Source organism: Quercus robur, chromosome 6 (genome assembly GCF_932294415.1).
Source record: "Quercus robur chromosome 6, dhQueRobu3.1, whole genome shotgun sequence".
Taxonomy (NCBI): Eukaryota; Viridiplantae; Streptophyta; class Magnoliopsida; order Fagales; family Fagaceae; genus Quercus; species Quercus robur.
This window is the reverse complement of record NC_065539.1, coordinates 52256316-52327709: the sequence shown is the minus strand read 5'-3', so window position 1 is coordinate 52327709 and position 71394 is coordinate 52256316. Positions and strand designations below refer to the sequence as shown.

General features: G+C 35.4%; 5 protein-coding genes across 11 annotated transcripts; 1 reads left to right on the top strand and 4 right to left on the bottom strand.

Annotated features, from left to right (window-relative positions):
* Positions 1-22793: 22793 nt before the first annotated feature.
* LOC126689412 (40S ribosomal protein S18-like) lies at positions 22794-25234 on the bottom strand. Its single transcript, XM_050384596.1, has 4 exons — positions 25068-25234; positions 24793-24953; positions 23821-24009; positions 22794-23132 (listed from the first exon to the last, which is right to left on the bottom strand). The coding sequence occupies exons 1-4, from the start codon at positions 25068-25070 to the stop codon at positions 23027-23029; spliced, it is 459 nt and encodes a 152-aa protein (XP_050240553.1). The 5' UTR covers positions 25071-25234; the 3' UTR covers positions 22794-23026.
* A 1420-nt stretch (positions 25235-26654) lies between these two features.
* LOC126689411 (photosystem II D1 precursor processing protein PSB27-H2, chloroplastic) lies at positions 26655-29257 on the top strand. 5 transcript variants are annotated; one of them, XM_050384592.1, is made up of 5 exons: positions 26712-26805; positions 27452-27493; positions 27594-27760; positions 28315-28727; positions 28829-29257. In XM_050384592.1, exons 3-5 carry the CDS (start codon positions 27679-27681, stop codon positions 28964-28966), a joined length of 633 nt encoding a protein of 210 aa, XP_050240549.1. In that variant the 5' UTR covers positions 26712-26805; positions 27452-27493; positions 27594-27678; the 3' UTR covers positions 28967-29257. The 5 variants fall into 5 exon arrangements, with proteins under 5 accessions (XP_050240548.1, XP_050240550.1, XP_050240549.1 ...); XM_050384591.1 differs by lacking the exon at positions 27452-27493 and having other exon boundaries at positions 26655-26805; XM_050384593.1 differs by lacking the exon at positions 27452-27493 and having other exon boundaries at positions 26675-26805; positions 27583-27760.
* Positions 29258-29748: 491 nt separating this feature from the next.
* LOC126689410 (imidazoleglycerol-phosphate dehydratase 1, chloroplastic) lies at positions 29749-34676 on the bottom strand. Its single transcript, XM_050384590.1, has 8 exons — positions 34383-34676; positions 34139-34263; positions 33384-33488; positions 32910-33002; positions 32568-32642; positions 32328-32390; positions 31666-31775; positions 29749-30162 (listed from the first exon to the last, which is right to left on the bottom strand). The coding sequence occupies exons 1-8, from the start codon at positions 34606-34608 to the stop codon at positions 30135-30137; spliced, it is 825 nt and encodes a 274-aa protein (XP_050240547.1). The 5' UTR covers positions 34609-34676; the 3' UTR covers positions 29749-30134.
* A 3458-nt stretch (positions 34677-38134) lies between these two features.
* Positions 38135-50083, bottom strand: LOC126689409 (uncharacterized). 3 transcript variants are annotated; one of them, XM_050384587.1, is made up of 9 exons: positions 47412-50083; positions 46251-46383; positions 46047-46135; positions 45056-45294; positions 42919-43005; positions 40915-41014; positions 40553-40766; positions 39307-40461; positions 38135-39155 (listed from the first exon to the last, which is right to left on the bottom strand). In XM_050384587.1, the coding sequence occupies exons 1-9, from the start codon at positions 49680-49682 to the stop codon at positions 39127-39129; spliced, it is 4317 nt and encodes a 1438-aa protein (XP_050240544.1). In that variant the 5' UTR covers positions 49683-50083; the 3' UTR covers positions 38135-39126. The 3 variants fall into 3 exon arrangements, with proteins under 3 accessions (XP_050240544.1, XP_050240546.1, XP_050240543.1); XM_050384589.1 differs by having other exon boundaries at positions 38135-38886; XM_050384586.1 differs by having other exon boundaries at positions 38135-40461.
* A 6058-nt stretch (positions 50084-56141) lies between these two features.
* On the bottom strand, positions 56142-59912 carry LOC126689408 (40S ribosomal protein S24-1-like). Its single transcript, XM_050384585.1, has 6 exons — positions 59741-59912; positions 59530-59608; positions 59227-59268; positions 58382-58552; positions 56497-56583; positions 56142-56390 (listed from the first exon to the last, which is right to left on the bottom strand). Exons 2-6 carry the CDS (start codon positions 59602-59604, stop codon positions 56352-56354), a joined length of 414 nt encoding a protein of 137 aa, XP_050240542.1. The 5' UTR covers positions 59605-59608; positions 59741-59912; the 3' UTR covers positions 56142-56351.
* Between the last annotated feature and the right edge of the window lie 11482 nt (positions 59913-71394).

Genomic DNA, 71394 nt, shown 5'->3' with positions numbered 1-71394 from the left:
GGCAGGAGCACGACGTGGGTAAACCAAAAGAATGTCTTACAATCTGGAGCGTGTTCCAAGCAAACGAAAAAGCTCTAACATTGATGAAGGATAAGACTTGGCAAGCCGTGACATAGGCCCGACATCATCAAAATCCTCCTCTCCGTTCGAGAAGCCGGATAGCAGGATTTTGAGGGGCTATTGTGGGGTCAGAGAATTTATGACCCCGGCCCACTTTGCATTAAGGCCCAAGGCCCACGCCGAGGATAGGCGTTGCCGAGGACATGCAACAGAAGTCCAAATGGCCTAAAAGTACAGCCGAGGACGATTCTGTTCTCGGCATCTCAAGGCGTTCCTAGAAAAAAGGGCAAGTATGGTATAGGAACGGTTTAAGGAAAAGCTAAACACCTCCGCATTAATGGGGAAAGGACCCTTGAGCAGTGTGGCGACAAGGGACAAGGGAAAGACTGCCATTACTATAATTAAGTACTCTGCGCCTGACAGAGCAATGCTTTTCAGCTTTACAACCACCCCCAACCACTTTAAGTATGGGCTGATAGGATAAGTATCAGCCCTAGAAAGTTGGACCTACACATGGACGTTGAAGGGAGGGTAAAGGCTAGTATAAAAGGAGAAGGAAGCAATCCAGAAAAGGGAGGGGGGGGGGGGGAAAGGCCAAGAACCAGAGCCTCTCAGGCTGTGCCGAAGAAAAAGACTTCTTGAGCAAGCACGGTTCACCTCTGTGCGATTACCATGAACACCATGACTAACCACCGTCCGGTGACCAAAACCTAGCCTTTTAGCCCACTCTCTACAAATTTTATTGTTTGGGCCTTTAACATTCGAACCCAATACACCAATTTGGGGTCGTTACAAATCGAGGCCTTACATATTCCATTTGTTTTAACAATTTATAAATTTGTGAATGGGTAAAATATTGTAATCGAGGTTTTATTATATGTAGGAAAAAATAAATTAATTAATTAATCAAGTACCTCACAAATAAGATTAAACTTGCGTGACGAAGAAAATGAACAAATGCTTGAACATATAATCTTGTTTGGTGATGCACTCAAACATGTCATGTTCAAAATAAAATTAAATGAACAAGCCTAAACTTTATATAACTCGACTTGGCTCTTCTCATTTATAGCCTTATCTCTACTCTCTTCAGGATTTGAGCCAAGACTTATAGTTGGAGCGACAACTTTGCTGCTAGGCCACTAAGGTGTTTTTTTTTTTTTTTTTTTTTTTTTTTTTGAGACTTTGATGTGTGTTGTGGGTCAGAACAATTATTTTGTTTGAAATTTTTTAAAAGGTTGGGTTGTTTATTTTAGGTAAAATTGGTTGATTAGACTTAATTTTTTTAAAACTTTGCTGTTGATAATTTTTATTATTGGGCTAACTTTTTTGGGCTTGTATTAAAAAAAATAAAATAATTTATAGATTTTTTTATGGTCTTTAAAAGAAGAAAATGCTAGAGTTACAATTTTTTTTTACAAACTACTGATGTAATGAATGGTTATTGGTAAGTAAAAAAAAGTGGTGGGCCTAAATGCGAATTAATAAAAATTTGCTACCTTAAATAGTTTGTAAAAATATTGTAGAAAAATTTGTGGCTATAACATCACTCTTAAAAAGAATTAATGATATTATTAAGGGGGCAAAGCGTAATTTTATATAACAAAATTGCTAAAATTAATACCTAATATATATTCTAATATTTTTAAAAATAAATTTGGGGTGCAACTTCAAAGGCTACGTAGGTCCCTAACTCTCTTATTTCTTAATTAGGAGACTTGAGTTTCAACCATATGTATACCAACAACTAATTAGTGTCTTTATTTAATAGTATACAACAATTATCATATTATAAAGTTGATGTTGTATGTTTCAAATCATATTTTATATATATAGACAACCATGGAACTGGATGAGTTGAGATGGTTTTGATTAGATGCAAATTGGATCAATTTGGATATTGGATTTATTTAACATAGCCCGCTTGTAGTTCACCTTAACAAGGCATACCTATCACATTAGCTCTTGTAATTCAAGTATTTTAGTACAACAGTGAGTTTGGGCCTTTTGGACTCTAGTATCTCTAACAGAGCAAATGCCTAATAAATCCATACGCAAACAAACAACAATAAAGATTTATTTGATTTAGATCTTAAGCCTACAATCTCAATCTCTCTTGTACTTGCAAGGAGATGAGGTTTTATTTGATTTAGGTCTTATTGACCATATTGTTATTGGTATTGTACGAAGTACCAGAACTTGTCGTTTTTAAGGAATTAGTAAACTAGATCAATGAATCCTTAATTGTTTTTAAGGATTAAATTAACTAGACTAACCAATTGGATGTTTATAAAAAAAAAAACCAATCAACTGGATTAGTAGCTTCTTGGATACTAAATAAAGTGGAAGTGACTTAGGAAGATGATTAGAATGCTAGAATACGATGGAGATTCATGCTAGAATAGGATGTTTGTGGTCATAATTTAGGCAAAAGTAACCAATTTACTCCAATGACTAATTATGGAATGTCCATTTTTCTTCATGGAGGAGAAATCATAAGTTGGTAAAAAGTTGTACCTATCAAAAAAGAATTGGTAAAAACTAAAAAAATTTATTTTCTTCATTGATTATTGTGTTAACTGCAGGCTTCTCTTTATTTCTATCTCTTGTTGGAGGATGAAGTTTCACTTGGGTCACAGTCCATTGTGAAATTCCCTCTTTCTATATCACACCTATTCTATCTAAACTTACACATCCTCCTTTCTAAAAATTTTAGGCGTAAATGCACTTTTCGTCTCTACATTTTGACCCGATTCTCATTTTGGTCTATTCTTTTTATTTTCACCACATTTAGTCCCTATTTAGAAAAACACCATCCATTTTAGTCCTTTCCATCAATGCCCTAATGGCAAAATCCTACGTGGCAAACGGCACTATTAAAATAATGATAAAAATTTTATTTTGACATTAAAAAATGCCACATTAGCATATAAATTTTTTTTAAAAAAATTATTTATTAATTTTAACTAAATAAAAAAATTAAAATAGAATTAAAAATCAAAATTCACATGAATTAAGATCTAAAAATATCTTGAACAAGAACATCAACCCAGATTTAAGAATTCAAAATTAAGAACCAAAAATTACAAATAACTCAGAAAATAAGAACACAAAATTAAACATCAGATCCACAAAACCCACTATCTCATGATCCCCAATCTCCACAAACCCTAACCTTTCAAATTGAAGACCCAAAACCCATTCAATGATCAAACCCTAGCAATCCAAAACAACAATCCTAAACCAATCTCACTCTTCTCTCCCAAGACCACCACCACCACCGACTCTCACTTCCAAATCTTTTCTCGTCGAGCCCCAAAGTGAAACAAGAAGAACACCCACAAGCGCCAAATCACTCTTGTAAAGTCCCAGAAGAAATTCAAAATCCTAATTGAAATCCTCAACCCGATTCCCTTTTTGACCTCTAAAACTCTAGACTTTTTGAGCCACTAGAAGCTTCTAAGGTGCCTTGGTTTGTGGTATTTCGTTCATATTGAGATAGGTCTCTTCGTACCGACATTCTTGCTCAGCTCATTGCCAATTACAGTTCCCAGGGTCGCTGTAGTTATGTTGAGTCTGTTCGTGTTAATCTCAACATAACTCAATCCTTTTTCTAGGAAGAGAAATTAGAGAGAGAGAGATCCCGTTGGACTTTTCCTCTCTTGCTTTGTTCCATGAGTCAAGGCGTAATTGTTCCCATTTCATTTTTTCTTTTTCTTTTTCTCTGTCTCTTCGCGTTTATTTATTTTCTTTCTTCTTCCTCACTGTGAACCCCTCATATACAACATAAGAATTCTCTCTTTCAATTTAGCTTTCAAATTATTTTTTTAGATATTAATTTTTTTTTTTTTAATTTCTGGATTATGTGGAGTAGAAGAATCTGGTGGGTGATTTCAAATTTGTCTTTTAGAGCTTACCGAATATGGGGTTTGTTGCTTGGATTGAACCAAGAAAAAGGGTATGTTCTCCTGCTTCTGAATCTCAGCTCTATTGGGGTTTGATATTTTGTTGCTTTTGCTAGGGGTTCATGTGTTGTTCTATATGCTTAGATCCCTGTTAATAGTTCGAGACAGATTGTTTTGAGCTTGGAATATTACTCTTGTTCTTATTTAATTCCATGTTCATGTTTATTCTGATGTAGATCTTATGTTTAATTTTGTGTTCTTATTTTTTGAGTTATTTGTGATTTTGGGTTTTAATTTTGAGATCTTAAGTCTGGGTTGGTGTTCTTTGTGTTCTTGTTCAAGATACTTTTAAACTTAATTCATGTGAATTTTGATTTTTAATTCTGTTTTATTTTTTCATTTAGTTAAAACTAGTAAATTATTTTTTTAAATTTATATGCCGATGTGGCATTTTTTAATGTCAAAATAAAATTTTTTATAATTATTTTAATAGTGTTGTTTGCTACATAGGATTTTTCCGTTAGGACACTGACGAAAAGGACTAAATGGATGGCGTTTTTCTAAATAGGGACTAAATGTGGTAAAAATAAAAAGTAGAGACGAAAATGAGAATCGGGTCAAAATGTAGGAACGAAAAGTTGATTTATGCCAAATTTTTATTTTGCAGAGTGAATGATGTAAAATTTTTTGTTTTATAGAGTGTATGATGTAAGGTAGAGGTAATTAAACCCAAAACCAACACACAAGGGAACACCACGCACTATAAAACAAGAGATTGAAGCGATAGATCCTAGGTTAAAACGATTTTATTACATGATAAAAAAAAAAAATGAAAACCTAATATGATTGTATTCATATATACCAATTTTCCAAGCGGTCACATTGATAGTTTTAGCTGTCATTATTGAATTCCGAGTGATTGATTGATCAATGCATTGGTGTTATGTTAGGAGTTTTTGTTTGGTTAAACTACGGGTCTTTATCTTTTAAACCATATTTTAAATTGGTCCTTAACCTTTTAATTGTGTTGATTTGGTCCCTAACCTCTTAGTGTCATGTCAATTTAGTCTATATTGTTATCTCTTGATGGAAATTGCTAACATGGCAAACAGCTGGAAAAAAAAAGTTTATTACCATATTAATGAAAGCTAATTTGATATGGCACTAAAAGGTTAGAGACCAAATTGACACAATTGAAATGTTAGGGACCAAATTGAAATATAGTATAAAGTATAGGCACCAAATATGTAGTTTATGCTATAGGAAAGCGCCTTTGGATAGCACTCCCACCTTAATATTGATTGTGAAAATATTATGACTATAGAAAGATCTACAAGAAATAAATAATAGGAACGAAGCAAACCCAAAATCTGAAAATAAACAAACACACACAAACAAAAGAACACCAAGGATTTACATGGTTCGGATTTTGGCCTACGTCCACGGGCAATGATGAAGAAATTCCACTAATCAAATATGGAGATATACAAGTTGGTGTATCAGCATTCTCACACACACCCAATCCCCAATACACCCAATAGCTCTCTCACAAATACAAGGAATAGAAAAAACCTTGCATCTTATTCTAAACTAGAGAATTCTCACAATAATATGCAACAGCCAAACTCTCTATTTCACTCTACAATTCTCTCTATTTCATGCTTTTTTCCATCTCTACAATTGCCGCAACACCTCTCCTTATATAAGATATTTAAGTCGGCAAAGATGAGTCCTTCAAGCAATAGAATTGTATTACATGCAACTTCTTTATTTCCACGTGCAAAGTACTACTCCAAGCAAAGACAAATTACTTTAAGTAGAACTCTATATCTCAAGTATATCTACTTTGCTACTATTCTAAACCAGTCAATATACATTGAGCACGTGAGGTCCAAAACATCAATTCCAAGTTGGACTTGGATATCTAAGGCTGGTGAGGATGAAACTTCAACTAAAACCCATTTTTCATAAGCCCAAAGGGTGAAGCCCATCCTTAAAATGTAAAAGGTGAAAATCACTCAATCCCTCACTCTACACTGGCTCATTATCTCTCTCTGCACTTATAAGAACTCTGTGATTCCGACTTGGCACTCATAAGAACTCTGTGATTCAGACATTGATAAGCTCTCAAACAATGGCTATAAAGAAAATTTTTAGAAAGGAGACAGCAAAAGGCCTATGAGTTACTTGAGAGAGCTGAAGTGAGGAGCAAGGCAATTGTTGATTCTTTCATGAAACAGAGAGAGAAGTTGAAGAAGCTTCAATTGGAGTTCATTTTGGTTGGATTTGGGTTGTTGGCGCTTGGATGGTATGAGGTAAACCAATCCAGTGTAAGCTTTGGTCATGTAGAATTCGTGGTGGTGGATATCCAGCGTTAGGTGCATGATATTCACTTTAATGTTGGTGGATTGAAGTCAACTATTTCGACTTCTTTTGATCAACTTCAAGCTACTTCCAATGTGTTTTGCTGGAAGATGGTCGAGCTTGAAGCTTCTGTAGCAATGGCTGATATGCATCAAGAAGCTGAGTATTGGCAGATCTTGTCTTTGGTTGTTAAGTCTGATGTTAGGTATAGTCGTCCTGACACCATTTCGAAGAAGAAGTTTGGGTTTTTTAATTGACTTTGGACTATACTAGGGCCTGAAGAAGAAATTTGGGTTTCATGATTGAATTTGGTCTATACAAGGGCTTGTAAAAAAAAATTTGATAGAACTTATACTTTAGGTTGAGTAAGTTTTCTATTAACTTCTTGTGTCTTCTAATATATTTAGGATATCTAAGGCCGGTGGGAATTCAATCTTTTACACATAACCTTCTATGAAAACTACTCCTAAAACAATTAGGAAATAGTGTTGCACTTGAAATAGGAAATCAAGGCTTGCATGCCACTCCAAACCAATCATGGTTTAAGTTGAATTCAAGCCATCGACTTCATAGTTTAACCTAATAAAAACCGAAGTATAGACACCAAATACGTAGTTTAACCAAAGTATAGCCACTAAATACATAGTTTAACCAAAGTATAGGCACCAAATACTTGGATACTAAAAAGAGTACAAGTGACTTAAAAAGATGATTAGAATGCTAGAATACGAGGAGATTCATAACTAGCATGCTTGATCATGGCTTATTTTTGTTAATCTTAGAAAGAGCTAACTGGTTGTCTAATTACATTAATTTATAAATGGTATTATTCCTTCCCCTCCTCTAATTAATATACTCATAATAAGAGTAACATAAAATTGATAAAACTTCATAGACTTACTCCATCTTAAGGGGGAGTATTGAGGAAGATCACGTCTAACTGAGAAAGCTACAAGTTGTTTAGTACTAAATGTAATATGTAGAACTTTGCTAAATGTAGTTTAATATTTGTTGTTACCTTAGTTGTCACATGCTGAGCATGTGTTGCTTAAGTTTGTTAGAGTGCATAAGAGAATAAAGGGAAAAGAAGCTAAGCTATCACAGAGAAAATGAGAGAGAGAGGTATAGAAATTTCTGAGTTGATTGAATAAATGAATCTGTACACAAAACAGAGTTATATACAGTAATCCCCAACCTCTGGACCTAAACGTCCATAACAGAGTATAACTAATTAACTAACTATCCTAATTATGAGGAAATTAGTTACAGCACGTGCAAGGATTAGTAACAACACGTGTGACTTATCTGCTACTGAAAACAATGCCTAAACTACTTGTAGCTTTGGCTATTCATTTAACATTCTCCAGCTGTTGTGTCGTTCTGTTCTTCATTCCTTTCTTCTTATTTTCTGACTTCTGATTCTTCTGATTCATGTCTGCCTGATATTCCCCCTCAAGATGAGACTCGCTGCTGTGTATGTTCAACACATTCATCTTGGAAATTAGGAATCTCAACTGCTGACTACTAATAGCTTTAGTAAACAAGTCAGCTAGCTGTGTATGTGTAGGAGTGAAAAACAAACGTATCACCTTGTCTTGTACTTTATCTCTAACCAAATGGCAATCTACCTCTATGTGTTTTGTCCTCTCATGAAAGACAGGGTTCTCTCCAATGTAAATTGCAGCCTGGTTGTCACAGAAAAGCATGCCAGGTTGTGGATGTTCAACTTCTAAATCCTTCAATAATGACAGTAGCCAAGTCATTTCACACACTGTTAAAGCCATCGCCCTGTACTCAGCTTCAGCTGAGGATCTAGAAACTATAGATTGTTTCTTAGATTTCCATGAGACCAATGAATCTCCTAAGAACACACAAAAACCTGTGGTAGATCTTCTAGTGTCTACACAAGAAGCCCAATCCGCATCTGTGTAAGCTTTTAAGTGCAAATCTGATTTTGATGATAAGAGAATGCCTTGACCAGGGCATCCTTTAATGTACTGCAATACTTTGTAGGCTGCATCAAGATGTGGTTTTCTAGGCTTAGCCATGAATTGACTAAGTTTGTGGACAGTATACATGATGTCTGGTCTTGTTATAGTTAGATAGAGCAGCCTCCCAACTAGTCTTCTATAGACACCAGGATCAGGCAACAAATCCCCTTGAAACTTACTCAATTTCAAGTTTTGTTCCATTGGCACTTTGCTGGGTTTACAACCAGTCATGCCAGCATCTTTAAGAACCTCTATAGCATACTTTCTTTGGCATAATGAAATCCCCCTTTTTGATCTAGCCACCTCAAGACCAAGAAAGTATTTCAAAGTTCCAAGATCTTTCAACTTGAAGTCATGATTCAAAGAACTTTTGAGATCTTCTACTGCCTGAATATTGTTACTTGCAATTAGGATATCATCAACATACACCAGCAATGCTATAAAAATCTGATCATACTTCTTAGTGAACAAGGAGTAATCGGATTTAGACTGCTTGAATCCATACTTCAAAATGGTGGAAGAGAATTTGGAGTACCACTGCCTTGATGCCTGTTTGAGACCATACAAAGATTTGTTAAGCTTGCAAACTAAGTTCACCCCCTTGTTGTGAAAGCCTTGAGGCAATTGCATATAAACCTCTTCATGGAGATCATCATTTAGAAAGGCATTGTTCACATCAAGTTGAACCAAATGCCAGCCTCTCACAGCAGAAATAGCAAGCAAAGTCTTGACAGTGGTGAGCTTAGCAACAGGAGAGAAGGTGTCAGTGAAGTCCAGACCAGATTGTTGGGTGAAGCCCTTGGCAACAAGCCTAGCTTTGTATCTGTCCAAGGAGCCATCAGCATTGTACTTAACCCTATAAACCCATTTACACCAAATAGCCCTTTTCTGAGCAGGTAATGGAGTAATATCCCAGGTCTGATTTGCTTCCAAAGCAGCAATTTCAAATGCCATAGCAGCCTGCCAATTAGGATCCTTGACTGCTTCTTGGTAAGATGTAGGCTCAAGGATGACAGAAATGAGAGAACAAAAATGGGCATAATTGGAGGAGAGTTTGGAGGAGTTAAGGTAAGTGGATAAGGGGTAGTGTGTACTTGACTTGTTGGCAGAAGAAGTGAGAGGATCACTGACAATTGTGCTGCACCTAAAATCATCCAAGTAAGCAGGTGTTTTATGTACCCGAGAAGACTTCCTCAAAGGAGCAGATGGAACAATGGTGGAATGAGGAATAGGTGAAATAGAAGGAGGTGGATTATGGGTTGATAAGTCAGCAGAAATGACAGTAGGTAAATCTGCAGAAGACTGAATAGAGTGAGAAGGATTAAGGGCTGATGAATCTGCAGAAGTATGAGTAGGTAAATTGGCAGAAACTTCAATAGGGGAAGATGAATTATCCAAGGGAAGAATGTGATTAGATGGAGTATCAGAATGAGGAACTTGTGGCAGGGAAGAAACAGGGTTGGAGAGAGGAAAATCAAACAAAGAGGCAGATGGTTGAGCCACTGATGGGAAAAGGTGAGGTAAAGGTATGTTAGTGTGAGGAGAGAAAGAATGAGAAGATGAGATAAAAGGAAACACTGTTTCAAGAAAGTGAACATCCCTAGATATAAAAATCCTTTTGGTAGTTAAATCAAGCAACTTGTAACCTTTAACACCAAATGGATAACCAAGGAAAACACAAGAGGAGGATCTCGGGTCAAATTTTGATCTGTTGTGAGATAGAGTAGATGCAAAACATAGGGAACCAAAGACTCTCAAATGAGCATAGGAAGGAGGTTTACCATAAAGCTTTGCAAAAGGAGTTTGTTGTTTCAGAATTTTGGAAGGCAGCCTATTGATGATATGGACAGCAGTTAAGACACACTCACCCCAATAAGAGATAGGAACATTAGATTGAAACTTTAATGCCCTTGCAATGCCCAAAATGTGTTGGTGTTTCCTCTCCACAACTGAATTTTGTTGTGGAGTGGCAACACATGAATGTTGGTGGATAATGCCATGATTGGCATAAAAATCTTTTAAGAAAAATTCATGAGCATTGTCAGTTCTAATGCTCTTAATACTTACATGAAATTGTGTTTTAATCATGTTATAGAATGAAATCAATAGAGGTCTAGTATCAGTCTTTGATTTCATAAGATATACCCAAGTGGACCTAGTTGCATCATCTACAATGGTAAGAAAATATCTATAACCATCATGAGTAAATTTTGCAAAAGGACCCCAGACATCACAGTGAATTAAATCAAAGGCATTGTCTGAAATATGATTAAAAGAAGGGAAAGGTAATCTTTTCTGTTTAGCAATTGGACAAAGAATACAATTTTTATTGCTGTGAAAGGCATGTACATCAGGAATATAGCTGTGTAAAGCATGCAGCTTATTATCAGATACATGTCCTAATCTCATATGCCACAGGTATGGCTTAGTAACACTAGGAATGGACATAGACTTTGACACAGAATTAACAAAGGAATGAAAAACAGACTCAAGAATTGAGGAAGCTTCTGAAGCAGACTTGCAAGATGAAGTTGTATGCAGCAGATACAAATTGTCATGTAATTCACCCATTCCAATCGTTTTCCAACAAGTAAGGTCCTGGATAAAGCATAAATTTGAGAGAAAGACAAGGCAACAGGATAAGGTTTTGGTTAATTGACTCACAGAAATCAAATTAAAATTGAATGAAGGAACACATAGGACATTTTCAAGCTTCAAGGTTGAAGTAACTTGAATTGTTCTTATATGTGTGACAGTGACCTTTTCACCATTAGGTAGTTGAACAAAGGTTGAAATTGAGCTAGTGATATGTGTAAATAAGGATAGGGAATGGACTATGTGGTCTGTGGCTCCAGTGTCAAGAATCCATACATCATTACCATAAGCATTTTTGTTGACAGGGTTAATAGCAAAAACTGAATGATGCAAATCTAAGGAAACATGATCAGACCAAGTATTACAGACATTACCTGAAAGAGCAGAATTTGCTGAGTGTAAAGCATCATTGGCACCACCAGATGTAGATGCCTGAGAGCTGAGCATTGAAAGCAGCTGTTGATACTGTTCTGAAGTGAATGGGAAAGAATTAATCTGCTGAGTACCAGAATTGGTTTGATCATCTTCAACCAAGATTTGATTTGCCATAGCTACTCTTCCTTTTTGCTTGTAGCCAGGAGGAAATCCTACCAGTTTGTAGCATTTCTCCATGATGTGACCGAGCCTCCCACAGTGACTACACACAGGCCTCCCTTTTGCATTACTTCCTTTGAAGTTCTTACTGTTGTTCCCTTGGAACGAATTTCCTTGGTTGAATCCTTGATTCTTGACTGCAAGAGCAGTTGATTCAACAGAAGGAATAGCAGGAAAACCCAAACACCTTTTCCTTTCTTCTTGAATCACTAAGGAAAAAGCCTTATCAATGGAAGGACTAGGCTCCATCATAAGGATTTGAGTTCTGACCTGAGAGTAAGAATCATTCAAGCCATTCAGAAATTGCATGAGAGAATCTTGATGTTGAAAAGATGCAATTTTATCATTTACTCCACAGGTGCATTTTCCACATGAGCAACACGGTAAAGGCCTGAAATTCAACAATTGATCCCATGCAGCTTGAAGATCAGTGAAAAATCCTGTTACAATAGCAGCACCTTGCAACATAGTTGTGATTTGCTTCTGAAGCTGAGAGATCCTTGGTCCATTTGCTTGAGAGAATCGTTTCTTGAGAGTATTCCATACCTCAAATGCAGTGTCTCTGTAAATCACACTAGCAGTAAGGTGAGGAGAAACGGAATTCAAGATCCAGGATGAGATCATTGAATTGCACTTGGACCAAGCTTGCTTCTCTAATGGCGTGACTGCCATGGAAGCATTGACAGTGCCATCAACAAATCCAAGTTTGCTCTTGGCATCCAAAGCCATTCTCATTGCTCTGGACCACATAGGGTAGTTATCCTCAGTTAGTGGCTGAGTAACCAAAATCGCACCTGGTGTTTCACCATGGTGCAAGAAGAATGGGCTTCGTGGATCTTCCATTGGAGTCAGCTCTCGCTGAGAGGAGGAAGATGAACTGGTCTGTGTAGCTTGAGTATTCGGCGCCATTGATGAGGGCTCAAGCTCTGATACCATATAAGAGAATAAAGGGAAAAGAAGCTAAGCTATCACAGAGAAAATGAGAGAGAGAGGTATAGAAATTTCTGAATTGATTGAATAAATGAATCTGTACACAAAACAGAGTTATATACAGTAATCCCCAACCTTTGGACCTAAACGTCCATAACAGAGTATAACTAATTAACTAACTATCCTAATTATGAGGAAATTAGTTACAGCACGTGCAAGGATTAGTAACAACACGTGTGACTTATCTGCTACTGAAAACAATGCCTAAACTACTTGTAGCTTTGGCTATTCATTTAACATTTTCCAACTGCTGTGTCGTTCTGTTCTTCATTCCTTTCTTCTTATTTTCTGACTTCTGATTCTTCTGATTCATGTCTGCCTGATAGAGTGGTGGTTATATCAGTTAAGCTAGCTTACTGAGCATGTTAGTTTTACTGTGTATATAAACTTAAGATTTTGTTATGCAATACAAGAGGTTAATCATTCTCTCATTTTTCTGTTTTTCTTCATCCTTTGTTTTCTCTCTCAACTATACACCATATTTTAAATTGGTCTATAACATTTCAATTGTGTCAATTTGGTCTCTAACCTTTTAATACCGTGTCAATCTAGTCTATATTGTTATCTCTTGATGGAAACTGCTGACGTGGCAAACAACCGGGAAAAAAAAAAGTTTATTACCACGTCTATGGAAGCTAATTCGATATGACACTAAAATGTTAGAGACCAAACTGACACAATTGAAATGTTAGGGACCAAATTGAAATATAGTATAAAATATAGGCACCAAATATGTAGTTTAATCAAATAAAAACCAAAGTATAGGCAACAAATACGTAGTTTAACCAAAGTATAGGCACCAAAAACATAATTTAACCAAAGTATAGACACCAAATACTTGGATACTAAATAGAGTAGAAGTGACATAGGAAGATGATTAGAATGCTAGAATACAATGGAGATTCATGACTAACATGCTTGATCATGGCTTATTCTTGTTAATCTTAGAAAGAGCTAACTGGTTGTCTAATTACATTAATTTATAAATGGTATTATTCCTTCCCCTCCTCTAATTAATATACTCATAATAAGAGTAATATAAAATTGATAAAACTCCATAGACTAAAAATATAAGCATACAATCAGGTATCAATCATCCAAAATAGCTGCAAGATTCGATACAATACTTTTTGCCAGCAACCCTAGTCTCTGCTTATCCCAGCTCTTCCCTTTTAGTTTAATGAAAATTAAAACTTATCAAAAAACCAAAAAGAAAGTCTTAACACACCCTAATATAATACAAACCAAGAAGTTCTCAAAAACACACACCAAAAAAAGAAAAGAAAAAAAGAAGAACAACACCCTCATTCTAAAGTAAGGGGGCAAGTGTCCTCTATCCAATAGAATGTGGTAGTCCAATATAATGATACCACATTGGAAGGGGGTGTCCATCGTCCCATATACCACTGTAATGTGCAAATGGAAAGTTGATTTTCTGTCATTATCAGCTTCTCCATCACTTCTCTCGATGAAGCGTCTAAAGAAAATCTAGCATCAAAGGCAAGAAAGACTCCTGTTGAACCTAATAAATAGTTCCCATTTTGATGGGTAAAAATTTTCGCCAATGCCTTGTGAAAAAAGGCTCTCAAAAGCTTGATCTTTTGCCTCTTCAAGAGACAAGCATCCAATCTCTCCATCTCTAAACTAACCTTAATCTTAAGGTATCTCCTCCAAACCAGCATCCTCTTCGCCCTAACCCCCTCCATGAAAGCTGAGAGAGATTCGTGAGAGAGTTTCTTGAGAAAGTTCTGGGTCAGTAAGAGCGGAAGGTTAATGATGAGAGGAATGAGCATGAGCGTGAGTGAGTTTGGTAAAGGCATAGCCCTGCCAAGCCCGATATTAGGGCCAGAGCTAGGCCTAGGCCCTCAACAAGTTTTATAAATTATTTATTAAAAAAAAAAAAAAAAAAAAAACTAAAAATGCTTAATTTTCAAATAAAGAAAAACAATTATTACATTCGAGAGATAAATTGTTAGGGTGATGAGGACCTTAACAAGTAAAACAAGAATTTAAAAATTATTAGATTCAAGATATTATTCATGTCAAAGGGAAAAAAAATATTAGGTACAAAAATTAATTCAACCTTCATAGATTTTGTTTTTTAATAAATTTTAAAAAAACTAACTTAAGTTTAGATCTAAGGAGAATAAAAGGAAAATTATTGATTAATTTTAAAAATTAACAACCAAATCATGAAATAAAGTTTTCAAAAAGTTAAGATCTAAGGAAAAAAAAATGTTCATATCTAAGTAGAATAAAAGGCAAATTATTGAAAATTAACTAACAAATCATAATAAGAGTAACAAAAAAAGAGAGTTCATGGTCATTACTACTCACTTTATCGATCACACTTGAATGTTGCAAAGTCAGATTTTAAGGTAATTCTTTGATCTATGAATGTTAAATTTATTAAACCATATAAATCATACCATATGTCATTGATCATAGTGTTTATTGAGTTATGTTATAACTATTCCTATTATTTTTCTAGGTTTGTTTATGTTCCTTCTCCACACATGAAAGATGTTCTTGCTGATGTCCTTGTTGATTGTCTTTTAGAGTAGAATATTGATAGGAAGTTGTCCACAATATATGTTGATAGTTGTAGTACTAATGATGTCATGATAAGACTTCTCTTGAACAAGTTTGATACTAGTTCTCTTATTTTGAGTGGGTATGTGTTGTATATAAGGTGTGTTGAACATATTTTGAATTTGATTGTTCAAGATGAGTTGTCTCTTATTGGTGATGGTATTGAAAGGATTCGTGATAGTGTGATTTATTGGATTGCATCACCAAAAAGGAAGCAAAAATTTGATGAAAATGCATGTCAATTAATTGTTCAATGCACCAAAGAGTTAGTCTTAGATTGTAAGGCACATTAGAATTCAACTTACTTAATGCTTTCTACTGCATTAATTTATAAAGATGTTTTCTCTCATTTGGCTAAACATGAAGCATCTTATACCTGTTTGCCACATGATTATGATTGGGAGGTAGCCAAAGATATTTGTGGGAGGTTGGAATTGTTTTATAGTGTGACTGAGTTATTCTCTATTCATAAGTACCCCACAACTAATATGTATTTTACTTTGGTGTGTGAATTGAAAATAGCATTGAATGAATGGTGTTTGTCTTCAAATGAGATGATAAGTAGGATGGCAAAAAACATGCTTGCTAAATTTAATTCTTATTAGGCTAATGTTAATGTTGTTATGGTTGTTGCTACCATCTTCGATCCAAGATATAAGATGAAGTTATTGGAGTTTTATTATCCTAACATTTATGGTAATAATTCTGATTTGGAGATTGAAAAAATTAAGAATCTTTGTTATGAATTGCTTAATGAATATAGAGATGTAGATGAGTTCCCTGTAGATAATGAAGGAAGTTCTCAAATGCCTGCAAGTACTTCAAATGATGTGGCACAAATTAAACGTAGGTTGAGTAGGGCATTTTCATTTTTTGATTTGTTTGTTAACAATAGTTCAAGTACTTCAAAGAAACATTGGAGTGCTAGAATGGAATTTGATCATTTCATTGATGAAGGAGTGTTGAAAAGGAATGAGGACTTTGATATTTTGCATGGTGGAAAAGTAATAGTCTCAAGTATCCTACTTTACAAAGGATTGCAAGGGATATTTTATAGTCATTCCTGTCACAATTGTCGCTTCAGAATCTGCCTTTAGCACCAGTGGGAGACTGTTAAGTCCACACCGTAGTCGGTTTCATCCCAAGATTATAGAGGCAATGCTGTGTGCTCAGAATTGTTATGGAGTGAAATCAAAGGTTAACAATTGTATAATTTGTATTTATAAAATGAAATCAAAATTGTATTTTTATATTTGCTAGTTATAATTTGATGAAGTTTATTCCATTTTTTAATTCGTTGTTGTCGTAGGTTCTTCAACTATACCAGGAGATTGTACACTGCAATAAATTCTTGATGATGAGGAGCCTGATGAAGAGGATGGGAGTTGTATCACAGCTGTGGAGGATTAGACTTGTTGTATTAATTTAGTAGCTTTTTAATTTCTTGGACTTGTTGGATTAACTTTTTGGATTGTAATTATCCTAAACTTATGGGATTTATTTTGTAGCTTTTTAATTTCTTGGACTTGTTGGATTAACTTCTTGGACTTGTTGGACTTATTTCTTGGACTTGTTGGATTTATTTTATTTTTATGTTTAGCAGGTGATTTTAGCTATGATTTATTGATTTATAGATTTATAGATTTATAATTAACAGGTGTTTTATTGATTTATGATTAATAGGTTGTAATGGTCCTATGATTTGGCATTTGAGCCACTTTATGTGAGCTTGAATCTGGGCAAAAATGATTTTTTTTTCTTGTTTGGGCTGCGGTATAGGCTTCAATTTAATCTTTTTTTATTGGGCCACAATTGGGCCCAAATCCAACGGGGTGAGTTTGAGCGGGCATAAAAAAAACTTGTTTATTAAATGGGTTAGGTTCGGGTGTTGGGTATGGACCTGTGGGGCGAGTTCGAGCATAAAGAAACCCGCCCCAAACCCGACCCGTTACCATTCCTAGCATCATATATGGAATTAGCATATACTTTTGTTTCTTAGGTCATTGATCTTCATGTTTCTGACTTTTATTATCAAAACTTTGCTTCCACATGGTGCTAATTTCTGTTACCTTGGTAAATGTGAAAAATCAATAAAAGGTCCTTTACTATTACATGCTAATGGCAACATTTTTGGAACAGGCTACGTAGAATTGAACACATAATTCACATTAGAGGAGAGTCATCTAAGTGTAAGACTCACTTGGAAGAATACTTTCTTCAAGAAGCTTTGATTTGATGGACTCCCTGACAACATTCAACGTTTGATAAGAAGAGTTGTCGATGGGAATGAACCTGAACATGGAAGCCAGACTAGACACTGGAGCATTTTCAGTGCATTTATTTTTGAATTTTCTAACTCGGGTCGGGTTCGAACGGATAGGAAGGAAATTATTTTTGTTCTCTATTTTTCGGCCTGTCCTTGCCCGTTTCGTCTTGAAATGAAGCCTGGATGATGTTTTTTAATTTTTAAAATTTTTTTGCATTTCTTTTTGAATTTTCTAACTCGGGTCGGGTTCGAACGGATAGGAAGGAAATTTTTTTTCTTCTCTATTTTTTGGCCTGTCTTCACCCGTTTCGTGTTAAATATTAGCAACGCGATGTGATATACCATGTTGTGTATGCTAGAGTAGATGCGGAAGAGGAAGCATAGAGGAGTAACAACGAGAACACAAGGGTTACGTGGTTCAACTTTACGGCCTACATCCACGGAGGAATCCCTTAAGGGCTACATCTTTATTATATGAGAGTGTAGTACAATAACCTGTGTTACAATGAGTCATAACATGAGTATATATAGGCGACTAAACCCTAGACTACTAGTACAAGCAGGACTGGGCTTGGGCCTATTACATTGGGCTAATATGTCTAATATATATCTCTAACACCCTCCCTCAAACTTAAGGCGGAAGCTCGATGAAGGCTTGAGGTTGGATAAGCATGAGAAGATCACTTGGAGATGCCATAAATAATGCCTTTAAAGAAACCATAATGAAGAATGTGCCAATTGACCAATTTCGAAGCTTCAAATCAAGAAACGGAGGCCAAAATCGGAATCTACGCGAAAAACTAAGCAAGATAGGCCCTTTTGGAAATTTTGACTTTTGGTCAAAGGTCAACGCAAAAAAGTCAAAGTCAACTAGTCCAGAGTCAAAGTCAACAGTCAAAGTGCTCACGGGTCAGATCCGGGTGGTCCGAGTCGGGTCGGTCAACGGTCAACGGTCAGCTAGGTGACGTGGTGCTGACGAGACGACACTGCTGACGTGGCTGATGACGTGTCGCTGACGTGGACTAGGGCTGATGTGGAGCTGCTGACATGGCTGATGACGTGGAGTGATGATGTCATCCGGTGACGTCAGATGACAACAGCGGAAGTCTTCGGCGCGTGTCAGGCGCGTGGGTGTTCCACCGGCGCGTGGAGGAGAAGCCAGAAACTATGGAGGCGCGTGAAGGCGCGTGTGAGCTCGGTTGAGGCCCAGAATTTTAGGCTCTCTAGATCGGTCGACGAGGAGGCCGATTGGGCGGCGCGTGTGCCCAGAATACGATCTAGAAGTCAGGATTCTATGGCGGAGCGTGGGAGATTTTCCAGAGGCTACGGAGGCGCGTGGCAAGGCTTCGGGTGACCGGATTTCTGGGTTTTGGTCGCGGGAGATCTTGAAGCACGTCTGTGGTGTTGGTTTCATCAGGCGAAGCTTGAAGTTGCATAGATCTGAGATTGATGTCACGGGTTTGCTTGAGTTTGTGGATCTTGGACACAGCACTGCGCCACGGTGGCTGCGAGATGCCGTGGAGTCTAGATCCAGCAGGGAAGCATATGTGACTTCTGATGGTGATGTGCACATGAGAATCTTCTTTGTTGTGTAGAGATGTTTGTTTGATGCCAAGAACGAAGTTTGGCTCTAATACCATGTTAAATATTAGCAACGCGATGTGATATACCATGTTGTGTATGCTAGAGTAGATGCGGAAGAGGAAGTATAGAGGAGTAACAACGAGAACACAAGGGTTACGTGGTTCAGCCTTACGACCTACATCCATGGAGGAATCCCTTAAGGGCTACATCTTTATTATATGAGAGTGTAGTACAATAACCTGTGTTACAATGAGTCATAACATGAGTATATATAGGCGACTAAACCCTAGACTACTAGTACAAGCAGGACTAGGCTTAGGCCTATTACATTGGGCTAATATGTCTAATATATATCTCTAACAAAGTCTATGACAATTGGGGAGATGGCTAAGGAATTTAGGTATGTCTTCTTTTGTTGTAGTTTATGTATTTATTTTTAAAAATTCTCATAGTAGACCACTCATATGCTTCTCTATCCCTGATAAAAGTTGCAACACTATAACCTCCCTGCTGTGGGAAAATATTCTTGCAGAAATTGATACTTTGTTTTCAAAACTCAATTACAATATTTGTTAAATCTAACATCATGATTTGAACCTAAGACAAAGCAAATGGAATATTTTTCTCTTAATAATTAAAATTTCTGTTATATAAAAAATAAAAAGTGATATTCTGTTAAAAAATGAGTAAATTTAACTCAAAGCATGTATTTAAGAATCAAACAAATTACTTATCAAAAAAAGAAATCGATACCTTGTTTTGCTTTTATTTTTTGGCTAGGCTTGGTAGTAATGTTTGGTTTAAACAGATCTTGTGTTCTAATGGGCATCATATGAGTATGATTCCACCTTTCCAATTTGAGTAGATTTGATTTAAAAAAAAAATGATTTAGTATTATAACCCATGAGATTTTGTTTGATTCTTAAAGACACAATTAATGTAGCAATTTGCCAACACGAGGGATTGAGCTTATTTTGTGTAAATGGTGCTTATATATTCTCACCCATTCTCCTGTTTTTTAATTTTTTCATGTAACATATTTATTTGGATCTCAGGGATTTTAGAGATCTGTGGAATGACTTGGCTGAACCTCTGGGAGGGAATGTGAAGACAAAGTAGCAATATTCACTACTTGGACTACTTTGGTCGATAATATCAAACTTAAATGTTCTAAATCATATGGTAAATGTTTGCGAATGTACATTGAATGATAACATAATTCTAAGTAAAGACCAACGAGTATTATTTTAACTAGTCGCTAACCCGTGCGATACACGGGATAATTAAACAAAATTTATACACATTCACTTTTATTGGTACAATCATTTGAAAATAATTCTAATTAATACCCAAATGTAAGAGACACATTGACTTACTATTTAAAGTAGCATTCTGAAGAATTTACACATATTGTGCAACTGAACCTTAATTTCTCATCAACAATAAAAACATGGAAAGAAAATAAAAATTACAACAATTAATTCCATTATCTTTCATGCTATACTTTGTAATTGTACGGAATTAAGTCAACTCAATTTAAGTAGTTGTAATAAAATTGGCTTCTACTATTCTCTATTCTATAGAGATATGAACATATTGGATTTTTCAAACAATTACTGGTATTGCAATAAAATGATTTATTATTGAAAATAAGAAACAAAGAAAATTTGTCTATAACTTAAGAAATACAATATACTAAAATTAAAGAGATAAAATTTTTGGATGACAAAATATTATAGATAATTTTAGAAACAGATTATACACTTAAAAGGGTTAGTAATTTCCCCACTATTAGTATACAGACACTTATCTCTCTAAGGCCTTCAATTAACGAAAACACAAACTTCTCTTAGAATACCGGAGTATTATGACCATCTATACACACACACACAAAAAACAAAATCAGCATAACTTACTATAACTCTATAGAAGCCTCAAAAATATAAAGAGAAATTAAAGGGGTTGAATTTGATATTTACGTTTGGAGAGAAAGAGTTTGCAGAAACTGTGACTTTATATTTCTTAACTTAAGAGAGGGGTAAGGTTGCTAGGGTTTTGAGGTGTTATAATTTTTTTTTTTTTTAAATATTGTGTTGACGTGGAAAATTGTGGTGCCGGCAGAGGCTTCAGTTTTATATATATATATAGATTAACCCATTTTCACTCCTAAATCTCTATTATTTCTCTTTCTTTTTTTTATTATCTATTTGGTGACTTTAAATGACTTCATTAACTGGAACCTATTGAGTTAGTTGGAATCTATTGAGTTAGTTGGTTAATTAACAGGAAACCAGTTATTGATTATCAGCTAAGGCTGTGTTTGTTTTGAGTGTAAATGATTTCCGGAAAATATTTTACACCCAGCAGAGTGTTTGAGTGCACATGTAAAATAAAGTTTTTTGGAAAATCTTAAACTTTGATCGTAAAATAAGCCCTTTGACCCGGAAAATCATTTACGCTTCTGTTTTACCTTCAAATGATTTCCGAACTCACAGACACCTAAAGAGAGAAAGAGAAAAAGCAAGAGGAGAGAGAGTAGAGAGAGTGAGCTAGAAGAGAGAGCACAGGTGGCCGCCCAGCCGAGCTCTGGCCAGCCCAGATCGTGCCACCCCCACTGCCCAAATCATGTGCCGGCCAAGCTTTTTTTTTTTTTTTTTTTTCCTCAACTCTTCTTCTCCCTCGCTGATCGCTAACCATGCACCGACAAGTACAGGTTAAGCTTCGATCTTGACAACCGACCACAAGCCGTGGTCTACCAAGCTCTCCAACGCACTGGCCGATTTGGCCGCCACCAACCACCAGCCCACTCCACTCCACCCCCAAACCCACCCGATCTGGCCGTCGCTGCCTCCATCCACTCCGATCCTCTCTTTCCTGATCTATCTCTCTTTCCCTCAGTCTCTCACTCTTTCTTCCTCCTCTCACTGAATTTGTGAATTAAAGATGTTTTTATTTTGATTTTTGGTTGTGTTTAGTGTTTATTTTGAATTTTTCTGTTATAAAATTTGTTTGGGAGTTGAGAAAATGTGAAAAATTTGTAAAAAAATAACATTTTGAGAATGTTATTAAACACCAGAAATCGTTTTCTGGACTATTATCCATTGTAGAACCAAACACCCGGATTTCATTTTCCTTACAGGAATTCACTTTCCCCTGCTTTCATTTTACACTCGGAATTTGATTTACATTGAACCAAACGCTGCCTAAGTTGACTTAATTTGGGTTAATTTAAACAATGCTAAATCAAAACTTGAGGATAATAATAGCACAGCTCGGAGGATAATTTAAGCAGCCCAAACTAATCTCCTAGAAACCTTCCCGAAATTGAGTATATGCTGAAATTTCATATTGTCATCAGACTCGGGGCACTAATCACTACATGATTCATCAGCTAACCAGTTCACATAAAAGTTTTTGAGGATAGATTGTTGCATTTCCAATATTTTTATAAGTTAGTACTAGATTAGTTCTAAACATATGGGAAAAAGAGAGAAAAGTATTACTAAGAACAGAAAAGTCTACTAAAAATGAGTAGTCAATTTTTTTCTTGGGGGATATCAGCGACCACCTTCACACTGTTCTTTATTCCTCCCTCCACAATACAAAATAGCTGCCATTTTTTCACCAAGGCTGAATAAATCCTAGCATGTAGCAATGGCAATTCTCCTTATACAATCATCAATGTTGCACAAATGTGAAAAATCCCAGGCATCAGTAAACATATGCTACGCCTCATCTGCTGCTGTACATACTGCATGCATATTCAAACCACTGGCCACAGTACCTAAAGGCTAAAGTACCAGCATTGGGGCTTGTACGCTAGTCAACAAACCATTAATCGGGAAGAATGAATAGGTAAAATGCAAAATGCATTGTCAACTTTAACTATTATATGAAATTATGAATAATTAATACCATCACACATACCAAAATCTCTCAAACAAGTTCAATCAGTCTAAAGAACACATAAAGACAGCTAAATGATACTGCACGAGTCTGCCAAAAAGAAAAGTACAATACTAAACCCAAGATATTCTAAAAGGCCAAACAAAATTCGCAAACATCCCAAAAAGGGAGAAACAAACTCAACGCTTCTTTGAGACACCAACAGTCTTTCCACGGCGACCAGTTGTCTTAGTGTGCTGTCCACGCACTCGGAGACCCCAGTAGTGTCGCAGACCACGGTGGTTCCTAGGAACAAAAGTTATTGTTTACCAGTCAGAAAGAAATATTTGTGAAGAGATGAAAATACATGGCCATACAATGTACAAGGCATGCCAAAACACAAATCAGATGGTAAATTTCATCAGTTACGGCAGCAGTTTCTAGTGTAAAAATTAATTTGCAGTTGCTATGGGAACTAATTATTAAAACTAATGCCATACACAATGTCAAACAAGTTTACATGCTTATAAATGCTTCATTATATCAAAAGCTTCTAGGAGGCTAAACACTCATAAGTAACCTCATAAAAAGAAGAAGAAGAGTGAAAACAAGGAGAAGGGTAGCTGAACAGGCAGAGTCGTCATTAACTAATTTGAGTACTGGTATTCAATAACAACTGACTTAAAGCTCATCCATCCAATTTACAACCTGGCCAACGAGATTTGACTTGTGCAGAAAACATTATATATATATATATATATACACATATATATCTGTTGGAACATTACAAATGCTGTGGGTCTTGAACCAACGACCTCACCATCCACAGAGAATTTATAAGGGGATGAGGTACCAGATGATCTAGAACTCATTGGCTAATTCAACATAAAAATTGAGACAAACTTTCAATCTTAAGGAAGACAAAGCTCACAACAACATGATGGGTAACAGATTATGTAAAGTTGGAAAAGAAAGAAAAGAAATAAGAGCATACCTGATCTTCTTCAAACGCTCAAGATCATCCCTGAGTTTCATGTCCAAAGCATTGGAGACAACCTGAGAATATTTACCATCCTTGTAATCCTTCTTCCTGTTCAGAAACCAATCAGGTATCTTGAACTGGCGAGGGTTTGCCACAATCACCATCAGGTTATCCAGCTCAGCGGCTGTCAACTCACCAGCTCTGTCGCAAACCATAAAACCAAATTTAACAAGCAAACGATGGTGCCAAACACAAAATACAACACTTCACAACCAACAAGCACATAAACTACATAACAGATAAGTTCCAAAATACCCTTTTTAAATGGCTACATTTCTTAAACCCACAATCTCACCGCCACCCATTCTCTAATGGGGGAGCAAGTGTAATTCAACCCGAAGCTCATTGGCTAAAAAAGGCCGTACCCAGTGCATAGGCATCCTAACCCATTGGTTCTATACATGATTTCCTGTGACACGTCTCTTTCATTGGAAGGGAATTGCCATCACAACAAGGTCCAGCCTATTCATTGAATCGAGCAAGTTCCAAAATACAATTGTATCACTTACAGAATAACGAATAAGGGGGGACTAGGATTTGGAGTATGGTGTATGATAATAAAAAATTCATTCAAGCGAGTGCCCGTTTTGCATTGCTGTCGGAAATAGGCTTTATGGGAAGTGAATAATGTTATGCAATTTCTCATCTCTTCTATTTAATTGACAAATCCTTAGCTCACTCTAAGATCTAATAAAAACCCAAAATCCCTCTTCCCAATAGTTCAAATTCTACAATGACTTTTCCATGCTAAATTTCACAGAAACACACACCTTTAATACATAACCCAACAACCAAATACCCTAAATTTATAATATATAAAAAAAAACCCAAATTCCTAATCATTCAAAACTGAAATAGTATTCATACACATCAACAAGAAGGAAATAAATATTATAAAAAAGAAGAAGAAGAGAGAAACGGTACCGTTTGTTCATGTCGACGTCAGCTTTCTTGCAAACGAGATTGGCGAAACGGCGACCAATACCTTTGATGGAAGTGAGAGCGAACATGATCTTTTGTTTTCCATCAACGTTGGTGTTCAGAACACGCAATATGTGTTGGAAATCCTCGTTTGCTACAAGAGACTGCGCATTTCAAAAAAAAAAATTAAGCACAAAAAATAGCATAGCAGTAATGGAAATTGAAGAAGAATAAGAGAGGCTTGTGAATCAGAGCGAGTTGATTTGAGTTTGACTTACCATGGTTAGGGTTAGGGTTTTTGTTCTCTGAGCTCTCTCTGTTTCAGAGGGTTTGGAAAATGAGAGAGCGGAGGAGCGAGAGAGAAGAGAGGGGTTTGTAAAGATGGTATTTAAAGGTCTTCGGAGACAAAACCCTAGATGAGAGAGGGCTATTATAAGTGTTCTTTTTCTTCTTTTTTTTTAAAAACTTCATTTTAAACCCATTAAAACCTCAAATTTTTAAAAAATAAAAAAATTGAAACTTCAACATATATATATATATGAATGAATCTCAAATTCTCAATAAGCTCAGGTTTATTTTGTTACTTTTATAAGTATGAGGGTTTGATCTATTATTTTTGAAATTGTAGGATTTAATTTGTTGTTTTTTAAACCGTATAAGGTTTATTTATTTATTTATAATTTTTTTAATTATATGGTTCAAAACATACTTTTTTTTCCCCTTTATAGAGATAAAATAGGGTGTGTATTCTATCCACCAATCTGATGAACTTGACCTAATGAATTGGGTTGGATAGTAATTTATTTAGAAATTTAAGTTAGGTTAAACTTTTTTGGTTTTTTTTTAATGATAATTTTACAATTACAAGAAGAGATTTAAATACTGAACATGAACATTTCTAACAGAAAAACTAAGAAGTACTAATATAAATACTACCAGACTCTTAGCAATTTAGGTCATATTCTAAATGGAAAAAAAATTTAATAAAAAAATTCCGACTAAAGTCACTATTTTAAGTATTAAAAATATAAGTTTCTAAAAAACAATATTAAAAATATATGTAAAGGTTTATTTGTCTTGGATATGAGAATTTGTTAATTTGATTTATTTTGTATTTTGAGACTTTAATTTTGGTAAGATTAAAATATTAAACACAACTGTATAAATTATTAAATTGTAAAATGACTTAAATAATTGATTGAAAATCTGGTTTATTGGTTTTTGTTTTTGTTTTTATTTTATTTTTAAAAAACCCAATTTATTTATCAACCCAATAACCTAGATTGGGCTAGGGAGATTTCTTAATCTAAGAGCATTATTATTGGTGATGCTAAAAAGTCATATTACTATTTTTAGCACCACCAACTACAAAATTAAGCCTCTATTGGTGGAGTCAAAGTAAAAAATTATGGCTTTTCAGCTACAGTGCACAGTAATCTTTCTCTTTTTTTTTTTTTTTTTTTTTTTTTTTTTTTTTTTTTTTTTTTTTTTTTTTTTTTTTCCTTTTCCTTTCTCTGGTTCATTCCTTTGCAAATCACTCTCCCTCACCCACCAACCCAAACCTCTCTTGCTCTCCCTCTTTTGTATTTTAAGATTTATTAGTTTTGGTAAAATTTAAATTATTAAACACAATACACAATTGTAAAATGGACGTAAATAATTGATTGAAAACCCCAATTTATTGGTTTAAAAAAAAAAAGCCCAAATTATTTGGTAGACTTGACAAAATGATCTGTACCCAATAAACAGGATTGGGTTAGAGATTTCACCTAAAGAGTAAAGAGGTTGGGTTGGGTTGAAATCAAATCCAATGCAACCCGGTCCATGTATACAAAATTTTGAGAGGTATTCCTGTAATTTAGTGTGGCAAAGAATGACTATTGGGCCCTTAATCTTTTTCCAAAAGTACTTCCTGTATCCCTCTGGATAAAAGCTTTTCAGCGCCAGAAACTCAGAAAGCTGAAAGGCAAAGATTGCAAAGATAAAGCCTTCGTGTGGTTAAGCAGCACACACCAGGTGAGCAATAGTGTATTTTCTCAAATACCCACTTAATTTTACCTCTTAATATTTCTATTTAGATATATGCAGAGTGCTTTTTGCTAATAAATAGTTGAACTCTTTTGGTTTTGGGGACTATGTTGTTAAGGAACTTAAAGTTAGTTGTTATTTGGATGAGTTTTAACTCTGTAAAATCATCAATAAAAACAGCACTCAGCATTTTTCTCTCTTTGATATATGCCCACATATAAGTGTATTTGTTTTTGCATATGCCATTGAAAAATGTAGATTAAACAGTTTACAACTGTTTGAAACTGCACCTATTCAAATTTTAGCTATGAGCTCGTTTAGATGAGTTTATTTATCCATCTGCTTATTTGTTTATTCCTTAGGTACAGCTTTTTAAGGTTAGGCTTACCTCTAGTGCTCTGGTCTATCCAGTGCACTAGAGTAGTGAATGGGATATGGGACCAACATATGCCAATTTTGATATGTGTCGTGTCCATGTTGCGGCCAATGCTCCAATACATTTGATGCAAGTCTCGCCCAACTTTTTAAAGCCTCATTTTTCCCCCTGTACAATTATATTTTTACACTATAAAAAAAATATGCGGATGAAAATAAAATCATTCAAATGAATATTTAGTCCTCCCTTTTTTCTTAGGTACAACTTTTTCAAATGACAACATATTCAATAAGCTGAAAAGTAAGCTGCAGGGCACTTAAGAAAGAAAGGGTTGGTTATTGTTTTTTGAAATTTAAGTTTATGAGAAGCATTGATTGTAACTTATTTAGATGTTGTGAAGGTGAATTGGTGTAAACATGGGGTAGAGCATGATTCAAGCCATTGCTCCTGTTCTGTAGAATGCGAGTTTTTATTATTAAACAAGGATGGAAGTTTTTCTTGCACCAAAGACTTGCCCCTCTGTACTGTCCAAAAGAATTAAGAACATATTGAAACCTGACAATGAGTGTAAGTGACATGATATCTATGTCTTTTCTCTTTAATTTCCTTTGGTTAGTAGCATGGATAGGGTCCAGGATGAAGTGGGCTCAGGGATTTTTCCTAAGTTGAAAGTATTTAAGGTGAAAGTTGAGCAGAAAATTTGTAATTGTTATTGGATCCTGCATTTTTCAACTTTAGATTTTATTCTTCCCAACGTTTTTGTGACAGCAAAACCCATATCAGCTCCTTGTTTGTAAAAGGTATGAGTATGAATGTTGTAGAAGAAGATGGTTCCAGATTTCATCTCTTACAATGCCACTACACCATTTCTTCACTTACAAACCAAATATTCCTGCATTACATATTCGCCACTCTGTCAATTTTTTTAGATAAGTGAGTGTTGCCCCCAATTGGGAAGGGAAGATTCAAACTAGTGACCTTTGCTTCAGGAGGCATGGTCCCAATCAATTATACTACATGTCATATTTAGAACAAGAATTTCATAAGATTCTGTCCTAATTTAGTCGTTTGTTCCTCATTATGTTGCTTTTCTGTCTTTGCTGTTTTCTGAAACAAAACAGATAAACTGCAACCAAGGTGTCATGTTGTGCTATCCTCTCAAGAAACTACATCAAGTCGCCGGCATATTGTAGTGTGCACTGGTGTGTCATTGGTCACCACACTGACCTTCAACTATGGCTTGACACCACCGGCTGTTTGGGCTGAAGAAAAGTCAAATGGCCAAGAGGAAGAGGATACAGGAGTTATAGGGGCCATCACATCACTATTTGATCCCAATGAGAAAACTAAGTCTGGTAAATTGTTACCAAAGGCTTACTTGAAGTCAGCGAGAGAGGTTGTGAAGACACTGCGTGACTCCTTAAAGGAAGACCCAAAAGATATTGCTAAGTTTAGACGCACGGCAGATGCAGCAAAGGAGTCAATTCGAGAGTATTTGAGCAATTGGAGAGGACAACAAACTGTGGTTCAGGAGGTACTTTTGACTAAACTTTGAAGACTTAGAAAGCATAAGGATTTGTCATGTTTTTGTTAGATGATAACTAATGAATACACAATTTGGTGCTTCACTTGTAGGAATCATATGTTGTGCTAGAGAAAGCTATTAGATCATTAGCCAGCTTCTACTCAAAGGCCGGCCCTTCTGCTGCTTTGCCAGAGGAGGTTAAGTCCGAGATATTAGATGACCTGAATGCGGCTGAGGGGTCCTTGTAAGACATGAGCTTTTTTTTTTTTTTGGCCAGATGAATATGTAGTAAACAAGAACTGAAGGGTATCCAGAATACTACTTTTATAGTTTTTGTGTATTTATCTGTTCAAGCAAAATTATGCTTATTTGCTATACTTGGTACTTCGACAAAATTTGTATGTGCTGCCTGCCAGGCACTCTTACAAATTTTCTTTGTTTTTCAATATGTTCTTTGGAAGCAGCAAAAACATGTAATTGTAGACATAATGACCATGGAAGGAAAGGAAGAGTTCAAGAATGTTAGATTGAGAAGGATAGCTGAAGTCTTTGTTACTTACTCTTCTTGGTCACCAGAATAATGGTTAAATGGTGACCTCTATAAGGGATCGGTGCCCTCAAACTTTATATTTAACCCAAGCATATCTTCAAAGGTGACTAATTCCAAATTCCAATAAACCCGTAAGCTCTTGCTGCTAAGTTAGCCTCTAGGACTCTCAGGCTTTGATTTGCAGCAGATAAAGAAAATCTCCATAGTCACTCAATAGGGTCGTCATACCCAATAGGGTGATAAATTAATCAAGCCGATGGTCCCAGAGGGACAACCAACACGGATAAGAAACAAACTCATGCCAAATACCACATCCAACATTCAAGGCTGTACAAACATCACCAAATTACCTATTAACTACAAAACCGGCAGGTTAGTCATAAAAATCCTGAAATGATCTTGTAAAAGTCATAAGTTCTCTAGATATTGTGAAAAATGAAATGTACTCAGATAAAAAATGCTACACAAAACTTAACACAATGGAGCACTAAACCAACCTTATTTGATTGCACATGGATAAATCTGCAATGAGTTCATTGATTGACAGATCTCAAAAACAAATGGATAAATCAAAGCATGGAAATTTAAAACTGAGTGATTTATTGATGATCAATAGACTGTGAGGTCCAGCACAATTCATACAAGCAACTAATCCTTATAGTCTCTCTGTTGGACACCCATCCCTCCAGTGGTAGCATCCAGATTTGTATTTTGCTTTGTTTCAACATGGTGAAGCTTCAACTGATAATCAACAATACTATACATGTGGGATCATCAACCTGATTATCCCCAAAGCATGCTTGAGGAAAATGAGGATATAGGTTTAACTTAAACCACCTTAAGCCCAACATTATCTACCTCTAGCATCAAGAACGGGACAGCACACCTTTTGAACTGCAACAATCAAATGCAACACGTATTTAGATTTTATTTCACAAGACACTTTTTTTTTTTTTAATGTATTAGTTTCCAAAGACTTTGTCAAACAGAAGCAAGCACATACTAATATTAAGCCCATGTGATGCATGGGTTAATTAAAATTCACATGAAAAGCAAAAATAAAATAAAACAGTTATATAACAGCATTTTTTTGAATCTACTAGTTTCTCATTTCCAAAACATATTGGGATGGATCAGATCATGCAATGTAAACAGGAATTTCGGATTGAGAGATTCCTTACTGAGAATCAGTATCTAGGATTAATTCAATAGGTCAGGGTAGATGAAATTGAGAAGGTTGGGCAGAGTTGTAATATGAAATTCAGATAAAGCCCCGGATTTGGGTGGATTTAATGACCACTTTTCAGGTCTGTTGGGGAATCATCAAACATGATGAGTACAGAGTTGTATCAAACTTCTTTCAAGGTGGAAAGCTGTTAAAATAGACCAACTCAACTTTCCTTGAGTTGATCCCTAAGGTGGATAACCCAGCGGTCTTTGAGGAGATTAGACCTATTTCACTGTGCAACATGCTCATCAAGAAAATCTTGAAAAAAAATTGGCATCAGCTTAGGGAAGAGCTTGATTAGTTGGCAAGTCCCCATCAGTTGCCTTTCATTAAAGGCAGAGGAACATAAGTGAAAACATTCTTTTGGCTCATGTGTTGGTAGATGATTAAAATAGTGTAAAGTAAATAATGAAATTTCTTTTAAACTTTTTTCCCCAAACTTTTAGTAACAGAATTTTAATCAAAATAGTAATTTAAACTTCTTGGAACTTTGGTAATAAAGTTTCACTTAGTCTTAGAGTAGAATTAACTAAATAATTTAAAAATACTTATAGTACAGTGAAATTTCTTTTGTGAGTCGGGAGTTTTTAAGTGTATAAAATAAATAAGCAAAAGGACTGTCTACTAGCACAAGGAAAAAATGAGAGAGAGAGAGAATAAACAGTGAGTGTGTGTATTGTAAATCATGTGAGAAAATTCCTTATCCTTGTACCATGCAATTGGCAGAAAACATGACCATAGAAAAAGATTCAAGGACCACCCTATGCTGAACAAGTTGCTGCAACAAAAGCTCAAAGAATCTCTTACACATAGATACTAAAAGGTCAGAAATTCTACAGAACCCAGCTCAGAAAGTAACAGCCAAAGATGAAATGGACCAAGGAAATGATTTCAAAGCAAGTGGTTAGCTCTAACATCAAGAAATATATAAAATAATTCAAGTAAAACAAGAGTAGTTCTATTCTACAATTAGAACCATTTGTCATCTCCATAGCTTCAATTAAAAAAAAAAAAAAAAAAATCAAACCTTGCAGAAATTACAGGGAACAGAGATGGATTGAATTCATGACTTTCCTCCACCATTTGTTTTAGGGGGAGAAGATGTTGCTGGGTCCAAAAACCAATGGCAATTGTGATGTAAATTTAAATTAAACAGGAAAATAAAAAACCTTGGAACAGTCCCACCACGGCGAGGGTCAGATTCTGTTGCTTGCCGAAGAGCTCTTGCAAAAGCTTTGAAGGTTGCTTCAATTATGTGGTGAGAGTTTCTTCCAGCAAGCTGGTTCTCAACCAAAATCAAAATATTCTATTAGAAACTTAACTCTTGAGTGAAAACTATAAATGTTGCTAATTTCTTTAGAAATTTTAGATGTTCTGTAATTTAGGAGTTAATTTTTTTTCATTTGATTTTTATCTTTTTGCCATTTATTTAATTATTTTTCTGGGTGGAGTGTCGTTTCATACTTCCTATGCACTTGGGCTTTGCCCTTCTCTATTTTTTAATAATATGTTACTTCTGAATTTTTCTTTTTCTTTTTAAAAAGGTTTTTGAAAAAAAAAAAAAAAACAATTTCAGTTTATTCTAAATAGAAATCACGGACACAACTAAGAAAATCATAGAATATAGGAATTTAAAGAAAGTGCATGAAAATCCTCCCCAAAAAAAAACTATTTTCATATTCAATTGCATAAAAAATAATTGGAAGTATACACAGTTGACCCCAATACAAAGAGCATGAAGATGGCATTATTTTGGTAAACTATGTTGGAAAAAAAAACCAGTAGATTTATATCAACCATGACAGGGTTAAGAAGCTCCCAGTATCATTACCTGCCGGATGTGGAGTGTCATGCCAGAAGTATTCACCAGTGATTGGAAAAAGTGCTCCACCAACTACAAATAAAATTCACGCAATAGCTAAACTATATAAGATTGCAGAATTTCCAAAGGTGCAAACTTGTCACATTATGTCAATATCTCAGTAGGAAGTTCCACCACTGTGCTAGAGATGAATAACAATTGGTGACATCAAATTTCTTAATTGAAGGAGTAAAAAAATAGGAGTTCTACCTGAGTGTCATATGTTCCAACTCTCTGAGTAGGTATTTGCAAATCATAACCTAAATACGGTCGGCCAGATAAATCCTGAAAAACAATGTCCTCAAAATAAGCCACTATTTTAGATTCCCAGAGAATATAAATAAATTAGCATGGTTAGAGAGGACACTGGAAACTAGAGATAGAGTTGATACTATAATCTGGTGTAAAATTTAATCATTACTTGGAAATCAGCACTATAAGCTCAACCCCCAAGGACAAACATAAAGATCAATCATAACATCAGTAAATCTTTTGACACCTAAAACATATTACATGTTTACTTCATATGAAACAATCAAAAGTTGAACATACCAGTGCAACATGTATTAGTGCTTCATCAAGAGGAGCTGAGAAGTCACCAAACCGATTTATTCCTTTCCTATCACCAAGTGCCTGCAAAAAAGCCTGCAGGCCAAGCAAAACTAACTTATTATAACACATACATAGAGATATCAACAGGTGGATCCAAATATGAAGCAGTTGAAGCAATAGCCTTTGGACGTATCCTAAATTAAATTAATCCACCATGTTATATGTTACATTCTCAAGTAAGCATAAGTATATATAACCAAAACTAATTCAAAGAGATATCAGGCTAGATGTAAAACTAGCTAAATGACTCAAATCAGTGAAAACTTACTTGAATCCCACCAAATACATAAATAGTTTACTTTAAATGCCACTAAAATATATACATACAAAGGAGAAGGACTGCTAGGAATTCAGCATCACACTAGAAAAGCCATAGGAATAACAAAAACACATGATGTAACGTTTTTCAAATACCGTTCCAATGGCAAGAGCAACATCTTCATTTGTGTGATGGTCGTCAATGTGGATATCACCAGTGGCCTTAACATGCACATCAAACAGCCCATGCGAAGCAAGTTGCTAACATAAAAACAAATAAATACAATTAACAAACAGCAGCAAATCAGACTCAAAATCTTACACTATAAAAACACAACACCAAATGAATAAATCTTTAATAAACCCACCCACCCGCCCTTCCCCCAATATTAGAATCCATTAACTGCCACAAAATGAAGTCCAGCTACATAATCATAAAGTTATCTGCTCCATTTTCCATATGAGCAAAACTTAGGTACGGTACCTTAGCAATGAAAAATAGTGTCATATTTTTCAACGACAATTAAATTCAAGCATGTCACTTATTGGCCAACACAACCACATTGTTGAATTTAATTAGGAAGTTAAGGTATAACATTAGCGCATAACTATACCTAACATTGGAAAGTATCCTTCCCGTTCAAATCCAGTCCTGGATGTAAGACATGTTTGGCAGCATTTAAAAAAATCGACGGTCTTAAAGAACTTATGTAAACCACAAACAATCAAATAAATGACACACGTCTTACATCTAGCTAAAACAAATGGAGGGAATTATGTTATCACTAAGGTTTTCAAAAATCTGAACTTGGAAATTTACAACCCTGATAATAAAAACAGCTAAAAACCCAAATTGAGAAACAGAACTAAGAATCAAGAAATGATAATCACAAAAGCTGAAAAAGACTAACATCCAACATGTGATCAAGGAAGGGAATCCCAGTATTATTTTCAGCAACACCTGTACCGTCCAAGTTTATTTTCACTGACACATTCGTCTCTTTTGTCACCCTCTTCACCTCTCCAATCCGAGCCACTGTGACAGAACAATCACTAAATAAGAATTTCTCAATTTAAGCCTCAAAATCAAAACCAATACAAAAAATATATATATATATATATATATATAATCTGATCAGATTTTTTTTCCCTTACCAGCGCCGATTGGAGAAGTGGTTGCGGTCGTGGTGGAGCCGTTGTCTCCAGCTGAAGCAGAGCATGAAATGGGTTTCGACATGTTCATTCTCAGTTGCTGGCGGTGATGAACTGTTGAGATTGAGTTTGAAGTGAGAGTGAAAGGTCTGTGAGAAACCCTAACCCTAGGTTTGAGCAGTGGGTTTTGATGAAGAAGAAGAAGACGATGAGTTGCGGCTAGCTCCATGTTCAGAGTGGCCACTTGGTATTCTGTGTGTTTGTCAAATAAAATAAAATGTCGTACAAGGTGGACTCAACTGTCGTGTGTCTTCTCTTGTATTTTGTGTTTTTTTAAGGATTGAGGATAAACGGTCTGCCGTTGATGAAATACTAAGGGGTGTTTGGTATCAGTGTTTAACCAACCGTTGTATTTCCACGACACTTTTTAGTCCATACCTATTTTCACAATATTTAAATATTTAAATAACGATAGTAAAAATTTATAGTCAAATGGGCCTAGATTTTAAGAACTACAGCAAAAACCCAATTCTTTTAGTAAATCTCAACTCAAGGATTACTAGTGTTTCTCATCCAGCTTCAAAGGGGTATTGGTGTTACTATGGTCACACTAGTAGGATTACTCGTTGGTCACCCCCCAACCCTTTTCATAAAAAAAAAACCACCACCGAGCACCACAACCACAACCACCAAACTCAGCACACTGCAGCCCACAACCACCGCAACCCACAAATATTAGATCAACCCAAAAAAAAAAAAAAAATCCGAAAAAGAACAAACCACAACTAGATTAAAATCAAAACAGGCTGGTAAGAGAGGCAGAGATCGGTGGTGCTTCAGTTCAGCAGTGTAGCTTTAGATCAGCTGTGTGGCTTCAGACCGATTCAAACAGTGCCTAAGATCAGTGGCGTGCCAGAGCAGTAGAGAGAGGTGAGAAGATAGGGAAGAGAAAGAGGCAGAGCAGTAGAGAGGAGAGGGAAGAGACTGATTATGAGGGAAAAATGGGATGGGACCGATGGAATAAAATAATAATAATAAATTTTAGAACGACACTGCAGCACGTTGTAAAAAATATAAGATTTGGACTCTCAAGAGCATCAGTATTAAAGAATGCTATCCTATTTTATTTTACTATCTCAAAAAGCTACTTTATTACTTATATCATACCATTTTATAATACCTCCTACATCCAAAAACTCTATTTTTATTAAAATATTATTTTTTAATCTTTCTTTATTATTTATTTCTAACCGTTTTTTTCAGACTAGGCGTGATTGAATCACATTTTCTTGGGCTTTCCCAACAATCATTTTTTTTCCTCTCTTTCTCCCTTAACCTCTGGCATTGGTTCAACACACAAAGCCACACACACACAGAGACCCATGATGCACAGATCAACCTATCCAAACCCATCACCACACACACGGAGCCACACACACACACAAACACAAACCATCAACAAAGCCACACACATAAACACAAACCACCAAACCATCAATAGAGCCACACACACCGATTAGCAACGGCCACACACACCGAGCCACACATAAACCAGTTGGAGCCAACAACGGCCACCAGACCCACCACCTAAGCCACCGATCAGCAAACCCAAGCTACCAATTAGAAACCCACGCTGCCAATTTGAAACCCAGGCCATTGAAAATACCCAGAAAAACGCCGATGATCAACCCAGAAAAACGCCCAGAAAAACCCATGATACACCAAAAATATCCAGAAAAACGCCTAGAAACGCCCAGAAAAACGCCGATTTGACCCATGATACACCGATCAACCCAGAAAATACACAGAAAACGTCGACGCCACATGATCAACCCAGAAAATACCCAAAAAAACGCCCAGATCAACCCAAATCCAAAACCCATAAACCATAACCCACGGCCCACCATGCCGATCCACCACTTGACCCATGATACACCAATCGGAGCAAACCACACCCACATCGGAACAAACCCATCGAACCCATCGGAGCAAACAGCAATCAGAGAGAGGAAAGGGAGAGGGAGAAAGAGAGAGAGACGAGGACACTTGAGACTTGAGAGAGTGGGAGTCAAAGCTTAATAAAATATGTATATATTTTTTAGAATACTGCTACAGTACAATTCTAACTAAGTTAGAATTGTACTGTAGCACTATTGCAAAAAAATTTGCAATAGTGGGCTTTACCATTCTTTGATGCAAACAGTTTTAAGGCTTAAAATGCCAAATTGTCCTTAGATTTGGCATTAGCATTCTTCAATGCTAATGCTCTAACAAGTATTCGATATATGTAACTACCAACTCGCATGATATTTCTGTTCTCTACCTGTAGTTATGTGCGGGTGAGTTCAAATTAGGATGGATAGAAAAAGTATATTGTGTATTTGTTACATGTAACACCCCTCTCACATTGTGTGAATTTTATCCACCTACAATATACACAAAATATGGGAAGATAATACATGTAGCGGATACATAAAATACCAAATAACACTTGTTATTGCGATTCATGAATGAATAAATCTGAGTCCTTTGGTTGGGTTGGGAATTTCGTGGTTGTGAATGAATTAAATCAGGTACTCCAAACCCATTTATCAACACTAATATTTTTATTTGTCACTTAATCTTCAACATTTTATGAAGATTGCTGGATAGATTTATGCATGATAATTTATAAACTCTCATATAATATAGGAAGAAGATAGTAACCAACTGATTATAGGTAAAAATAACATTTATTTTCATAGTGTTTTATTATGCTACAGTGAAGTGTAAGGGATACAAGGTCCCGAGATGGAACCCGAGCTCTTCCCCCATATTTGAAGAGTTGGGAATACACTAAGGCCAAGAGGCTCGTGGTCAACTATGTGCTACTTTTTTGCTTAATTTACCGAAGATATTTGGGTGGAAGGCGTGTTCAGTTTCCTCTCTTTATCTCAAAGTGCTATAGAATATAGATCATATAGCATCGATCAATTCAGGATGATTGAAAAATATGCCTTGGGTTATTTTCAGGATGATTGAAAAAACAGCCTTCTAAAGATTTTGTTCACTTGCATGCAAAACTTAGTATAGAGATGATAATTGAGCTGTGATGGAAAATGATCACTCATTATTTTAGCTATAGGGAAAAGAGAAGAAGAAATAAGAAGAATTCTTGTAGGAAAGAACACAGCCAAATGAATTTCTATCAAGGGCTACATCTATAAAAACAACTGGGAATTTGACAAACACGTAAGTACACACCAAAGTCGCAAATAATTTACGTTACATCTTAATCTTTCTACGCCAGAGCAAGACATTCCTTCACTTCCTAGAAGCAGTCACAGCAATGTCCCCAATTTGCAACCTGTTAGGAACATCTGGGTTTCCCACCACCCGAAGCCTTTGAAATCCCCACGTACGCTTTACGTGACATACCACACCCCAAAGGTAAGGGATAACACCTGTGTACATCCCCATTGCCTCTCTCTGCATCTTAGAGAAGTAACCAAGTTGCATCCATAAGACCATAACATAGACCTGCTTTTATCTTCGTTCCAGAAGCTGCAATGATTGACTCAACCCATTTTCATCAAGCATAAAATATAGAAATGTAAGGCTATTGGACAAAGCATGCTTGCACGTCTCTTGAACTTGGTAGTGGATCCCATGACCAAGTTTTCTTTTCTATGTTATATATATATATATATATATATATATATATATATATATATATTTTTTTTTTTTTTTTTATTCTTTTGAGAATCAACAGCTGCTTTTGTCTCGGCAAGTCAAAGGAGATCCAATTAACTTCTAATTCACAAAATGCTCAGAGTTTGAGATAGCATAAAATCCTAATAAATATCAAACGTTGCCCTGATTACATAACAGTAACAAGAGCAAACAAATCAAAATCTGCTGAGCTCGGAGGAAGAGGAAAAGGAAAAGGAAAAGGAAAAGGTCATACAAAGAAATATGATTATTAATGTCCACTAAATCTACATATCTAAAGAATATTTTTAACATTGCTTAGGCCATCCTTGTTACGTACGTGCCTTGAAGAACTTTCCAGTAGCAGTACCCTTTTTCATTTCAGATCATGACACTCGTCCCAAATAGAACTTCTAAAACAAGTTCCGTCTCAGCTCAGGAACTCAGAGAGATTTTTTAAGTACCATCAAACAGCATCATATTTTATCGCTCTCATAAAGAAGCCTATCAAAATCAATTTGGGCAAGCAGGTTGTGGCTGACCTGTATTATGCGCACTAGGAAAGGTAGTTGAGATGATCTACAATAAATCATGTACAACCACCTATCTCATGTGATGAAATGACTTTGATAAAATGCAAACCGCTACAATGATAAAGGGCTTGAAGAGAAACTCCCGACTTGTCCGCGGCAGATTCAGATATATACACCGTGAAAAAGCATGGGTAGGTGACCTGCCCAGAACATTACAAAGATCACCTCCAACTTCCGAGTGTTGTCTCTAAAGCAGCAACTTCACCATTGACGAGCACATGACACTACATCACCCAAATCAAAAGGCAGACTTCAAAACCTTCTGAGAGAAACTTTAATCTTGACATGCACAAAAGTTAATCTAGAACCTTAACATTACACTCATAAATTAAGCCAGAGGCAAAATGAATTTCCCTTGGGACTCATTAGATTTTATTCACACTATCTGAATCAGGAGATAAGACACTAGCTCCAGAGCCTTAAAATCTTCTAAAAATGAGGCATTCTCCCATTGAGAGATATAATTAGTAGAGTGGAGTACTCAGTATTGATGCTGCAATGATTTCAAACAGAACTGGATTCAGTCTTTCTTTCACGTGCAGCAGTCTCAGACTTGTCATCAGAATCAGATGCATGTAATGTGCCCTCTGTCTCACACACAATTTGAATATTTGAATCATATTTAAATTGCAAGGAACACTCACCAGAACCATTTTGTGTAGAATCAGAGACATCTTGCTTTTCATTGATCTCCTTGGTGGTGTTCTCTGCAAAAATTTCTCCTGAAGAAGGAACAGGCTCAAGACAGTCAATGTCATTTACTTCATGTACCCCATCCATATCACTCACTTCCAGAGACTGGGCATGATCTTCAACAGGAAAATCCATTGCTGGTTTGTTTTCCAGCTCAAGTACATCATGACTAATATCAGATGATGACATACATTTCCTGCCAGATGCCAACTGAGCTAACTTGTCCTCCGCATGAGAGTCAGAACATGCAGTCCCCTCAACTGAAACAGGAATTTTAACTTCATCAGAAGCATCTAATGAACTACTCATCACCAGAGTATCATTTAAGGGCACAAGCGGACATTGGACAGAAGACTGCATATTATCTTTGACAGGAAAATCCAACAATGGTTTATTTCCCATCTCTATTGCATCACAGCTCACACTAGGGGGAGGGTCAGGTTTCTTCTTAGAAACAGACTCTGCTAACTTGTCTCCAGAAAGAGAGCCAGAACACACAGTCTGCTCGGTCAAAGCTGGAATCTTAAGTTTAAGAGCATCTAAAGAACTCGAATCTGCAGTTTCAAAATTATCAGCTGTCTCATTGGCACTGGGCAAACCAGCATCATCACCTCCTTGAGAATCATGCCCAGATGCAGAATCCATCCCAGATTTATCATCCACAGAATCATTAGCACCACGCAAACCAGAATTATCACACCCCTGAGGGTCACGCCCAGCTGATGAATCCATATCAGATTTATTGTCAGCATCTGCAGCTTCATTCATTAGTTCATCACCACCTTGCAGACCAGCATCACCATATCCATGTAGATCTGCTGAGGAATTCATATCACATTTATTATCTGTAGCCACAACTTCATCAGTTAACTCATTAGCATCATGCAAACCAGTATCATCACACGCATGAGGATCATGCCCAACAGAGGAGTCCTTATCAGATTTATCATCTGCAGCTGCAACTTCATCAGCTATCTCCTTAGCAAGATCCGAACCATTGCTGTTACACCCATTAGAATCATGCCCAGCTAAGGAATCCACATCAGATTTATTTTCCGCCTCAGGCTTAGTAGAAAGCTTGATTTTGCACTCCATCTGCTTTGCGCCTATAGGAAAGAAATGTATATATATAAAAACTTAACCGACACACCATAACTATATAGCAAAGAGATAGAAAACAAACACCACAACCAGTACCTGTGCTGCCTGTCATGTTCCCCTCCATGTTATCTTGCTCAAGTAGCAGCTTCTGTAACATATCTGTACCAGGGAATACCAACATATTCATCGATCTCATTTCTTTCCTGAGAGATTCCTCAAGAGGAGTGAAGCCAAAAACCATAGTCCATGTATGCATGAGTTCAGCAATTGCAGGAATAATCAGTTTCTCAACCTTGAGAGAGCACAGAGCCTTCAAATAGGACAAAAGCAGGATGAAGTAAATGACATAAACGAAAAGCAAGCACATTAAAAAATAAATAAATAAAGAGATGCAAAATTTTGAATCTCTATTCCATGCTAGTGAAATCCCCAATGAAATAGTAGTTCTTGTAGCTTACTGATTCAATAGCGCCAAAAAGCCGACGGCACATCCCTTGACGCCTATATATGTGGCGAGTTCCAATAAATGGCATCTCTGCTAACTTAGTCCCATGGAACCTAACCAGGCAGAAGACACTGAGATGGTAAGTATTGCATTCCACATACACAAGCAGAAATCATATGGATCTCAAAACCCACCAAACGGGAATTCCTCTCTCACACCAGAACTTTAACTCGGCAGTAAAACATAATGATATATACACACACAGGCCCACTAAAGGCATAAAAGAAGAGAGCAAGTTTTTTAGAATTATCATAAAATGGATTCCTTGATTTAATATTTAGGCAAAATACTCAAGACAAAAGTTATAAATACCATGCACAAGGCTATTTCGGTTAAATCAAGAGAAAAAATATTTCAGTACCAGTCAGCATTGGTGTATCTAACCAAAAAGCTTTCTATAATTTTAAAGAACTTCAGGACTGATCTCAAAATAGCTAAATGAAGAGAGAGAAAGGGGGGGGGGGGGGTGGCGCTAGACACCTGACAGCAAAAAGAAGAAAATAAGGACCAAGAGATAAACATGAAAGCCATTTGTTGTATATCTCACACTTCTCTCCTCTCTCTCTCAATCACAAAGCACTTCCAAATGGGCTAAATTGATATCACTCCTCCCTCGCTGCTTTGATTTGAAATCTTCTTCAATCTTAGTCTTTCTTCTTGGGTAGAGGTTATTTCATTGAAAGTGTTGTTTCAGTTTGCAGTTTACATATTTGGGCAGTGGAACTGTGGAAGATGAAAAAAAATCTTGATTGCATATGAATCTAATTGCATGTGAAGCCTATTTTGCAAATTGATTTTGATGGGCCTTGTTTTTTTTGTATTATTATTCTAATAGAACCGTGTTTCCAATAATAGAGACCTTAAGGCTAATTAAGTGTTAGAAACGATGGGTATTTTCTGAATGCCGCCTCCACCACCAAAGCTAAGTACAAGAGCTCAATGTACAACTGATCATGAAGCAGGTTGCCAAAGCCTACCTTCAGCCCATGTCCTCCATGGCCACTGAGATTACGAGAAATTTAAAAATAAAAAATAAAATAAAACAATTGTCCAGTTTTAAAATCGGTCGGAAAGGTAGGAACTGGCCCAAAGATCCAAAATTATCTGCAATGGCTGGAAGAGGAAGACACTAACAGCCTGAAATTTATAGCATTACATTTCATGGGGTTTATGCACACTGGTTTGGTAACCGGTCAGACATATTCCGGCTGGTACAGTACATAATTAATAGCCATGCTTGAGACCCTATTAAAAAGGCTTATACATACATCATAGGGAATTGGGATAATTAACATGAGAAATCTGCTCAAGAGCCAGTCAAAGCTAGGAACCAGAACTGATTTTTAGCTTTATGAAACTTTTGAGGGGGAAAATCTTAGTTATAAAAACCGGACTGGACCAACCTGCTCAGCTGGAAACAGGACCAGAAGCGGTTCTTTATCTGGTCTAGTTTTTAAAAATATGCATGTAACAACACCAACATGTAAAACCACTGACCCAAGAAAGCTTCACTTAGAAAAAGAGGAACGAAAAGTAGTGATGGACCTAATACTTCAGCTGGACCAGAATAACAGAAAATCTCTTGGACATAGGCATTCACAAGAAGACCAATACAATTGAAGAGCTCCCTTCTGATAAGAGGAGGAAGAGCATGCTTCCCTTAAGCACGTCCCACATGATTTTCCAAAACACAATGACTTTGTCCAAGCATCAAGTAGTTTGGATATTGTTACTAATTCAACTTAGATCCTGTATAAATGCATGGAATAATAAACCATATCCTTGTCCTCGCCCAGGCACCCAGAAGGCAAGGGGCGAACAAATTATGTTCTGTAGCACATCATTGCCACTACAAAACCTTCCTCTTTTCTATTAATTTTCCTATGTTCACGCTAAAAAATAATAAAGTGCAAAGTAGAAACATAATAGTGACTGATGAAAGTTTGGGGTATGGTACCTGATAGATGCTGCACAGATTATTTCATCACCCCTCTCCAAAATAGCAGTGTAGAAGCCACTATAGTTTATTCGATTGAAGTTTGATCTGGAGTAGAAAAAGAAAAGAAAAATGGGAAACTAATTACCTTCAGACAAATGGTACAACATATGTTTCACAAAGAATATAATATAGATGGTCAGTAAAATAAGTAACAGCTTTTATTATGCCTAAGTACTCTAGAAAAGTGAATAACTTATTCCATTAAACTGAGCAGTCATGTGTGCACACACAATAAAATATTTACTTAGAAACCACATTATATATACCAAATAGGTTCAGTGTTTAGAACCAATTACACATCAAACAGCTTAGTAAAGGATTTAGAAAAAGTAATTAAGACAAAATGACAGTGGACCAAAAAAGCTCAAAAACTTAAAAAGTGAACCAGTATCCTATGGCATATTTATACCATTGAGCTTGCTAAAGCACAGTATCGCATTAAATAATTGTGTCATCACAACAATCTTTTCCAATCAAATTGAACTTTCGATCACACATAAGTTTGCTACAACTTAACCTTAAATTAAAGTCCCATAAAATTCAGGTGGGCACAATTTGAGGGTGATTCCTTTCTTTACTAAAGCTTATTTTGCTATTCAGCTACTTCAACGCTAACACCAATCCCAATCAATAAGTTAACACATTTATAATATATCTTCCCAATTTTGACACTAAATGAGTCCTGACCTTCAAGCTTCATCTTTTGAGTGGCACGGTCTTTCCTCAATTCCTCTTTACTAGCCTGGACAGAGTACGCTTTGTTTGCAAAATACTGCATTATCAGGTCTAAGCATCATAACAGACTGATGGTGGGCATGCTAAAGGATCATTCTAATCTGTGTTGTGCCTTTCCTACATCCATTTCAAGAAACAATGTACTGCTGATTTCTGTTCTTGTTTTTGAGTTGCCTCCTGTATACTGCCCGTGTACTTGGGCAACTCTATTTTGGCTTTTAATGAAATTACTTATCAAAAAAAGAAAATGTACTACTGCTTTCAGTTTGAGGAAATGTAGATGTAGGGGGAAAAATTCAGTATAATACACACATGCATATATTGAGCCAGAGTGCATTACCATAATTTTTTATTATTATTTTTTAAGACAGGTTAATTTATTGTAGGATTTTTCTCTAATTAACATATAGGACACTTCCCCCTATCAACATTTCGTTCAACAAAGGCATGTTAACATGAAACCTATATCCACTCATGTCACTAAACACAACAGTACAACTTTATATCACCATAAAATATAGAGATTCCTTGTTTTACTTTTAACTGTTCATCATATGTATACGGTTAAACAAACATATATTTAAATAATGGCTCTACACAAACACAAAACCATATTTCCGGATTCCACATCTCCAATTAGAGAAGTTCAGATTTCCAACACCACGTCCACATCAAATGTGACTCATTCTATTTCTGACTAAAAGTATGTACATTATACCCCATCTAAGTAGTGAATAAAACTTTCTCAAAAAAAAGTAGTGAATAAAAGGTCAACTTTTCAATGATAAAAAAATTTCAGCATGATAATACAGAAAATTTGTAAAGTTTAAAAAAATCCAAATTCAGATGACCGATCTCCAAAGACATACCTTCAGCCTAAAATTATTATAAGCTCATTCAAATTCAATAAAATCATATTTATGCATATAAAAGTGATTGTTCATTCAAAAATGAAGATTATTATATATCATTTATCCATGTCTACAAATGCATACAACTGTACATGCCACTATATACAAAACAATCTAGTTAGAATCATAGGTAAAGAAATAAAAGAATATTAAAATGTCAAAATTCATTAGCAATGAGAGAAACATAGAACCTGCTTAAATGAACGTAATAAACATACATTAAGCCAGTTAAGAATCAGTAAAAGAAGGGGGTAAGGGAGGAAAGAAAATCTCAGAAACCAATCTAAGCAACAATAGCAGTCATTTAACACACAGCTCAGCAAAAACTAAAAAGCTTATGACATGAAATACGAAAGCCACAGTTAGAACTATTCATGAGGATCACATGGTCTGTCAACTGTTGGCCAAAGCAATATTGTTTCAGCTTAAGTATAAAATTTAGAACTTACCCACAATTATAAAGAACATTATGTATCAAATTAACCCCACTCCTCCTGTCAACAACTGGCAAAAAGCATTCATCCATAACAGTCAGTGCAACAGCTAGCTTAGAATTGCCTTCCACCCTTTGAGGAAGCCCTCGAAGAGATGTGTCTGAGTCTTCGTCCATTCTATGAATAAGAGACCAAGAAAAGCCTGCTTCCAGTTCATGTTTGACTCCAAGATACTTCTGCAAATGCTCAAAGATCTGTAGAAGCAACAGAATACAAGTCAAGACAGTGCCATACATGTAGTAAAATGAGAGATATATATAAAACTATAACTAGCAAGACATACAAGGAAACCAAACAAAAACTGCTATATTTGTGAAATATCAAAAAGAGAAAATTCTAGATTTTTTTTTATAGGTAAGAATAATTTTAATGCATCGAAAGTACTTCATGAAAAAATAAATGAAGTAGCCTAAAGTCTAAAAAATTACAGAGAAAATTCTAGATATTTGAATGTTGGAAGGGACAGAATTGAGAATACACACAAATTACCATATTCGGATGTCATTAGATCTAAAACCTCAGAAATAATGCAAAAATAATAAAGATTGATGGGTGAAGCCACATTATGTCAAGAATAGGGTAACGCGATTTGCACACAAGATCAGCAAAAGGTCCATTAAAAATGCACCCATGTATTATATAAGATCACAAGGAAAAGTATCAATAAATGTATGCAGGTTGTAATATGTCATTGACACTAGATTTCGGATGGGAAAGGTAACTAGCCATGGCATTAACTAATCTTTTGTCAAAAATAAAAGAAATAGTAGTAATTTCCATATCCTAATAACTCATTAGGTACAAAATCGCCTCAAAAGTTCTTTGCACCACCAACTAAACAATTTAACAGATACTTTTAAAACTATACTATTTTTTTCCCCTATTAAAAAGTATTACTATTAAAAAACTTAAGATATTTAAATGAATTAGCATGAAAAAGAGATACCTCTTTACATTTTTGCCCACAAAAGGAAGGGACTAGATTATTGGAATCAACAGGAATAGCATCCGTCTCTGGCATGCATGATTCATGATCTGCAAAAGAGAAATTTAAATTTCAACAAAAATATTATCTGTATTTTGATAAAACAAAAGCATATAATCCATTGAAAAGGCTTCAAAGAGAGGAAGCAAAAGATGACTAGCTTACATTTTTTCTCACACAAACTACACTTGAGTAGTGCAGAGGCCGTAGAATCATCTCCTTCAGCAACACCCACACTGACTAACCCACAAAATTTGCATGTACAATTTGGACAGTGCCAATCACCAGGTGGAAGTGTCTGTAACAAGAAGAAAGATATGACTGACTCAAGTAGCAAAGGAGGAAACAATGAAGGTAAAGCAATACTTTGACTGCCCAAAGCTAACAACAACCCACAAAACATGCACCATCATCCCAAAATTTAAAGACTTGAGGTTATATGGGTAAGCTGTGAGGAAAACAAATCCAACATAGAATCTTAATCCCAAAAGTCCTGAGGTTTTGTTTAGATCATCAAACAGCCAACATTGTATATTAGGTTTTATATTTTTTCGTTATATTACTGATCAAAAAATTATTTTTTTCATTATATCATACAACTATACTGCAAGTAGTCAACCATACAAGCAAGCCAGGTTAAGCTATTAGCTGCATTTTCCTTCATAGAGAAAAAATACTACCAGGACAAAACTTAGCATGAGTCTTGCATTAGAGTACCAACTCTCCATCCCTCCCTCCATCCATCCATCCATACAAACAACTAAAAGTACCAAAAGCCATAGCTCACTTTAGGCAAAAGTGTTAGCCATAACAGTTCACCACAACAAAGACTCACACTATTCAGTGATTCAATATCTTCAGCGAACAAGTGCCCCTCAAGTATTAACACTAAAGAGTAATAGATGAGATGATATTCCCAACCCCCTCCATGCCTTCCCCCCATCTGCAAAATCCTAAAACTAACACAACCTATATCTCACTTCTCTTCTTCTAAAATAAATAAATAAATAAATAAATCTCACTTCCCTCAACAATGTACCCCAGACGAACACATCACACAACAAAGATGCCATAATTTGATTCAACAGCTTTTGCACTTGTCAAATCTAAACATTAAAAGAAATCTTTGAAGTCTCTAAATCCTCTTCTTCCAATATAGACCTTAATTTAATAAATATGTAATTAAAAACATTACAAATGACCAACAGAAGAATATCATGGAAAATCTAGAAAAAAAATTAAAAGGACATCATTGTTATTAATACAAGTACTACCATGTAGAGAAGCATAAGGCATCGTGCAAGTGCAATGATATCAAGTACACACCTGTATGTCCAAGCAACTCTGATGAAATGTTGATGGACAACCATCACAACAGATCAAATCCCCACCATCTGCACAGATGCCACAAGTGTCATCATTTGGATCATCTCCATCTATGTCTATAGAGTGGAAACCAATGCGTTCAGACTCTTCCTGGCTATTCCATGCGTCAATCTGGCACTGCAGAAGAGAAATCCCAGAATCCAGATATATGTGTTGAAATGGCTGACGCAATTTGCTCCCTGCGTGAATCTCAAACTTCGAAACAGTGAGGATTTTACTACAGCAGCCACAATGAATGCCATCTCGTGTAATCCAACCCTCCAGCATTACTCGAGTCCGCCGACGGTTCATATACTGCACTTTTTGGCTTAACTCCACAGTTTTAGAGTCAATCAGCCAGGAAAGTAGTGTCCGTTTTCCAGTATATGGAATGAAACCATCAGTTTCCGAATTTTGCCCCTTCTTAGAACTACGAACCAACAAAGTACATCTGCCAAGTTTTCTACTCTTTCTTCCATGTAGGATACGGGAATTGGATCCAGAGGATACTTTTTCAATGCTATCATGAGTAGAATTTTGACTTTTTGAGTTTACACTGGCAGAACCATTTTCATTCATTCTACCCTTCATTGACTTACCACCCTGCTTTATGAAGGAGCTTAGTTTCTCTTCATGGCTAGCACTGTCCATGCTATCCACATCATGCTTGGTACTTGCAGATCTTCTCACAGCAGGTTCTGCTTCATTCTCACTATCACTGTAATCTCTTCGCTTCTTTTTCAGTTCCTTCTCAATTTTCTTTCGAGTTTTCCTGGTTAATTGGCTGAGCACATCATCTGCTATAGGAGCAAATGAAGCAATGTCCCCACTGACTTTGGCCTCATCATCCTCGTCTTTCAATTGCTTTTGAAGTGCGTCATAGGCCTTGATGATTGACCAGTACGCTGTTCCTGAGGGATTAATGTACACAGCATCTAGATAGTCTCTGTTCCTCCTAGGCCTATAATCTATTGTCCAGCCAGCTTCCAGAAGCATCCCTCTAATCCGTTCACGCAGTTTTTGCTTTTCTGTGCCACTACCACGCCTAACTTTTCCTTCTTTAATTGCAGTTGGTGGGAGCTTCTCACAAGGAGGAGTCTTTTCTTCTTTGGAACTTACTATTTTCATAGGAGTATTTTCTTCTTTGCAACTTACCTTCTTCATAGAATCATGGGCCTCCACATTCTTCAATCTTAGCTTTAATGACGTATCACTGTCCTCTGAATCCCATTTGACACCCTTGATATTCTTACTTGATAGAGATTTCTGCAAAGCCAGCTGACTTTTTTCTGGCCGGACATATAAACCTGGTTTCTCTATAAGTTTTGTCTCAGGTGGGTATGATGAAGAATGAATTACTATATTCCTTTTAGCAACATCTGGAGTTTTCAAACTCTTTCTACTTTCCTCAGCTTTGCGGGGATCAAAATTTTCCAAAGGCCCACCACCCAATTTCTTCTTCTTGTTTACCATCACCTTCAAAACACCATTTTTGCCCTGAACTCTAATCGGCTCATCTGAATGACCCCCGAACTTCTCCCTTAAAAATGATTGAGGTAGCTGAGCTCCATCTCTACTCATCTTAAACCTACCATTATCCACATTATCTCCCAAATTCAAGCCACCTGTCCGGTCAAAATATAAATTTTTTCTCTTGTCATAACCATGTCTACTCGGCCCGGTTTCATATTCCCTCTCCATCCCACCTCGAGGCTTATCCATCGATCCAAAATACCTCCTTCCTCCAACTTCAATTCCACTACCATCGAAACGTTTCCTACGCATCCTTTCCCCATCAAGCCCATCATACTCATCAAACTCAAAAACATCCATCTTATTCCTCTTCCTTTCGCTCTCATCAAAGCCATTCCTACCAATCATACCATCCTCATAATGCCTAACATGATCCAACCTATCCCTCTTTCGAACAACTCCACTCCCCTCTCCAATACCCTTATCATAGGCAGATAAACCATTGCAAACCCTAATAGTTTCAGGGGCAACCCTTCTCCGAGGCGTGGGCAAAAGCTCGTCACTCGACCCCGAATCACTCAAAACCAACCTAGACCTCTTCTTCTCCTTTCTCCGCTCGTAAACCTTTCGAGAACTCGAAGAACCAGCCACTCCTCCCACCCCATCCCCACTCTTTTTCCTAACGATTAAACAACCCGAAGAGTTCCTATTCTTCACCACTAGCCCCGAAGGGCCACCAGATCTCAACCCCTCTTCCATCTACATCAAAATCTACACAAGAAAATCCCTAAATCCCCAAATTAACGGTCAAATCCATCCAAAACCTCTCGATTAAACACAAAGGAAAACCCTAATTCTCTCTCAAGTACCAAAAAACAACCAGATCTGAACCAAAATGCTTCACGTAAATCAAAAAAAAAAAAAAAGGTCACCGTACTGTGAAAACGGCAAAGGAAGATTTCAAATTTTCAAGAAATCTTACCTCGCCGGAAGTTTCCACGATTCCTTCACCGGCGATGCGGTAGGTCCGATCGGCGACACAAATTTCCGGCGAAAAAAATCGATCAAAGAGAGAGAGAGAGAGAGACTGTGTATGTGTGTGAGAGAGAGAGAGAGAGAGAGAGAGATTACGGGTTTGGTTTGGTACTTTATGAAAACTAAAACTATTTGTGCTTTGTTTATATAATTTTCTTTATTTTTTTTAATTTTTTTAATTTTTAGTTTCAATATTTTCCTCTTTACGTTTTGATCAAATTTTCTTTTTCTTTTTTCTAATTTTTCCCAGTTTTCCCTCCAAATCTGGGAATTCGATGCTGGGCTGGATTTTGATCAACGGTTGTGATCGTGCCACGTATGATAAACAGTGTCTTGATGTGTTGGATTGCCACGTGGCAAGATCCTGGATGGTGAAAACGAGGTAGGTAGCTGTTTTTGTTTTAACAGTTTGGAATGTATCTGCGTATTGATTTTTGATTTTATATAGTTAGGTAATAACGAGGAATATAATTGGAATTCACGCGCGGAAAATGGCGCGTGAAGAGAGAGAGAGATCAGGTTCAGACAATAGTATCTGACTTGGATTTTGGACTGGGCTTGTGTTGTTTCCCATAATAAGCTCAGGTTCTTCTTTTGGTTGGGCCTTTGACTGTTTTGGTAAAAACTAGGTTGTTTTATTTATTTTTGGCGCCTTCACACAGTTCAACACGGAGGTTTTTTTGGCTGTTTTTTTTCACTCTTTTCATGTTTTTAACCGTTTGAGGTTTGACTGAGGATTACTAATCTAGTGGCTTCATCATTCATGTGACGACCGTCGTTTTGGTTGGCTTGTATGTGAACAATGAACATTTGTAATTTGAGAATGAAAGCGTGTCGTGTAACTGCGCGTATTTATGATCATCCAAAAACACAAACACAACACATATATAAAATATGATATGACGTATGATCCAATCAAACATATGATATCATATCATGAGCTAATACATCTTCGATTAGGTTCAGTTATTAGAGCTAAAAAATTTGACCAATAAGTTTAAAAAACACCAATATTTTCACAACTTTTTAAATGATTTTTACTGTGATTGAAATCAAAGTGGGTCCCTCGGAATTCCATGATATTGTTCTAATTACAGTTTCCCAGTCTTAACAAGTTGTAAAGTTGTATAGTCTGTTTGTAAAAATCGTTAGAAAATTATGTTTTGAATTTAAAATGAACGTTTATAAAAAAAATTAAGAAAAATTGTGATTGCAAAATACTCTTTTAATCTCTCAAAACGTAAACAGAAATTTATCCCCTGACATTACAAAGAAACAGGAGAAAAAGAAGAAAAGGCAATGGCATCGTTTTTAAATTGGTGCACCTTGTTGGTTACTGGACGAGAATTTTGTATTAGCTTTGGCATCAGTAAAAGGATTGATTCTTAATCTTATTCTTATACATTAGTTTGTTACCTGTTATCCAATTGAAATAGAAGAGATAGAAATGTAGCATAGTTGGTGTGCTTTTTTCTTTTTCTTTTAAAAAATGGATAGTTGTTAGTATCAATACCATTTGAAGCTGCAACTGGTTTAATAGAAACGTGCTTATGTGAGATGGAGGTCAATGAAATACATCATGTGAAATTCAAACTTCCAACCATAAAGACTTTTTTGACAATCTGATCTGTAATTAGATGAACAATTTCTGCGAAATTCCAAGTTCCAACAACCACTTGCACGGTTGCACCTCTTGACATCGACAGCGTAGCCTCTTATGAATTGCTTCCAAACCAACGCAAACAAAAAGTGAAAATTGCTTATCTGTAACCAGCAATGTCAACCAAAGCAAACTTATTCCAAGCACAAGCAAGGGCAACTTTCTCCAGAACTCATTGACAATAAAGTATGCAATAGAACTTCACATGGAATTAAAATTCTAAAGAGAGACATTGAAAATGCATTGCCTTTATACTTTTTTTTTCTTTTTTCTTTTTTTGTGAATTCCATGACTCACTCAATAGCTACCCAATAATCTTTACTAGGTTTGCTAGTAAATCTGCTAAGCACTCCTACTGCATATGCAATGTCAGGTCTTTAAACTCACATATTTACGTGTAATTAAATATAAAATTGATGCAATATCACCTATCAAAACTAATAACAACAAAAAGCTTAAGCAATTATCATAAGCTTTCTAATAAGAGAAGGAAATGAGCTCATGCGGGGACAAGGGAGTTTACGCTTCCTCAAAGTGGTTTAAACTCCTAAACCAAGAAGATGTAGATGTTACAATTTAATATTTTTGTAGTGTCCTATATATTTTCAATTTTTGTTATTTTCTTCATATAATCTAGTTGGGTGCATGATAGATAAGTGGAACAAAAATTCTCTGTGGCAATTTTTGTGTTTCGCTAATCAGAACTTGCCATGTGGTTGATTATTCTTTTTTCTTTTTTCTTTTTCTTTTTTAAATTTGGTTATTTTATAGAGAAAGTTAAATGAATACATAACAAATAGTGATTAATGGAGTATAAAATGAAACCAAAAAAAGTGGGACAGAAAATTGGAATTGCCCATTTGTTCAAAATTTGTCAATGTTCCATCAAAAAAAAAATTAAATAAATAAATTGATTTGTGATGGTAAAATGTTAAAAAGGCCCTTCAAAGTTCAAAATCCTTATCCCCTCCAATTTTAAATTCCACTATAGATAGCTAACCTTTATTGATAACCACACTGATGTTGAGTAATTATTTGAACCAAAATATGTCCAACTTGTCACTTCAATTTGTTCCTTAAAAAAGCCAAAAAAAAAAAAATTGCTCTAATCAAGGTAAACCTCACAAACCAACCCCTCTTTTCCTCTCAATTCATAAAAAATAAAATTGTTAAGGTGGTTTTTAGCCAAACACTTCGCTGTAGAAAATGTTGATATAGCATTTCTCTTCTATAAATAGCCTTCTGAAAATTGTATAAATCACTTCTCAACCATCATAAGGACCCCAACAACGGAGAAAGCCTTGTAGTTATTAAATCTAACAAAAACCATGGTTTTCAAGGACTACACCTTTTTCTCTTATGTCTTTTTAGCGACAGTCGTCATCCTCTTCACTGGCCACGCTCATGGCGCTGGCCTATGCGACAATTCTCCTAATAAGCAAGTCTGTTATTCAATTGTTTATACTCGGACTGACCCTCGTGATGCCTCGGTTGCAGCCTGTCACAAATGATTTCCGAGACCAAAGTTGCAAAGGTGGTGGCTCAAAGGCAAGCCAAGTCCCTTGAAATTGATTATTGCATTAAAGATTTTGACGATGCCATTACCTACACCAAAGAGGCCTTGGCTAGCCTCGAGGCCCGTAAATACCCTCTCCTGACGAGCTTGATCAATGCCACCCAGATAAACTACAAGCATTGCGATTCCCTGTTCCAGGACTATGGCAAGACCAATCCCATTGCCAAATCTACTAAGCACTTAGAGGACATTGCTGTCGTCGGTGCGTATCTAGCAAATTTAATTAAATGAAAAAGAGCTTCTGAGTGGTCTCAAGAAACTGTTATAAAAACGTTTCTGAATTTTTTTTTTTCTTTTTGATAAAAATTTATGGGCGAGGCCATGTTTGTCGTATTTGTGTCTTGTAGAGCTCTTTCTTGTGCCATTGTGATATGAGAAAATCTATTATTCTTAAACTTTTTTTTAATAAATATCTTGACATTTATCTATATAGACAATCACCTCCCTAAAGAAATATGATGAAATCCCTATTTTGCGCTGGAGTTACCCTAATTTTGTGGACTAACTTGCCCTTGGTTAAGTGATAATATTCCTATTTTGTGCTTGGCTTATAAATGAAGTCTATATATATATATATATATATTTTTTTTTTTTTTTGGTAAACTGGAGATTGCATTAAACTAAAAAAGAGGCGAAGATACAACTGGGCCAGGACAAAGCCTGGAATGATAGAGGCCATAGAGGTCCGAAACATAAACGTTAAACAACCAAGGGGGAGGGGAAGAGAAATACAAAAAATCAGAGGGAAGCTTGGATCCTTGACGGGCAAGAGCATCTGCACAGGAGTTTGATTCTTGATAGCAGTGCTTCACTTTAACTTGAGGAAAACGGGAAATCAAGAGCCTGCAATCAGCCAATATAGAGGAATTAGAAGCAATGGAAGACCCTGAGTTATTCATCAAATCAGCGATGACTTTGGCATCCAAGTCTATTTCTAGAGCATTAATATGTAGCTCTGAACACATAATAAGGCCATTCCTAAGAGCCCAAAGCTCTGCTAAGAAGTTGGTAGTATGACCAATTTGTCTAGCAAAGCCTTTAACCCACACACCTGCATCATCCTTAAGCACGCCGCCTCCCCCAGCAACCCCAGGATTCCCAGCTGCAGAATCGTCCTTGTTCAACTTATACCAACACCTACAGGGTCTTTCCCATCTAATCATCTTGATCAACTTCGGCTTATGAAGGCTGCTGCCTTAGGCACAAAAGAAAATTTCCATTGCCCTTTGGATGATTTCCTGATGAAGAGAAGAAGAGGGAGTACGGTTTTGGAAGACAACCTTGTTTCGGTGATTCCAAATAGACCAAATTCCGAAAGAGAAAAGGATATGCCACAGAACAGAGAAGGAGCAGACCTTATTCCCGGTTCTGCAGTTGGATTCAAGCCAAGTGTGTAAGTCTTGAGAGAATAAGGTAGAAGCAAGGCCAAGAGGATTTAGATTATGCCAAACAGTAGAAATCGCAAGGCAATCTCGAAGAAGATGAAGGATTGATTCCGAAGATTGGTGGCAAAAGGGGCAAGAAGAGTTAATCGGAATACCCCTTTTGGCAAGACATTCCCGAGTTGCAATACTTCTGTGTAAGCACATCTAGATGAAAGACTGGATTTTTGGCATAATTTTTAATTTCCAAATCCAACAACCATTAAAAGCAGGGACAAAATCCACCTGATTTGAAGCAATCTTGTAAGCACTGGCAAGGTTAAATTCCCCATTAGAGGTAGCAGCCCATATGAGTTTATCCTTCTCTTCTGATACACGAGAATGAGGCATGGCCTTGATTTCCATATAGGTCTTTGCAGGAAGCTCCATAGAAATTTTGCACCAATTCCATCCAAATTCCGACGCTATATCTCCAACTCTCAACTCCTCCTCTTCCCTAGTGAGAGGACCATGGATAAGACTCCTTATCGGACCTTCTGAGGTCCACCTGTCAAACCAGAAGCTGATGTTACTGTTCCGACCCAAACTCCATCTAGTTCCTATGAAGTCTATATTTTGCCCTTACCTAAACACTCAATTTACCAGAAATTATGAACGCTTAATTCGGTAACTCAAAGACGTATAATAAGTATTTCATTGTATTTGATATGTTTATCACAAACCTCAAGGAGGGGACTGTCATATTTTCAAAACTTTGAGGTTTATTGTCATTTCCTTATATTTCAAGGGAGGATGGTGTAATTTTTTTGAGGAAAGAAAAAAGGTAGACAAGTAGGGTCTAAATGGAATGACAGGTCCGAAGCAGGAATCCCAGCCCCTGCAACAAAAACCTTACGATTTAATATTTTTCTTAATTAATATATAATAAAAATCATGTTAATAGTAGGTGTATGTGAAAATAATGATTCAATAATTATAACTTGTCATATCAATTAGTTGTGAAAAACAAATAGTCAAATTTATTGTGTCATTAGTGATATGTTTGGTTGGAAGGAAAACTTGAACGATGGAAAAAGAATAATAAAAAAACCCCCAAAAAAGAAGTTGAAGTTTCCGGTTTTCCTTTGTTTGGCGTGTGCAAAGAGGGATGGCTAGAGATTTTCCACCTACCTCCACAAAAACACATCCTCCCAAATTAAGAGGAAAACTTTGTAAAGAAAAATATCCTGCCATAAAAATTTACTATTTCAGAATCTTTGAATTTATTATTTCAGAATCTTTGAAAGTACTTGTTTCATCCTCAAGGATAGAGAGAAAAGTACTTGTTTCATCCTCAAGGATAGAGAGAATGTGGGAAAATTCGACTCTCGGAGCGATGAAGGTATATTTCTAAGCTACTAATATCAAGCCAAGGTTCACCACTCAACTTTTTGGATTTTTTTCTCTTTAGAGTTTTTTCTCTTAGAATGAACTTCTGGTGAATCAAGGCAATTCATGCTCATGTGTCACGGCAGAAGTTTCTTTTTCTTCATTTTTTTTCTAGCTGAAAAAAATAAATGCAGATGTTAACAAAATGTAAACTTCATTCCAATTGATTTAACGATCTCTCACGTGCTAAATAAACAGGTTTAGCAGTCCCACAATCAGAGCACATTACACCTCAAAAATAAAGTCAAAAGCTTAAGATTATAGCTAATAAAAGAAATAGAAGACACATCCTCTGGCGATCCAGCTCTATGGTATTACTGACGAAATGGCACACAATCTTAGTAATCTCACTTCTTCTTGGCCTTGGCAGCATCACTAGCCTTAGTCTGCACATATCATACATAGCAACAATTGGAGATGGCGGCAAAGTCTAAACCAAAAGAGATGGAAAGAGTTTAAAATGTAATTATATTTCAAAAGTGGATTCATTACCTTCTTTACACCTCGGATCTTCTTTGCCCTGTTTTTCCTTTCCTTCATCTGCTTCCTTGACTTTTCTACCTTCGTATCCAGTCCATTCTGCCATCACAAGTAATAAATAACAGAATCAGCACTGCACAGTTGGCAACTGAGCTTTCAGCGAGTATGGGAGGGAAGCAGAGAACACCCAAAAGAGAAACATTATTAATAAAATTTTATGTTTAAAATCCAAAGTTATGTTGATTTTCTTTCAAGTAGACATACAGTGATCAAGAATGTACAACATATAACAATCCATGGTCCGAAGATTTGATTCAAAAAATGTACCAATCAAAATTGTTTGTACACCTGACCACAAAAAACTGACACACAAGTCTGCAACATTTGAATCTGGCAGACAATTGTAAGAGAATTGATATACTTAATTAAACATGCTTACTCACACACAACAGATTGCTTGCTTCTCTTTAACCCACCAAAATCTCATTGATCATAAAAATGCAACTAAGAAACTTATCTGAGTAACAAAATATACAATGTGAGTCAAAACGCATAAGATTATGGTCTTCCTAAATAAATATCTCAGCCCACAACATCCTTTCAACCACACTTCTTAAAAGGGCAAAAGGCCTGCACTGCTTACAATATTGAAGTACTAGTTCCAGCATTTGGGTTTGATAAAATTCTCTATTAACAGAAATTATAATCAAGAATTGAAGATGTCTTCTACATTATTTTCTTTTTTGATATGCAATATAATTTAATTGGAAAAAAAATAGGGATTTGCCTAATACATTGTAGATGACCTCTACATCTTCTCACCAGAAAGGTTCTTGAATAATTAAAAAGATCTCATTATCTAACAGAAACTCTTCTCACAGCACAGTAGGGGAGGAAGTTTCGAGTTAACAGTTAATTATTAAGGAACACAGTACATGACTTACCTGGTTTTACAATTGCACATGAATAATGAGCTAAATATTAAAGGAAAACATGGATGACTGACTAGGCATAATATGCAAGAGGATTTGGACATATTTGTCAAGACCAAAGCATCATAAGAGAATCTCCATTAAAAATAAATGGCATAAGAGGATTTGAACATAATGAAAATGAGTGCAACAGTAACCCATGTGTGACAGTCATTAAAGTCTGACCACCCATTAGGTCATGCACATGGACTAGCAACCCAGGCAGATGTTGCATAGAGCATGAACAGTGAACACATTGAATCCATGGGTTCACAAGAAGAAAATTGTTTCAAGTCAAATCCCTTTACCCAAGAGTTCGCTCATACATCAATATCTAATTCACAGAACCTCACCCAAATTCATTTCTTAGTGGTAAGTTACACACATGTCCATTAGGTCTTGAACCCATGACCATGACTCAACTCATTCCTAGAAGGAGAGGAGGCACCGTTTGAGCCAAGCCCATTGGCCTCACCTTTTTATTTTATTCTGTACATTAATCTTGCATCTTTACTGCCCAATGCTCTCAACGATAAATACCACCTATGGCACCATGTGCATCCACAAAGCCATCATTGTATTGATATCATGTCTTGTCGTTGTATTTTGTGCCAGTTACACTTGGCCATGAATCCCTCACTACACCCTTCAAATACATCCCCAGAACCTCCAACGTGCATAACTCTAATTCTTCTTACACTAGCTCACGTCATTCTTGCTATCAATCAACTGAGGTTGATGTCAAAAACATTATAATCAATTTTGAGCTGTCATATTCATCTAGTTAGTACCTTTGACTACAAATAATATGGACCATTTAAAAATTGTAACAGGAGAATCCCCATATGTATCATTAACAACCCCGGCAAGACATATTACACTCATTAGTCACTACATGCAAAAGCCAGGAAGAAGGATGAGATTACCCTGATAAGCCTGTACTTGGGCTCATACTTCTTCGCGTTCTCAACTGAATCATAAATCAGCCCAAACCCAGTTGACTTCCCGCCTCCAAAATGTGTACGGAACTTGAATACAAAAATGGAATTTGAGTCTTTCACCTCATACATCTTTGACAATTTCTCTTTCAGCTCAGCCTTCATAACAATTAAGAGGTCAAACACGAGTAAGTACAAGTTGGTGGCAAAAATAGCAATACATTAAAAAAATATAAAATAAAAAATAAAAATAAATAAAAAAGGTCCCTAAAGTTTAGAGCATGAATGATTTTAGCCCTTGAAGTTTAAAATGATTAATTTTTTAGTCCTTCATATAATGTGACCAAACTAAAAGCTATCACATCATCATTCTAAAATCGAACAGGATCAACTTAAACTTCAGGGTCTGAAATCGATCATGGGTTTTTGGACCAGCCGTGTACATTTTAACTACACTCTGTTTGCTTCAGCAATGATATTTTCTAGAAAATAAGTCATTTTTTAAGAAACATTTTCTATAAAACTATCTCATTTTCCAATGATTAGTAGCAACTTTAAATAAGTTAAAAAACAACCTCCTAACTTCCCTTATTTAGATTGCTATGATATAGAGTTCTTTTCCAAAAAAAACTAATGGAAAACAATCTATAAAAATAAGTCATATTTTTTATGTTGACCACAAATAGTTTTCCTTTGACTCATCTTTTATTTATGCTACCGATCACTGAAAAACATGGAAACTATCTTTACACAGGGTTTCCATCGAAACAAACGGAGCATTAACAACAAAACATATATACAAATCCATTGTCAAAAAAATAAAACCATCATACCTTTGAAACATTAGGCCTACCAGGGTGCAAAACATCAATGACCTGTATGAAATCACAAAGAAATGCAATTGTATCTGTAATTAAATTTTCTCACACAAATATTTATGACTTGGAAAAAAAAAAAAAAAAAAAAACTCAAACCCAATAAAATAAAATAAAAAATAGTAACTCCAAAAACGCAAATATGAACTTTCATTTTCTTTTAATACTGTTTCTCGGAAACCAAACAGATCAACATGGAAACCTATATACAAATCAAGATTTTAAATAAATAAAAAAGGCAGTGTGTAGAATAGAACTCACGAATTGCTTCCTGGACAGAAGCCTATTGGTCATGAACTTCCTCGTCCGAATCGTCACTGCCTTGGTGTCCGCCATTGTTCTGCAAAACACAAACAAAACAAAATCCGATAATTCACATATAAGCATTCACACATGTTTCATATATCTGTGTGTGTGTGTGTCTAGATCTTACATAGTATTGGTTAAGGAAGAGATTGAGAAACAAACGTACTGTGATTGTGAGAGAGGTTGTGTTTCAGGTTTTCACTTTGGTCTCTCTTTGGCGCCGATGCGTTTCGAGTCTGAGACGGAGCAAATTGGCTGTGTGCGCGAGAGAGGGTGATATTAGGGTTTAAGAGTGAATGATACACCTTTTCAGTCTGTTTGGTTGCTGGTGGAGTTACAATCCATTTTGGGTCTGGGGTTATCTAAATCCAGTTTAGTACCAAACAAATTTTATAATAAAAATAAATAATAAAAAAATAAAATAAAACAAAAGTTGTGTTTGTTGGAGTTTGGAGGGAATTCCTTCAAATTCTTTGTATATCTTTTAATTGAATGCGAATTTTGAAAACCTAACAATATCTTTTAATTGAATGTGAATTTTGAAAATCTAACAGTTGAATTGTATGTTTTTTTATGTTTTTAACAGATGTAAAATTTCGTTCAAAATCGAATGTTATTTATTATTCGATTAATAAATATATTTTTTCTTGAAATTTTGATATAGTTATTGACTTTTAATTTTCTTAAAATTTTGCAAGTATAAAAGGTATAGTAAAATTATGCAATCTCACGATTAAATTCTCAAAATTTACACTAAAAAAAAAGATATGGGTGGAGTTTGAAAGGTTATCTTTTTTGTGTTTATTCTTCTTTTACTTTAGCCTTCCATTTAGAGTTGAAAAAGAAGTTTGTTTTATGTTCGTTTGTTTAATTGACAAGTCAAGCTCAAATAGAAAGAAAACAAAAAGTTTTAAAACAAGTTTGTGAACATGAAGCTTTAGTTAACTATATATAAATATTATATTTTTATACGCATATTTATCTAAAAATATATTTATATATACTTAGAATTGGATTATATAAGTTTGTAGATAGATGTATATGATATCAAATTCTAATTTGTACTTTATTGATAATATAAATCGTCCATTCATAATAAAAATTCATAGATTTTTTAAGGGATAAAAAGTTTAGTCATAGTTTTACTAAATATGAGAAAAGAATAAGTTAATCAAGTAGATCGGAAAAAATGTCAACCTTGTTTGAAAATAAAATGAACTAAACAGTCTAAACTTGAATATGTAATATTGTTTCATAATGAGCTTAAACTCTACTTATATTCAAATTAAATTCAATTAACAAGCCTGAAATTTTAATTTTAGGATCAACTTGGCACATTTACAAGCTTACCTTCATTAAATTTTTTTTTTTTTTTTTTTTAGAAACAAAGGAATTCTTAAAGTAATATTATTTAAATTATTTACATATTTTATAATTTATTATTACTATTTATTTAATAATTTAGTTTTAATTATTTAACATTTTTCAGATTACATATTGTAGGATTAAGGGTCCAAATTATATATTGGGCCTTGGGCCTTGGTCAAGAGCATGAGTAGTTCGAGAATGAATGAATGGTTTAAAAGGATTTAATGAGTAAGATATAAATAGGAAGGTTGTCCAAGGAGGAATATCTCATCGGATACGATAAGTACAGCTCAAATATGTATTCCAATGATCAGAATGACCTTTCATGAAACTTCAATGATAGGGACGTGCATCATGAACATACGAGAAGGAGGGGAACCCAAAAATATATAAGGGAAAGCTGCTACAACAGCATTGAATGCACTACAGCTACTTTTCTGGCCGCATTTATGTGGAGAAGACCTCTGAACAGTGCTGCCTTGACTATCACAACTCACAGAAAGCCAAAGAGGGTGTCTAATGGGACAGGTACTCAAATAAAGGCTTAGATAACTAACAAGTGTAAGATCAAGATAGTCCAAAGGGAGCTATATAATGTAAGAGACCCTCCATGAGCAAGAGATCAGAAAAAGAAGAGAAACATTGTCACAATTAGGAATCAAACTTGTAATAAAGCTTCAAGAGCAATTTATTGGAACTAGTCTCCTCGGATGTTGTCGAGAATATCTTTCCTTAGTGTTAATTTGTTATTTTCCTTTCTTTGTCATCTAGATCTGTTTACTCGCTGCTTAATTCATTAAAACCCAGTTTTCTAACCCATTTTCTACAAAATTATTGTTTTGAGCTTTTTAGACCTAAGTCCATATAACTTTTGGGCTAGGAGTTCAAATCAGGTCCTTACACATATGAATTTTTATCAAGTCATGCATTACATGAAAATTATACTAGTATATGTATTAATTTCTTGGGGTTAGGTTTGTTTAATTTTTCTGCAATTTCCCTAAGGTCTTGAAAAGTGATTTTATTCTTCTTAGGCACTTTATGGATAAGTGAGGTAGGGGACGGGTTAATGTTTCTTCTTCAAGAATGACAAAATTATTCTATTTCAATTTTCAAAGGCAGTAAATTATGATTGAGTTTATACATAAGTCAGGTTGGATTGGGTTGAACTTAAGTTATTTTTTCAACTTAATTCAATTAACTTAAGTTGAGAAACCCTCCTACAAATCCTAGCCTGTAGGAATTGGTTTGAGGCCATTTGTTAGGACTTAGGACTAATACAAACATTCCAACTTTATTAAAACATCGAAACAAATTAGACTAACAAATTTGACATAAGATTTAAAATCTAAAGAACACACATTTATTAAATTATCAATAATGTGAGTTGGATTAGGTTACCTAAGTTGAAAATATTGTCAACCCAAACTTCCAAATATTGTCAACCCAAACTTTAGAAAAAACAATAATAATAATAATAATAATAATAATAATAATAAGAAGAAGAAGAAGAAGAAGAAGAAGGCCTAACCTTACTTGTTAATACACAAAAAAATCAACCCAGAAAAGATTAGGTTGAGTCATCAAATTAATGGGTTGGCATACCTCTAAACTGAATCTTTATGTGTCCACTGTGTGGATTATGTTGAAGAGATGCTTTTTCAATTTTTTAGAAGTGTTTATCTATTTCTATATTTTAAAGCTACATGTGTGCGGTGTGCTGATTTTTTAATACAAGATGCAGTGTGAGTTTGATCATTCCTATTTGAGTTATATTTAATCTATGCTCTAACTTGCACAAACAATAATAAACAAAATAACTCCTTAATACAAATATTTTTTCCTAGTGATAGTCTAATTTAAAAAATCAATATACTCACAAATTAAATATAATAACCAAAACCCAAAATTAAAACATACACAAAAGAGTTCAAAAATTTAGAATAAAAAAAAAAAAAAAAAAAAAAAAAAAAAAACTTACATAAGAGAGAACCAAGAACTTAAATGAGTGTCAATTGTTTTGCTTCTTTATGGTAAACTTCCCTTAATATAATATCCCGCACACAAATTCAAAAGCAAAGAATAGTGAGTAAGATGAATTTATTAGATTAAAAAATAAGCTTAACTTTCATCATGGGAAAAAAATGAAAAAATAAAAAATACAACAACATGGGGTATATTATGTGAGATTTAATTATAGGGATGACTTTATTGGTTAAGAGAGATTATATAGAAAGGTCATGGCATATATATATATATATATATATATATATATATATAAAAGAAAAATGCCTATCCATCCCTAAACTTTGAAGTAGTGGCCAAGACACTCTCCTAAACTTTCATTTTGGCCAATCTATTCCTTAAACTTCATATAACTACCAAATCAATCCTTCCCTTGGTCTCAGTTAAAACATTGACAGAAAGCTCACATGGTATCTCATGTGAACTTAAAAAATACGAAATAGAGAGGCTGAAATGATTGAGAAGAAAAGAAGAACTATAAGAAACCTTCAGCTCAATTGAGAAAGAGAGAGATGATCGAACCAGAACTACCGTCGCCAAAGTTCTTTTCCCGCCATGGTCTCACCCTTTATGTCCCTATGACGCCCATTGTGGTCCTACCAAGCAATTAAGAGCCACCATTGTTACCATTGTCATTGTGCTGCTAGTTTTTTTTTTACCCTTTGATCTATTTTTCCAATCCTCTATGTGATTGGAATGTCATGGGTTTGCAATTTATCACATTGTTATGGCTAGTGCTCTTGTGAGCATGTATGCAAAAATAAATTGCTTTTAAATGTGTCATACAACTATTTGATGAAATGTCTGAGAGAGATATGGCTAGTGCTCTAATGGGGTTTGGATGTTTGGCAGGATTTTAGATGGGTTTTCAATTTCTTGACAATAATTTAAGTTTATTTTGATGCATTTTTACTAACTTTTGTGGGCAAAAACCTTCATTTTGATTTTCAATGCCTCCAATGGTGCTTTCCATTTATGAATACTTGTGTACTGTACGCCTCCCAACAATCTCACTCTAGGCATAATAAATGGCTGGGTCATCATCTACAAGATACAAAGCGAATGTAATCAAACCATGTGCATAGATAGGTAGGGGATATTTGGGGACTAGCATAGTAAAAGCAGAGAATATAGTAAGTTAACACACGTTTGAAAGGTTTTAGTAAACTAGGATCTCGAGTTTTAGAAACTCAAGTTCTATATAAAACTCGAGACTTAAAGACTCGCTTCATACTTGATGAGTTGGACATTATTATGTCACATGGATCTTGAGTCTTATAAACTCGATTTTTGTTGGGCAAAATTTTATAAAACACAGATATGCATCAGTAAGTCACTCAACACTCTCTCACCCATAACACTCAGCCTCATGCTCCTTAGAAACTCACTACCTCACTCACCCATAACTCTCACACTTCTCACACCACATTGCCTCTCTTTGTCACTGCTCCTCCCTCTCAACAAATTTATATCTCATGTAAGGGTTTTGATTTGATTGTCATTGTAGTTGGGTTTTATTTGTTGTTGGGTATGGATTAAAGAGTTTGACTATTTATTTGGTAGATAGTTAACATAACTTAGTTAAGATACCAATATTTTGAATTATAGAACTTTGTTTTGTTAGTGTAAATTTTTTGAGTATTTATTTGCATGGTTTTTGTTATCAAAATTTATTCATCATTTCTAGGCTCTTATCTTTATCATGATCTTACAAGGATCTTGACTTTATTCATCATTTATTGGGTACAAAATGGGTAATGAACTCCATGCCCTTCAAATAAATTGTAATGAAATGGATATGTGATTCATGCCCTTTGAATGTGTAATGAAATTTTTTTTTTAATTTTTTATTTATTGGGTGTGAAATGGGTATGTAATTAAATTAAATGTTGTATACTTTTCAAGGATTTTGGTTTTTTTTTTTTTTTTGGTATTGGGTATGAAATGGGTAATCTTAGCATGACGGAAAAAGAATTTGGGTATGAAATGTGTAATGAAATTCATGCCCTTTGAATGAATTGGAATTTGTATTTTGTGTAGTTTGACTAGATAAAATATTTTTTAACTAACATAGTAATTTAACTCTAATAGGTTCACAATGACTGTAATTGATATAATCTTATACCATGGTGGTTCGCTTAAAAATACCAATTTGAACAAGGAATTGCCATTTAAAGGGTATAAAGTGCTATTATACCCAAATTGATCGTAGGTTGAAGGCCCTTGATGAATTGAAGATGATAGTTATGGAAGAATTGTGTGTGAATCATACCATGCACAACATACAAATTACTTATCGTATGCCACATGAAGTCCTAAAGTGCCGAATTAATTACAAGTATATGGTGATAGAAGCAAACAAACATGTAAAGATCATGTTTGACAAGTTGGAGAGAATACCTGAAGTAAATGGTATTGAGTTGTACATACAGTTGGAGTCACGTGCAGAAGTTGATATCGAGGAAATCCAACAAACAACCACAAGTTTACAAGTTACAGTTTCGGATGCTCAATATGAGTATTTTACACGTGTAAAGGATGATGATGTTCATGATCGTTCATTTCAGTATGGGCATTTCATTCAAAATCTTTTGTTTGTGTTTTATATAAGATGAGTGAACTTGAAGATGAACTTGAACGAAGATCATTGACCTACACATACCTTAAAGGAGGATTTTGACTGAGGATCTTTGGGTCGCCGATGAGAGGAGCGTCTCCGTTAGAGTGAGTGAGCGTCTCAGGTGAAACAATGTCTGAATGTGTGGTCGTCGGTGTTTGAAAGACGAGAGTGTTTGAAGAAGGAGTGTTTGAGGGTGAGAGTGAGTAATTTGGGTGGGTTTCAGTGTTTAAAGGAGGATAGATTTGGGTGTGTGAGAGTAAGTGTCAGAGTATCTGATTTGGTTGTCTAAGAGGGAGTTTGGGTTTGAAAGCTTGAGAGTGAGTGTTTGAAAGTTGAGTGATTGATGAAAGCCTGAGAGTGAGTGTTTGAAAGGGAGTAATGAGTGAGGTCTGGATTTTAGGTTTTAAGTGGTCAAAAAATGAGTTTCTATAACTCGAGTTTAAAAGCGAGTTTTATAAACTTGATATCCACGTGGAAAAATTTGTCCACATCATTGTATGAAAAATCCCTAACTCAAGTATTAGAAGCTCGATTTTTACATTAATCTCGAGATGCTAGTTTCCCACATTGTTTCAAAACTGAGCAACTAACGAAATTGTTAGCAAAGTAGGGTTAATTGGAAGAAAAAAAATTCAGATAGGTAGTATAAATTTGTTGCTATCTATTTAATAACCTTTGCTACCAATTGTTATGCCTTTAGTTTTACTTTAATTGCTACTGGCTTCCTATACAAAAGATCCTTCATTATTATCCTTTCTATAACAATCATTTTGATCAGTAAAGCATTTGTACACATACCTCTCTCATCAAGTTCAATAGCATTTGTACACATACTTGATTCAACTGCTTGGGTTCATACATTGAGCTTAAAAAAGTAGTAGGCACTAAACATGTGTCTCCAAATAAGGGAAGAAAGTCTTAACCAAAAAATGAATGTTTCCCAATGTACAATAAATTGAAATATCAATAATTGTTTACAAGTAGTATATTGTTTCACAAAAAATAACACCCAATAAATCAATCATTACATTTTTTTAATTTTTCCAACAATATTAAAAAACAAAAGTATATTGGCCCATCACTATCCTTAATGTATTTTCTATCCAAATATGATCATCCCTAAAAAATGCCAAATATTTCTCGGCCAGCCATCTTGAAGAAATCTTACTATTCTTGCGATCCTTTAGTGCCTCCTTGAAGACCACATGTGATGCAAATTTGAGGCCATGTGTTAGTTGCACATTCTTCAAGCCATTGTGCTGGTTTGTTGCAAATTCTTATTGATGCCACCACATGTTGAACCAATCCTATTGATCTTGATAGCAACACACTTGACAAGTCCTTTGCAAACTTTGGGTACCTAATACAAGAATCTAAGGCTTTGGCAAGGCAGCTCAATAGGACAATATTCTGTGTATCAAAGAACTACAACAAAGCTACAAGAGAATTGGCTAAAGATGAAACAATATCAAAAACAATAGGAGCTTAGATAGAGAATATTCCTCCTTGTATCACCAAATATATATTCATGAACATAAATTTTTTTTCACAATTTTAATATCATTCTACCATTTTGAAAAAAAAAAAAGGGGGATGGGGCTATTTAAGTCATTAAAGAATGCATGAAAAATGAGATTACATGTACATTAAAAACAACACCTTCCTTTTGAAGGGATGGGAAACATTTGCATTTGAGATCATACTATTCATGCATACATCACCCATTATATTGCAAATCCCCATTTTTATCATTCAACTCCCAAAGAGCAATTGTGGTGGCATCAATTGGTCATATCCCTCTCAGGCATTTCATCAAATAGCTGTATAGCATACTTAAAAAGTAATGAATTTTTGCATACACGTTCACTGGAGGATTTGAAAAAGATAGCAGGAAAAAAAAACCAACAGCAAGACAAATAGATAATGGTAGTAACAATGGTGGCTCTCAACTGCTTCGCGGGACCATAGGGTGCTGTCAGGACATAAAGGCGAGACCATGACAGGAATAAGAACTCCAGCGACAATAGTTTTGGTCTAGTCGTCTCACTCACTCCCTCTCTCTCAATTGAGCCAAAGGTTTTTGAGTTTCTCAACCGATTTAGCCATTGTATTTGGTATTTTTGAAGTTCAAGTGAGGTACCACGTGAGCTTCTGTTAGTGTTTCCACTGGAGACCACCAACGAAAGTATTAATTTAGCAGTTATGTGAAGTTTAAGGATCAAATTGGCCAAAATAATAGTTCAAGAAGTGTTATGGCCATTACTTTAAAATTTAGGGGGTGTTTGAGTATTTTTCCTTATATATATATGCTAATACTATTCTCATGCGATGCACGGATTGATGAATATTCATATGTAAAAGCTATTTAAAAAAAATATATATATACATATATATATTTATTAAATAAACAGTAATAATAAATTATAAAATAAGTTAATAGTTTTAATAAAAAAAATTGCTTTAAGTTCTGATTGTTTAGAGTTTGAGGTTTTACTTAAATGAATGTTTATTGTTTTGCTTCTTTATATTAAACTTCTTTTGGCATAATATCTTACACACAAATTCAGATATAAGGAACAATAAGTAAGATGAATTTATTAGATTAAAATATAAGCATAAGTTGCATCTTGGGAAAAGAAAAGTGAAAAAAATATAAGAACGTGAGGTGTATTGTGTGGGATTTAATTGTAGGTATACAGACTGAGAGTATCGGCCCTTTACCAATCTGGTGGCCCATTCACTAGGTGGCCTTAGTCTATTTCGATACTAAGCCAAGCCTAGCCAAAAATTTGGACGGTGTACCCCACCCCCTTGACACGCGTGAACATGGAATAATGCCTTGGGAATTCGCCCACCAAGCATTAAACGACGTTTAGTGCAAGTTCCTAGGGGGTCATATCAACAATACACAGAGGGTCCCATTTGGTTAGGAATATACCACAAAGAGGGCCACTAACTTGGGAAAGACCCCCTTCATCATGACAACTCCACTAAAGAGAGGCTATAAATAGGAGAAGGAAGATAGGAATTAGGGGTTGGAAAAAATGCGGGAAGAGTGAGACATGAGAGGAGGGAGGGGAAATAGATCTCAGGGACCTAGGAATCTGCTTCGATTTCAGGGGAGAGGGAGCTCAACAAAGTTTGTACTTCCTCGGCAAAGTTTGTACTTCCTCGGTGAAGTTAGGGATAAGAGAGTTTAGGCCTCGAGCAACGTCCAAAACTCCATCTATAGTGAACAAGGCCATCTTTTGGGCCCCATTACAGGATAATTCCAACCTAGCATACAAGTAAATTTGAGGCCTAAGCCCAAAAAGCTCAATCTCATTGAGTTGGTCACCACAGTGGGATAACTTTAATGGTTAAGAGAGATTATATTGAAAGGTCATGCTCAAACCAAGCCTATAAATAATATTCGAGGTTGAGCTCATCAAAACGTCTAAAATCTTGAGTTTAGCCAAACTCAAGCTCAATGTCAAACTTTTGAGCTTGAGTTCCAACATAAATACATTATTAAACTCATATCAAGTTTATTATCAAACCTATTTAGTTAGGACGAGGAACAAACTCTAAATTAATTATAGTCTTAGCAAGATATGAATTTATTTGTCAAGCTCACATCAAACTTATTACTAAACCTATAAATGAGCCTAGATCTAACTTGTTTTGTATAGAGCCTTAATATTTATGAGCCTATTTATAAACCCTTTTTTCGCTTGGGTTTGGTTTGTTTACCAAACAAGTTTAAAACTAATTAAAATTCCAGTTTAACTTGTTTACAAATAAACAAACATGAATATATTATTTATTGAGCAAACTTGAGATGTTTATAAATGACTTGATTTATTTACAACTTCAAAATTAAGGTAGTTAGTTATTACTAATAATAAAATTTTCATATATAAGGTTTCAGATGTTGTTTTTGTATGTTATTATTCATTATTTGATACTTGGTAATCATATAAGATACAAATATGTTATTGTGGACAATATTTGTTTTCAATTATTTTATCTTAATTATGTCAAATAATACATAAAATATACCTAAATATATTAATTAATTATGATATCCTTGATGTGCCGTATCATTAATTTTTTAAAAATATTGTATTCATCATTCTTTGTACCCATGCTTAATAACTAACCTACGCCAGGAATCCCTTTTTTGGAAAAGTCAATCTTTTCATCTAAAGCTTACTTGCAAATCACCTTTTTTTTTTGCTAGGTAAGTGCGGGGGATTGAACCCTCAAGCAACAGGTCATAAGGAAACTTGGGTACTAACCCGCCTACATGGGCAGTGGTTTACTTACAAATCACCTTAAATCAATTGAAAAATAGAAGTCAAATTATTTATAAAGTATATTAGTATTAGCTGATTCTCAAAAAAGAAAAAAGAAAAAATGAGAAAAAAAGAGAGTATTTAAGCCATTCTATTTTCTCAATTACATCTTGTGAAATCTCATTTATTTTTAGCTACAATTTTTTTTTTTTTTGAGAAACTTTTAGGTACAATTTAGTCAAAAAGAATAGTTTATTTTTCCCTCATTAAAATAAGCTATACCAAACACAGAATTAGTAAAATCTTCCATGTGGCAAATTATTTTTTATTTTTTACTAAATATAAGTAAATAAAGCACACTACAATTTTTTTTTTGGAGAAACAAACACACACTTTATTTTCCCTCATTAAAATAAGCTGTACCAAACACAGAATTATTAAAATCTTCCATGTGGCAAAAAAATATATATATATATTTACTAAATATAAGTAAATAAAATATACTGCAAACTTTAAAAATTGTTGTTTCCATATGGACCATATATATATATATATTTTTTTTTTGGGTTAGAACAGGCTACTTATATATTAGAAACAAGTCTGTTACAAAAAATATTAGTTTTATCAAAAGCTAAAATAGCATCTACCACAGGCGGTGGGTCAACAAAAACAGCAAAAGGAAAACTACACCTAGACCCATTCTTGCCAATGCATCTGCGCATTGATTTGCCTCACGGAAGGTGTGCTCAATCCATTAGTTGAGGATGGCTCTCAAAGGGTCATGTAGTTAGTCAAAAGAGGCTCCATTAGCATGTTAACAGAATCACTATTCATCAGTTAGACTACACTCATAGCATCCATCTCAACAATAAGGCTATTAAGATTGTGTTCCCTGGCTAGGGTGAGTCCATCTCTTAAAACCCATAGTTCTACAATGAAGTTGTTGGTGAAGCCCAAACTTATAGTAAAGCTTAGGGCTTATTTGGATGGCTTTTTTTCATCACTCAATTTTCGTCACTCATCACTCATCACTCATCACTTATCACTCATCACTCATTACTTAAAATACCACACCCCCTTTGGCACCATCACTCACTTGCCATCACTCAATATTTTTCACACTCTTTGTGGGCCCTATTCCTGTCACTTGGTATGAGCAAAGCTGTTTTGTTACCCGCCACTAGTTTTCATCCCCATCAACCTCCTCTTTTCTCATTTCCCCTCACTCCGCCTCTTATAAAATACCATACCAGATTCAGTAAAGAAAAAAAAAAAAAAAAAAAAAAAACCCAGACCCAGATGCGTGAAGAACAGAGTAGCCCAGCAAACTTTTCTCACCTTTTTCTTCCCCTACATCTCAGATCCAAACCCACCACAGCCACATCACAAATCCAAACCCCACACCCATAACCACATCTCAAAAATCCAAACCTCACAACCACATCTCAAGTCCGAACTCCACGCCCACAAATCAGATCAAAAACTTGAAATCACCATGAAAATGCCATACCAACCCAATCGCCGTCGTCT

What these genes read in the sequence shown, in the direction of transcription:
- LOC126689408 (XM_050384585.1), bottom strand. Translation starts at nt 59,604, where the DNA reads ATGGCGGACACCAAGGCAGTGACGATTCGGACGAGGAAGTTCATGACC. An exon ending in TTCTGTCCAGGAAGCAATTC is followed by an intron (nt 59,269 to 59,529) that starts GTGAGTTCTATT and finishes GATTTCATACAG; the next exon opens with GTCATTGATGTTTTGCACCC. An exon ending in AGATCCGAGGTGTAAAGAAG is followed by an intron (nt 56,391 to 56,496) that starts GTAATGAATCCA and finishes TGATATGTGCAG; the next exon opens with ACTAAGGCTAGTGATGCTGC.
- LOC126689409 (XM_050384586.1), bottom strand. Translation starts at nt 49,682, where the DNA reads ATGGAAGAGGGGTTGAGATCTGGTGGCCCTTCGGGGCTAGTGGTGAAG. An exon ending in AGAGTTGCTTGGACATACAG is followed by an intron (nt 46,384 to 47,411) that starts GTGTGTACTTGA and finishes TTCTTGTTACAG; the next exon opens with ACACTTCCACCTGGTGATTG. An exon ending in GAACATGACAGGCAGCACAG is followed by an intron (nt 40,462 to 40,552) that starts GTACTGGTTGTG and finishes TCTTTCCTATAG; the next exon opens with GCGCAAAGCAGATGGAGTGC.
- LOC126689411 (XM_050384591.1), top strand. Translation starts at nt 27,679, where the DNA reads ATGGAAGTTTTTCTTGCACCAAAGACTTGCCCCTCTGTACTGTCCAAA. An exon ending in ATTGAAACCTGACAATGAGT is followed by an intron (nt 27,761 to 28,314) that starts GTAAGTGACATG and finishes GAAACAAAACAG; the next exon opens with ATAAACTGCAACCAAGGTGT. An exon ending in AACAAACTGTGGTTCAGGAG is followed by an intron (nt 28,728 to 28,828) that starts GTACTTTTGACT and finishes CTTCACTTGTAG; the next exon opens with GAATCATATGTTGTGCTAGA.
- LOC126689410 (XM_050384590.1), bottom strand. Translation starts at nt 34,608, where the DNA reads ATGGAGCTAGCCGCAACTCATCGTCTTCTTCTTCTTCATCAAAACCCA. An exon ending in TCCTTGATCACATGTTGGAT is followed by an intron (nt 33,489 to 34,138) that starts GTTAGTCTTTTT and finishes TTTTTATGTTAG; the next exon opens with CAACTTGCTTCGCATGGGCT. An exon ending in CGTGGTGGGACTGTTCCAAG is followed by an intron (nt 30,163 to 31,665) that starts GTTTTTTATTTT and finishes TGATTGTTGCAG; the next exon opens with TTCAAAAGGTGTGCTGTCCC.
- LOC126689412 (XM_050384596.1), bottom strand. An exon ending in GACGTCGACATGAACAAACG is followed by an intron (nt 24,010 to 24,792) that starts GTACCGTTTCTC and finishes GGTTTGCGACAG; the next exon opens with AGCTGGTGAGTTGACAGCCG. An exon ending in GAGCGTTTGAAGAAGATCAG is followed by an intron (nt 23,133 to 23,820) that starts GTATGCTCTTAT and finishes TTTTGTTCCTAG; the next exon opens with GAACCACCGTGGTCTGCGAC.